The following is a 62,371-nucleotide window of genomic DNA, read 5'->3' as shown; positions in this document are numbered from 1 at the left end:
GGCGCGGGGGGGCGGCGGCAAAGGCGCGGGCGCAGTCAGTTCCGGGGGGGAGGGGGCAGGCTCGGGACTCCCCCCTCTGGCTTCTCACAGCTCTCGTCCCGCTGCTTCACGACAGCCGTCAGGTACGACCCTGGGCGTCCCCATGGCAACCGCCGTGTGACGTCATAGCTGGGCTGAGGCGCGAGCGTACGTTATAGGCGGAGGGTTCGGTTCCGCCTCCAAGAGGCAGCGCCCAGGGTGGAGAGGGGGTGGGGCACAACAGTGTTCCCTCCAGCCCGTCGAGACTGACGCCCGCACGCAGCGAGGGGCTTTTGAACCTTGACCAAGGGGGGCAGGAAAGAAACACCGGTGTGTCACATCGCAGGAGAGGCCCTGAGGGCGCTGCGGGGCGTCAGGCCAGGAGGGGAAGACGCTTAATATCAGGACCCGGATGGGGTTGCAGCGGCCGGGCAGGGAACTGAGATTTCAAATGGCAAAAAGCTTAATAAAGCCAGGGCGGTCGTGATAATGTGACGTATTAATGTTGCCAATAGTTACTAATGACTATCATTTCTGTTACACAGGCGGGGGGAGTGGGACGACTGAGGCCTGGTAAAGTAGAGGCACCCATTTTTGTCACTTTCTCATCAGCAGAGCCAGCAGGGAGTTCAGGTCTCGTAAGGTCAAGCCAAGTGCTCTGGTCACCAAGCCATGTTTCCTCCAGTTTAACGCTCAGCTTTCAGATAAGTCGGCCCCAAGGCATACAAACGGGATAAAAATAACAAGATTTGTAAAGTAGCACTATTTTTGCTTTTTTCTGTTGACTTGTGATGTTGGAGCACTTTGAATTCTGATTTTTGATCTTTTGTGCAACCTGGAGTGCTAGCAAACTTGTTGTTTTATAAAGAAAATGTTTTTTGGGGTAATCGGATTTCATGGGCTGGTTCTAAGAAAATACCTACGTTTTGTGAGATCACGGACTACATATAGACATTGGATTTTTGACGCATTATAATCTGTCTGGCAACTGACTCCCCAGCTCAGCCCCTGGCTTCTTTACTTTTCATTTCATCCAGGAAGAGCACACACCAACTGCTGAAACTTCCTTAGCCTGACGAAGGGTTTTTGAACCCGAAAGCTTGCTTAATAACTATTCTCCAACTATTTGGGTTGGTCTAATAATAGATATCAAATTCACCCAAGGAATCTTGTCTGCCTATGTTTTGTGAGCCTTTTGATTAAATTGCAAGACTTGACAACACTGCTGGTGAGTCACCCAGCTCAACTGCAAAATATAAGTATGTAAAAGTATCAAAAAGTAAGGCTATTAACCCTATAAATCTTAGCATAGTCACATATTAGGACAGTGGAGTCTAGCAAGTATGGTATGAAGTGGTGAGTCTTATTTCAGTCCTTGTCACTGGCCTGCCCGTGTGACCTCAGGCAAGTCACCTCACTGTTCTGTTGCAGTTTCTCCGTAAAAGAGAGAGAACGCTGTTTATCTTTCTTTGTAAAGTGAGATCTAAAGATGGAAAATATTATGTAACAGTAGAATTGTTATAATAAAAGAAAACACATTTTATCACCACATAACTTTTAACTCTGAAGGTTGTTACTTTAAAATCAAATATGCATTGCTTTATCTTTTTAAGATTAATTTCCTTAATTTACTTGTGTAAGATATATGAAGCTGTTAACTATGTATTTTCTTATGTTTAGGTGCTTGGCTTTCTGGATTATATGATGAGTGGGTGTATTTTTATAATTGAACAACTTTTTAACAATAGGGGTTTGTTGAAAATTTGATCAATTTTTAAAAAATCTTCATTTATAGATATGTAACTGAGGACAGTTTAAACAGGTGGAACAGGAGATGTCAACAAATTATTAAATGAAAGGAAAATGATGTTGGCCGACCAAATAATGGTTTCCAGGAGGCACTGCTTCACTCCCAGCACATTTGGCAAGATAAGCACAGTTCCATATGCAAAAAAGGTCATGATCTTGCAAAAGTTTATGTATGCACTTAACTTTAAGTGTACAAGTAGTTTCCATGCTTTCGGTGGCTCTGATTCTGCACTGAAAACTGTGATAGAAAATGCCAGGTTTGGCAAGGGAAGGGTTAGGTTCTGCTGCATTCTAGTTGCTTATTACCACCTCCGCATGAGCAGTCAAGGTTGTGTAGGATGGGAAAGTGTAGGGAGTTACTTTACTTGTATATTTCCATTCTGTAAAACCTGAATAAAACTCCAACAACCTTTAAAATATTAGGTGTCTAGACTGATTTTTGGTATAGTATACTGATGGGGTCAGCTTCTGATCAGTGAAATAGGTTTTATGTCAGAGGTACAATTTTTACCTAACTCTATGCAAAAAACCCCCTAATGAAACACAAAAAGCCCAATAACTTAAAAATATTAAAGTCAGGAGATTCTTGAAGAATTGTACTTTGACCCAAGGACCCTACATTTGCACCAGTAACCTTTACCTTCTTCCCTCTCCGCCTTCTGTGACAAGGGAAAACTGCAGAGGAGTGAGCTAGGGATGGCAGCTGGGAAGAGAAGCAGCCAAAGCAGATACTGCCCTGTTCAGGGAAAGGGACAAAATAGGGACCTGCCAGAGCCAGCCCTATTCCCAGTATCCCTTGCTGGATTGAGAACCATGCAGGGAGATACTATGTTGTGGAGGGATTAGGATCCTGTGGTGCCTTTTCCCTCTCAGTGCCCCCTTCCCCCTCAGCCATGTAATTTAGAAGAGAACTGTAGAGAGAAGCCAGTTAGAGATTCCAGTGGGAACTGGCACAAACAGCCAAAGCTGACAGTTACAGGCATTTCAGAGTACTTCAGAGCAGTGTAGAACATCCTTTCTGGCAAGCATGCCACAAATTAGCCCTGCACCCTCCCCAAGTGCCACTCTGATCCCTTTCCCCTGTCCAATTCGCTGCTCTGCTTTCTGCTCCCAGCCCTTTGTTCCCTGTCTGATCTGCTACTCTGATTTCTGTTTCCCTCCTGCTCCCTGCCGTATCTGTTGCTGTGCTGCCTGTCCCTTCCTTGATTTGCCTCCTGCCACACACACAGGCTGCCCGTACTACTTGTGGCACTCATGCTGCAGGTTGGCCACCCTTGACTGAGTGCTGGACTTTTTCTCCAATCCTCCCTTGCCTCTTTACATGCCTTCACTGTTTCTTTATTTCAGCTTCATTTCCACACATTCCTCTCACCTTCTTTTCTCTTTGCTTAGGTGCCTCCTAAGCAAACTCACCAATAAAAAATATGTTATAAAACTAACATGGCATTTGATGCCATCACATTTTTCACTCTACTTGTATGCTCCTCAGTCATATATCTGTCTTGTTTATTGAGACGGTAAGCTCTTCAGGGCAGGGACCATTTGCTGCTACTCAGTTTTCTACAGTGCCTAGAACACTGGGGGCCTATTAGGCACTAATAATAAACATGATGAATAATGAAGGAAACTCGTATAGCAATTTTTAAGCCAGTCTGACTATACATGTGGATTCTTCAATATTTTAGTTCTTCTCAGTCTTAATCACATCGTAGTTAAATTCACCCCATAAAATAATCTGATACTGCCCATACTGACATCACATAGAAAAAAATTAACTTCGTCCAGTCCTGGCACTAGGCCTGGACTCCAACATAATGTTATTTTAATACAGAATGGCTATTGCCCCTGCATAATTGTAGTGCTTGACTACAAAACCACAACATATATAAACTCATTTTTGTCATTATCATCTATAACCATGGAAAGACCAAATAACAGCTCAGATTTTAGGCATGGCATCATACACTCTCATGATAACTTTGCAGTGTAGCAGGACCTAAGCAATGATATATGGGGTATGTCAACACAGCATAATGCAGTACTTGGAATGCTTGGATACTGGAAGCAGTATAGTGCTTAGTGCAGTGCCCCACGTAGGGTGAGAAAGGTAAATTATCATAGGCAGAGCACTGTGCTACTTGCTTCTAATACTTAAGCTAGCTTGGATGTCTCATTGGGTATATTGTATGCCATGCTGATATCCTCACCATCTACTTCCCTTGTGTTGTTTGAGTATCTTGGATCTAGCTGACTGAGACTAGAAACATTTTCTTTTCTAATTACATGAACTTTACTACTGAGACACTCATAGGACACTAAACAGTAGTAATAGTCCCTTTGTAAATTATGGGAGTCATCAATGAACACATATTTTCCAGTTATAAAGTGATAACTATCATCATTACAAATACAGCCTTATGATGGTATACTGATAGCTCCAAATTAATATTGCTATTGTAAAGTGTACTTTATTCTTTTTTTTTTACACAAATATTATTATATGTATAAAACTAAGAGAACAAAAAGCCTTCTCTTTTTCACAATGCCTAGCTTATTCTACTGTGTTTATTCTCCTACTGAGTATAATATTAGACATGTTTTCCATCTTCTGGCTTCTTTTAAAGCCAGAAAAATGTATTCTTCCTCCTGAGGTAGTTTAACTAGCCCTTCTCTTAATCAATTTGGATTATATAGTAATAGTCCAAAATGCTGTAGTAACAGTTCATAAGATGTAGCATTTTGGAGCATTAGTTGGCCTGTGGATACATGGCCTTTGATACTGGAATGCCTACCACTAGCACAGTGAGGACTTGGGAGTCGGGACAGAGACTGTTGTTGTGACTATATGGAAGACAAGAGCATAATGCTACCTATAAGGGACGCAGATATTTGAAAAACAAAAATACTTTGGGCAAGGTGCCATTGCTAGTGCAAGGGGGAAGATAATGAGGTTCATAGTTGAACTTGCTTCAGAAGAGAACTCCCTTCAGATGATCCTGCCAGAGGAATAGAGAAGCTGCAGATGTCAAATTACAAAGCAATAAGAGGTAATAATAGGAGTTATATTTAGGTGTCATTAGGCATGTCTACATGAGATGCGGACTGCAAAATAGCTGAATAATACTGTACAGTAGTGTGTCACAGCACCAGCAGTGCTAATACTCTACTGCACAGTATTATTAGGCAACTATGCAGTAGCATCACTAAAAAAGCGTTGCTGGCGCTACTGCTCAGTAACTCGTTACTGAACATTTATTTAGTACTTGATTATATAAGTACTAAATAAATGCACAGTAACCACTATGCGGTTGTGTTCATGTAGACATGCCCATTTAGGCTTTATTTATGAGGGTTTTGCCCTGTGTAGTTAAACTGACAGAGCCCTGGCCCTTGTCTATACTTCAAAATTTGAAAATATAGCTATATTCAGCAAAATCTCCTAGTGCAGACACAGTCTATGTAAAAAAGTTCCTTAGTCAATATTACTTGTATTGGTTCCTTGAACAAAATAAACTATTGGCAAAAAGGATGACTCCCTGTAGTGCATCTATACTAGGGCTTTTGGTGACATCTGTTTTGGAAAAAATCCATCTTTGCTGCCAAGGTTATGTGGGGGAAACTTTTAGTATAGGCTAGGTGTCTTATATTTATTTTCAGTTCTGTTAGACTATTCACAAATATGGATAATGGGTTATTTCAAAAGTGATTACATCAACTTTCTTATTATATAACAGGACTTCTGGTCCAGAGAACTGTGAGTGTACCAAATGCATTGGAAAAGAAGGTGATGAGGTTGTCTTTAACACTTTGGAATTACCAGAACTTAGGCCAAGCTAATTGGCCTAGCACTTGTCTGCAGCATCAGCCACCATGGCACAGAGGAGAGAGTCACCTTCCTGTTGAATAGTTGGGTAATGGGCAGCAGCCAGTGCCCCCTACACATTCTAGCAGGCACCTGTGCCACATACGTGCCACGTACATACCCAGCAAGTCTGCTGAAACTGCACTAAATCCCTATTCAAGTCTCTATACCTGAGGATTGCCCAGAGCCTCTCCTTTATACAGAACTCTGGCATTTTGGGGGTAGGAGGATTCCCCGCAACGCCACCTCTCCAAGGTTCTTGCTGCTAGACCTAGTGTGGATAGCTTCAGGCAGGGAGAGGTGAGTGCATCTGAGCCCACCAAAAGACAGGGGCCTTCAACCCATAGAACTTGATGCCCAAGGTCCCTGTATCAATCTAGGGTAGTCAGTAAAAAGGAGGCATTAGGTTCCTCAGGTACAGATGCCTCCCACACCACCTCTCCTGCATAAACACTTTGCAGTTATTTGTTGTCTTGTGCTCATTCAGCTGTTTTTTAACTTGTTTGTTTTTGGGTTCCAGGGTTTAGGAAGAAGATGCTTTTTCTTCCAATTGTTCAGTAAAACATGCACAGTTGTGCTTGTGTCAGGGCCTGCATTTGGCTGAAATCAGAATACTGTAGCTTTTCAAACCATCTGGCAAAGTGCTCCTCAGGATTTTTTTAAACAACTGCAGGTATCTGTGCTCTGTTCTGACCACATATATTTCCCATGTAGATAGTGGTGGAAATGTTCTAATTATTTAACTTTGCCAGAAATTCCTTTTGGGTGATACAATAACTTTGTTCTAGAAAATTTGATTTTTGCTTCAGTGAGCCACCACTCTCTCCAGTCCTTTATGTTCTTGTATTAATGCTGACCTCAATCTGCAGGCACTACCACTAGAGTCCATCTAATCTGGATATGTCTTTGAAACATGGGTAGATCCAGACAGAAGTCCAAAGATTTATTTTCAAACTCTGAAAATGCTAAATCACATTAAATTTACAATCAAAATACTTTTTCTCTCTCTCCCAACTTATGTAGGGATTTTCCCCAATACTGAGAAACACACAAATGAACCTTCTATGATAATAGTGGAACTCTCCAAAACTGCATGTATGTATGAATGTCTGGGCAGTTGGCCAGTTTTATACAGACTCAATTTTCTTTTTGTTAGTGGAAATCCCTGCCCTCAGACTAAGTATTTTTCATTTAGAAGCAATCTGCATTTCTTTGACTTTCAAACTGGAATCTTAAGCTTATCACAGAACATTTGCATCAGTTCTTGTTCAAAAACTTTAGTGCGCCCCAAGCTATTGTCTACATAAATAGACAGAGCACTTGGTATATTATCCAGTCCTGGTGTATCTGGATAACTCTGTTTCATTTCTGGCTACAAGTTTTGGCTGCTGGAAAATGACCCTTGCTGTTCATTTTTCCAAATATGTGGGCTATGAGACTGAAATTAGGCAAATAAGCTTACTTAGCCCCTGAACGATAGTGGGCTTTTATTTTACTTGGGCTGGGACAACCTGATGTTTACAAATGCAAGTGTTGCAAATGTCCTTTTTACTTACAACAGCAGCAACAGCAGCTGGGGACTATTTTTGAGTCCCTGACATAAGTAATGCTCAGGGGCACAAACCCTGCTTGCAACACCTCTGGGTTCTATAGGAACACCAGCTCACAATTTCTCTTCTTTGAAACTGGTTCCCAATTTTTAAACCAGTTTTAACCACCTGGCCCCGTAAAAGCCTTACAACAGGGGTGGGCAATTATTTGTGTCCACAGGTCACATAAAGTTTTCTTGAGTTGTCACAGGCTGGGTCAGCATCCTCCCTGCACTGTGCAACAACTCACCAAAACTCCCTATGTTGGGCGGGGTGCGGGCAAGCAGGGAGTGGTGTTCAGGAGTGGGACAGGCAGATGAGGCTGGGATCATGGGGCAGGGTTGGAGGGGCAGTGACAGCCGCGATCTGCTGGGCGCATACCCGTGCGATGGCCTGGGCTCTGTGGGCAGGGGCATACAGAGAGCAGATTGTGGCTCTGCCCCAGCCCCATGCTGTCACCACCCCAAGATTGCGGCCCCGGACGCAGCTCCCCGTTCAGCTGCACACCTCGCTTGCGAAGCTCCTGGCCAATCTCCATAGAGACCCTGAGACTGCGGGGCAGTGACAGCGCAGGGTAAGGGCAGAGCTGCGATGCGCTCTACCTATGTCCCTGCTTGCAAAACCAGGGCTCTGCCCCACTCCCTGCTGTCACCCCTAGGGTCTCCATGGAGACCAGATGGGAGCTGTACGACCAGGGGTTGCATCCAAGGCCAGGTCTGGGATCTGGGGCTGGGGCAGGGGCTGAGACACTTTCGCTCCCGCACGGCCGTGCCCATGGATCCCACGCCGGTCACAGGGTCTTGCAGCCACCAGATCGCAGTGCTGTCCTGGCCCCAGCCCCGCGCTGTTTCCTCCACAAGATCTCGCGAAGCCCATCTTGCTCCCAGAGACTACACCCCGCCAGCCCATGGCCCCACCCCAACCATCCACCTGTGCGCCCTGCCCACGCAGGTCCCGGCAGTGGGCGTGGGACAGGCAGGCCGAGGTGCCTGGGGAGTAGGGCCGGTTCCGACAGCCGCGGTTGGAAGGAGCGCTGCCGCCGGGGTTGCTGGGAAATGGAGTCCGGCTGCTGCGCTGTCCCCGAGCCGCTGAACGCCCGGGGGCAGTGGGACCGGCCGCACGCGCATGGGCGGGGCCAAGTGAACCTCAGTGGGCCGGCAAGACTGCTTTGAGGGCTGCATCTTACCCAGCCCTGCCTTACGAGGATCTTAAATTAAAGGCAGTGGTCATACACCCCCAGATTAAATATAATATTAATAAGTAAAATGTTATGCCCTCTTCATTTTTTCTACCTTTTTATATCTCCATGGCAGAACGGGACACAGCACTCAGATACACAGTGTCACCAGTGCCGTATACAAAGTTGAAACCACCTCCATCCTCCTATTTGCCATTCCCTTATTGATATATCCAAGGATAGCGGTCAAAAATTGATTTACACAATGACTCCTTAATCTTTAGAGTCAGTATTTTTAGGATACAGTGCTCCAATTTGTAAATAAGGGTGTAGGTTGTAGCCGTGTTGGTCTCAGGACATAGGCAGACAAGATTCTTTGGGTGAATCTGATATCTTTTATTAGACCAACTTAAATAGTTGGAAAAAAAATTTTTTTTGCAAGCTTTTGGGTTTAAAAACCCTTCATCAGGCTGAGGATTTGTAAATAAGACCTATATTCTTTGGATCAGATATTCAAAGTTACTAAATAAAAAAAAAAAATCAACTGACACCTACACAAAATTGTACTATTCATGTTATGTTTGTCTGATAATTTCTTATGGGAAAAATAACTTCAGGCAGATTACAATTATAGATAGGGTCATAAGTATTTACATGTTGTTAAAAGTATCTGAATCTGTCATTAGTATTTTCCATATTTTTAGAAAACTTAACTTCAGGTATTTATGACAATATTAGTCACTACCATACTATCTAATTCCCTCACAATGTGTAATGTTTTTATGCTCACGATATCCTAACAAGGTAGAGTTGCTCTCTTATTCCCATTTTATGGATGATGAACTGAGGGGGAAAAAACCTAAGTAATACGTCTAAAGTCACACAGTCACATGACTTACAAGTGTGCCCGGAGCACAGCACATTGAGCTGGGTTGCAGCAGCCCTGGCTGGCAGGAGGCCCAGGGGCAAGGGTGGGGAATCAGCCTACCAGCCCAGGGCTGCTCCTATCAGGTTCAATGTGCTCCAGAGGGGCTGTCTGGGGTATGAGGATGCTTCAGTGCAGTGCTAGCCAGCAGGCATCCCCCCGCACTGAAGCACCCTTGTGCCCCAGCCAGTCAGCTCAGTGTCTGCACATGCGCTAATGTGCATGACAAAACTCCGCAGCAGGGGAGGACTTTTATTTAAAAGTCCTACCCTGCTAAGGAGTTTATTAGTTTTGTGTGCCCTAATAGGGGTGCACGTGTAGATGCTGAGATGCTTACTGTGCATTCAAATAGTCAACTGCAAAGTAAATGTCTCATGTAGATGTACTTCAGTAGTAATTTAATTTGTGGACTACAGTTCATCAGTTTGCAGCAATGGAATTTATACTGTGTTCTGCACCCACTTCCACTGAATTGACTAAAAGAACAAAAATGTAATAGAATGTAGCACTATCTGCGATGGAATATGTTTAGTATATACTTTGGCATCCTGTACATGGTTTATTTACACCAATGTAGCACCATCATAGCAAGCTTCCAGGATCTTTGTGCTATGATATTGATAAGCATAATTGCTAAGAATAGATGGGATAAATTACAGTAAATCAAGAATGTACTATTTTTTCACTGATGCAGCTACTTGCATGTACCAAAAATAAGTTCTTTCTCTCTCTCTATCTCTCACACACACAAACACACACACTTTTTAATGACTCTGTTTTGGCAAACAAACAAGACTAATATTTTATTGGTTACCTCAGAATAGCTGCACCTACTGTGGAAAAATTAAACTTAGTAATTAATCCCTAATAGTGAACAAGACTTCAAACAGTGACGTACAATTATAGCAATTTATCTTTCTATTAACCAAATCTGCATAGTACTATAATTAAATATTTAACCATTGTCTGATATGTTTCATATACGCATGCCAGAGCATAGATGCTTCTAATTAATAATAGTCATGAAAGTTGCCAACCTGTTCCTTAACCCTCTCTCCCTGGGGTCCCCAGCCAAATTCCTTCCAATTCCATGCACAATGTCACAGCCTATTTCCTTCGTGCTCCATTTTCCAGGCATGATGTGGAGAAATGTAAAATCTCTGAAAAAGCTAGATCTGGAATAGGAGCAAAGCTGCCAAGTTAGCATGGTGCTGCATCCTGACTAATTAACTCTACCTTTCTGTTTCCCATGTTGGAGATAATAGACTTGAAATATTTTTTTTGTGGGGGGGTCAACTTGCACTTTGGGGGTGGAGGGTGTCAATCAATCCCTCGATACCTGCCTGGGTGGCCCACAGTTTGAGAACCATGGCTTAAACCCACCACTAACATATTAAACACTCTTCCTGTACAGATCACTTTGGGAAAAGAATCATAGAAAATGAGGGTTGGAAGGGACCTCAGGAAGCCATGTAATCCAACCCCACAAGAGCATGTGAGCAATGTATAACAAAGTCTAACTGTTGCTTTTTGCTACGGCAAAACTTGGGTTTTGTTTTGGTGTAACAGAACCTACCCACACCTAGCCTAAAAACTAAAAGTAAGCCTATTTTGTAGCAATGATTCTAGCACTATAAATAGTTACTGCCATTTTAACTCTTGTCCCAAAGCTTTCTTCTGAGATGTTGCCTATACATACCAAGAAATCAGCATCCTGTATAACATCATGTCATCCCACTCTTGATGGTCCCCATGCCAAGCAAGGAGACAGACTACTTTGTGTACTATTATGGACACAATCTGTAGAACTCAGCACTTAAATGAGACATAATTCTTTGCTTCAGTGGACATAACCACCTCCCGTCATAACATGGAAACAGTTTTGTTAACCATCTCTGTTCAATACAGCAACCCCTAATATGGCTGGAGGGCAAACAGAACAATCCTGGAATTCAGGCCTGTAGAACACAGCACAACTCAAGACAACATTGGTTCTTAGTCCTTCTTTATGTCTACTGACTATGAAATCCTCCTAATTACCAAACCCCTCCCAGTGGTTATTGTCAGCCCTAGGGAGCAGACTTAAAGTCAGGTGTAATTAAAAACTGATATTACATCTACTAGGACAGCGGTGCCCAATGTTTTGGCTCCATGGGCCAAATACAGACCTTGAGCTCAATTTGGCATGTGCCAGATCACAGCCCCAGCCCCATATTCTGGATCAGCCCTGCCAGCCCAGCCCCAGCTTGTGCCAGATTGGGCCCGCTGCCCTGCCCCCAGCCCTGTGTGCGCTAGATCCCGCCTGCCCCTCCCCTGCGGGTCCAGGTCCTGCGCGGGCTAGCGCGACCCCTATCACCTGCCCCGTGGGGCTCGGAAATTTGGCGGCGGGGGCTTATGAATTGCCCTGGCTCCCCGGTAGATGTCCGGAGCCTTGGGGAGCCCGTCGCGGACTCCGCGGCCGGATGCGGCCCGGGGGCTTGAGCACCGCTTGCACCAGGAGATGAAGAGAGGTCACGGGTCGGAGCAGGGGGAGAGGAGAAACCTCCGCCCGGGCAATCCTGCCAGATCCGAGCCGCCAACCTCGGGCCTGAGGCTGGGACAAGGGCGGGGCCGTGGCCCGGGGCTGTCCCTCAGCCCAACCGGCGGCGCCTCCGATCGCAACGGGCCGCCGCTCACTTCCCCTGCCCCGGCACGGAACCGCGGCACCGCCTCACTACGGGCGGCACTACGAGTCCCGAGATGCACCGCGCGCGGGCCAACCAAGCCTGCCGAGAGCGTGCGGGAGCCACCCACTCGGCGCGGAACCCGCCAATGGGCGGTGGGGCGACGCCAGGGGGTTCGGCTGCGCCGGGGCAAGGATGGCGCGGGCTCATTGAGGAGGAGGAGGAGGAGGGGCCGGGGTTAGCGGCGGCGGCGACGGCGACGACGGGCGTGGGCACGATGCCGGTCCACTCGCGGGAAAAGAAGGAGAACAACCACGATGAGATGGAGGTGGATTACGGCGAGAACGAGGCCCCTTCAGCCCCAGCGCCTCAGCTGGCCGCGCCCCACGGGGGTCCCGCCCCGCCCCCTCGGCCCAGGTCTGCCTCCCTTCTCCGGTCCCTTCCGCCCCGCGGGGAAATGCCGCCTCAGGGCGCCCGCCCCGCCCCGGTTTCGGAGCCGTTGACGCTCCTCCCCGGGCCGATGCGCCGTGCGGCGCTCGCCCCGCCTCTGAGTCTGCTTCCGCCGGCTCCTCGCTGACTCGGTGCTTCCGAGGCGGGGTGGCGGGGCGAGGGCGGGGTTTCAGCTCATCTGCCCCGTGTGGGGCGTGCCCCCGGCTGTCCCGGTGTCCCTCGCGTTGGGTTTGCCTAGTTCCCAGTCAGAAACTACTGGGGACGGAGAGCTGGCGCTTAGCAGCGGTGCCCGAGGGCTGGGAGGTTGAGAACCGCTGTCCTGGCTTCCCGGGGGCGTATCCCGTCTCCCTCCGTTTCTGTGCAAGAGGCAGGCAGTTCCTTTCCCTTCTTGCTAGGGCAAAGGGCAGGCTCCAGTCGCCTGAGAATGGCTGAGGTGGCCAGTGCTGCTTAACCAAACTGGGTAGCGAGTTGTTCAGGATGGTGCTGCCTAAATCTCTGGGGCTTGGGAAGTCCAGGGTCTCACCAGTGCGAGATCAGAGCTCCAATCACCATCTTAGTGAAAGGTGAGAGCTACTGCAGGGCTGGGCACAGGGATCCAGAGCAGACGGGGAAAGTGATTATTCCTGGCAAGCTCTGTGGAGCAGATATTGTTACAGCCTTGCTACAGTGGGGGATGCAAGTAACAGCCAATTTGCTTGAGTGAATGGCAACCCTGGGAAAAGCTGAAGCTGTATGATGCCTTCACTGATGTAGTGCACGTTGGTGTGGCCTTACTCCAGTTCTTTCAGGGTTAATCATATGCTAGAGATTGGGCAAAGTGTACCCTGGGTGTTGAGGTTTCAGCTGTCTGATGTGAAAAAAAACAGGAGCAAGCCGTGTAAATGTGTCAGGTCCTTAAATAACAGCCCCCATCGTTATAGTATGAATACAGTCATTATTGTATCTATCTGCATTACAGTTCTGAGAAATATTGTATATACTTGAATACCAGACAAGGATTTGTTTCCCCCAATCAGTATGGGGAAGAAAACACCTCATCTTACATTCATGTACAAAGAAACTGTATTAAGTACATCACCTAGCTATGAACTGCTACTAAAAGTAGTATGTGCTTTGTACTGGAAACCAACTATGTCATTAATTAAATATAGTCAACACTGAGCATGACTATAAAACACTTTTTTTGGGGTAAAAGTATATGTCTTTATATATACATAAAGGGGGATGTGTGTGTGTTAGTGTGTGTGTGTACACATGTACACATACACACCTAGTCACTTTTCATCATTTATTTGTGCCTTCACCTACAAAAGAAAAACCTGTGCACCTATTACAGTATGTGTACCTGTGGAACCATGCTTTTGCACACCCGTCCACAAGGCTGCATCTCCCTTAAACCCACTGTCTCTTAGTCCTCTCCCTGAATACGGGGTTTAAAAACTCGGTTCACTTGTTATCGCTCTCACTGGAGCATCTGCTGCTGCTGTGCTTGTTGCTGCCTTCGAATCCAGTTGTCTCGACATCCTCTTTGCTGTCCGTTTCCCAACTTGGAGTAAGTCTTGGAAGATCCTGTGTCAGGTATCCCTCTGCCAGGTGGATTTGGCTGTGTCCTCACTGTCCTGTGCTGCCAGTTGCTGATAGTAGTATGGGAGTTTGCTCAGGGCCATTTTAACACAGTCTGCCACCTCTAGTTCATGTGTCTGTACATCAGGAGGTTCCTGGATTTCCGCAGGGTGCTCCTGATGCAGGACATGAACTGATCGAAGCAGGCCAACGGTCAGGTGCCCATATGGCGCTGCCTCTCTGGTCAGCTGTCTGACCCCTGTCATCGCTTTGCAGAGCCACTTTACCTTTTTCCACACCTCCTTGGCATAAGAGCAGAGCCATAGGAGGTGGTTGATCGTCTCAGTGGCTCCTAGGCAGATTGCCATCAGGCAGCAGGATCTCCCCGGCTGCCCCTTCCTATGTGTCCAAACCCTCACTGAAGGGGCTCGGTAGGCTATCAGCCAGTTCGAGTTTCTGTGGTCTTTGCACAGGCCCGTGTGGCAGATGCGCTCCCACACAGCTTGGCAAGCATCGCCCGGGAGGAAGTCTACGGGTGACGATATCTCTAAGTCTCACCCCCGCTCCTGTATCTTCTTGTGGTTGGCCATGGTGGGGCCTGCATTCCGTAGGCTGTACATGCTGTGAAGTTCATTCAGGATCTTGCAGAACTGAGGTGGGTCCATGAGCCACGGTCTCCTATTGGTTGACGTGAACGCCTCCCAGTGTCTCGGGAGGTGCCCTGCAAAATATCTCACAAGACAGGCTGTTTTGGACTCTGTGCCCATTGCCAGTTTACAGATCTGGCTTATGTACTTTGCCCAGAGGAACAGGAGGGTGTCTGGCATGGCCCTACCCCTTGCTCGTTTGACCCTATACAGATTCTTTCTGGCTACCTTCTTCCATCTGGAGCCCCAAAAGAATACACGCATCACTCTCTGGATTTTGTGGGTGATATGCTTAGAAGGGGGAAGACCAGTGTGGTGTACAGAAGTAGAAGCAACCCTGCTTTCATAAGTGCCACGTGCCCCCCCATAGAAAGGCAGTGAGAGTGCCACAGACCCAACCTGTGTTTTACCTTGTCCTCTGTCTTTTCATATGCTTTCCTGCTGCTCAGCTTGGGGTTGAATTCCAGCCTGAGGATCTTGACACCCTCGCAGGGGACCAGAGACACGCAGGGATTCCAGGTCACTGAGCTTGCCCACAGGCAGGTGCTCTTGCCCACACTGAGCTTGGCCCCTGCTGCTGCCTCAGAGATCTGTGCGCCACAGAGTTCTTTTTAATGACCACTTGCTTTGGCACAGAACATTCAGATCATCCATGTAGACCAGGACCTTCTCTGCTGCTGCCTGGTATGTGAACTCCTCAGATCCTGGGGTCCTGCCTGATCCACTGGGCCAGAGGTTCAATTGTGCAGATAAATAGGATTGGGGAGAGCAGGCAGCCCTGCCAGACCCCCAGCTCCACTGTGATCCATGCACTCAGGAACCTGTTCACCTGCACCTTGTTGCTCATGTCCGTGTAGAGGGTCCTGATCCAGTGAACAAAGGTTGGGAAGATTCCCATCTGCTTCAGCATCTCAAAGAGGAACTGGTGGGATACTCTGCCATAAGCTTTCTCCAGGTTCAGGTTTGGGACAGTGATGTTCTGCCTTCTCTCTTTCCAGCTGGAGCGCCTCTCTCAGTTGCAGCAGGACTCTGTGGATCGGGTGCCCCAGATTTTGATGATGGGTCATGTCTTTACTTGCCCTGGCCTTTCCTACAGTACAAAGAAACTGTATTAAGTACACAATGTGATTCTGCAGGCCGCAAGTTTGATACCCCTGGTCTATGCTATTGGTTTAGGAGAGAGCAGTCAGACCAGAACGTTGTATTTTAGGGCAGTGGCGGGCAACTTTTTTTTTAGTGGCAGGCCACAATGACCTGGCTTGGGTTCAGTGCAGGCCATCACTGAGATCTTGCCACTTCTCCTCACCACCTTGCTGCAGTATGGGCAAAAGTCTGCACTACAGAAATGGCATGGAAGTCCCCAAACTCCATGGATAGGATCCCATAGCTTTGCAGGTTGTAGCTTGCCAATCCCTGCTTTAGGGCACTGCTGCCTAGCCTGGTAAGTTTATGTAGAGCTTGAGTGACTTGGGTCAAGGTCACACACACAATTGGATAGAGCAGGAAACTGTACTCAAGTCCAAGGCAATTGCTGTAGCCTATGTTGGCTCCTGTCCATGTAAAGGTTCACTTTGAACTTGTTGAATGATGCGGCACTGACTGTTTAATCAATGGATTGTGTTAGATAGAATTGTTCTTAGCTCTAGATCTAAATCAGGGGCAGGCAATTATTTTGGGCAGAGGGCCACTTACTGAGTTTCGGCAAGCTCAGAGCCTGGGCTGGCTACAAACAGCCGCGCCAGGCTCATCCCCTCCATGCCGGGAGCTGGGGAGAGACCAGGGCTGTGCTGCCTCAGGTCCCTCCCCCACCGCCACCTCTGAGGCGTGCCTGCACGCGCTGGTGCAGAGGTGAGGCCGGAGCCTGGTACAGCTGTTTGGAGGCTCCCGGCTGTAGCCGGCCCCGGCTCTGGGGAGCTGCTGCCAGCCGGGATCCCAGGCTGCTCCCAGCAGGCAGCTGGGACGCTACAAGCCCTGCTGGGAGCAGCCCAGGCTCCAGCAACTACCCAGAGCCGGGGTAGCTGGTGGCAGCCACAGAGCCCAGGCTGTGGGGGAGGGGCTTTGGGTGGGGGGCAAGGGGCACAAGCAGGGCATCCTGCCATGTACCCCTTGCCCTCATTTTGTTTTTCTGCCATGCCGGCACTCCAGCACCTTCCGAGGTAGGCATTGTGGTGTTTTTCGGCACTCCAGCCAAAAAACGTTGCCCACCCCTGGTCTAGGCTCTAGAGGAAAAGACAATTGGGACTCGTAGTAGAGATGATATCTTTTATCAGACCAACAAGATTTTTGCAAAAAGAATTCTTTAATTGTAAGCTTTCGGGCACAAACACCCTTCATCAGGCATTGAAGAAAAGATTGTACAATTTTGTAGTTTTGTAGAAGAATCTGGATGATGTCTTAATTTGTACAACCTAAATAATTAACTGCAAAGGGAAAAAAATTGTGTGATATACTCTTCTTCAGTTCTTCATGGCATATAAAAAAAAGAGAAAAAAACTCGTTAAAAATCTGTGTATGTTTTAAATCTCTCCTGAAATGCTCTGGGTAAAGAATTAGGATCATTGTAAACACAAGAGACTGACACCTGTGAAATTCAGAAAGGATTAGAGTTTTTTATCATCATTTTTTAAAACTGTTGTTTTTGTTAATATTTGAACTTAAATGGCTCTAACTCCTGGAAGAAAGTATATTTCTGTTAGGGTGGTGTCACACATTCAACTTAACACTGTGCAGTTAAAATGTGAGCAAATGCATGTTCAGGCAATTTAATGCATGTTAAGTGCCATTGTTCCATTACAGAGTTGCTTCCTTTTAGGCCAGGATTATCTTAATGTACTACATCACAGCATCCCAAAGATTTGCAACTATTGCAAGTGAACTGTGATTATACCCTTAGAGTGAGCAGCACTGTCCTTTCCACTTGTGTGGTGAGCACTCATGAAACAGTTCTTGAGACACTTTCCTTCTGTCTCCCCAAGTCGTCCTCCAATAACTATAGAAAAGATGAGTAGAAAGACTCTTAAAGTGGGGAAAAATTGGAAATTTTTCTTTTTGAGAAACTACTTTTCAGGTTCTGTTCTATATTATTGAAAACAGTGGGAAGTAAAAGCCTTTTACTTCAGTCTTCATAAATAGGGACAACTACCACATGATGGGTGCAGCTGACAGCAAAGACAGGGAAGGAGACAAACAGTCTAGAGGAGTAACAGGAAAGGTTATGGATTACTTAGAGAATCTTGATGCTTTCGAGTTGGTAGGGCCAGATGGGATGCACCCTAGGGTACTGAAAGAATTGGCTGAGGTAATTTCAGAGCCATTGTCTATCCTCTTTGAGAATTCATGGAGTTTGGGTGAGATCCTGGATGAGTGGAAAAGGGGAAATATAGTGCCCATTTTTAAGAAAGGGGAGGAGGAGGATCCAGGGGATTGCAGACCAGTCAGCCTGACTTAAATATCTGGAAAGATCATGGAGCAGGTCCTTAAGGAATGTATTGTGAAGCACCTTGAGGAGAACAAGATGATTAGGAACAGCTGGTGTAGATTCACCAAAAGCAAGTCATGCCTGACCAACTTGTTTTCTATGATAAGGGGATAGGCTTTGTGGATGTGGGGAGAGCAGTTGATGTGATATACTTTAACTCAGAGGTTCCCAAACTTTTTCTTATTGCATACCCCCTTCCAGATTTACCAGCTGCCCACATATCCCTACCAGCATACGGTTTGTATTTTAACCCCTTAAATGCCAATTATTATTATAATAATGAAAATGAAATCCACCATTAACACAATTTCCTCTCACCTATCCCCCAGATATGTCTGGTGTACCCCCAGGGGTATGTGTGTCACAGTTTGGGAACCCCTGCCTTAACTTGAGCAAGGCTTTTGACCCCGTCTTCTCCCATGATATTTTCATTAGCAAGTTTAGGATATACAGATTAGAGGGCTCCTGTAAGGTTGAATCATTGTGCTCACATCAGTGACTCAGTGTCTGATATCAATGTCTCAGTGTTGGGGGAAGGTATCAAGTAGGGTTGCTCAGGGGTCTGTTCCGGGTTTGGTACTGCTCAACATCTTCATTAATGATATGGATGCTGGGATGAGGACATGCTTAGCAAATTTGTGGATGACACGAAGTTGGGTGGAATTGCAGACACGCTGGAGGGCAGGGCTCGGATCTAGAATGACCCGAATAGAATGGAAAAATGGTCTGCAGCCAATCACGTGAGACTCAACAAGGACAAGTGCAAAGCCCTGCACTTGGGACAGACTATTACATGCAGAAATACAGACCAGGAAATGATTGGCTATGCTTTAGTACTACAGAGAAGGACCTGGGGGTTACAGTAGACCGGTGCTGTTCAATTGGTGGCTTGCAGGCTGCATGTGGCCTGTGAGGGGGTTAGATTGCCACCTTTACTCCCACCCAGCTGCTGCTGCCTCAGTCACTACATACTGGAGGAAGCTCTGGGCTCCCCCTCCTGGCTGCTTCTTTTGTAGGCTTTGGGCTTTCTCTCCTTCTGGCTCCAGGGGCAGGGTAGGCCCGTGCAGTGTGGCACAGCCTGTAGTATGGGGGAATCCCATGGTATGGGGTGCTGGTACGGTGCAACGGAGGAGCCTGTGCACAAGGAGCTGAAGGTAGGGGTGGGGTGCCTTTGTGCACCTGCATGGTGCTGTGGGGTGGAGGGGGAGAAGTACCTGCATGCCTAGGGCAGCACAGAAAGTGCATGCATGCCTGCACAATAGGGAATGTCCCCGTGCTTGGTGCAATGAGGCGTAGGGAGTGCCTGCTTGCTTGGTGCAGCAGGGGAGTGCCCAGGGAGCCTGTGCCCTGCCTTGTGCAACCCCTGCAGTGTGTGGCCTGTGGGATATGATGCCCTGGCCACGAACAGGTTGGGCAGCCCCGCAGTAGACCATAAGCTGAATATGAGCCAGTAGTGTGCTCTTGTTTCAAAAAATAGCCAAGAATATACTGAGTTGTATTAAAGGAGTGTTACTTGCAAATCAGGGAAAGTGATTCTTTTGCTCTATTCAGCACTGGTGAGGCTTCATTTGTAGTACTGTGCTCAGTTTTGGGCCCCACACTTCAAATAGGATGTGAACAGTTTGGAAAGAGTCCAATACAGAGCAACAGAAATGATTAGAGGCCTGGAGAGCAAGACTTATGAGGAAAGGCTGAGAGAGAAATGTTATATTTTATTCTATTACTTTGCAAAGAAATTAACTTTTTTTTATTCATAGAAATGGATGATGAGGACTGTGAAAGAAGAAGAATGGAATGTTTAGATGAAATGTCCAACCTTGAAAAACAGTTTACAGACCTCAAAGATCAGTAAGTAGCATGTTTTGAAAACGTTTTTCTATTTAAAGATGATTTCAAATGCTGCCATTTTAAGAAGACTGATGATTAAGATTAAGAGTAACTTCTTCCTTAGTTCACTTCATGAGGTTTCCAGGTGTAGATCTTCCCCAAATGCCATTAGAGGGGATGGCATGAGTCTGTCTTCCCAAAATGCTGGGGGTATAAAAATATGGAACTGTGTCAAGATCCATTTTATTACTTTTTTAAATAGAATTTGGAATAGTATACACCAGTATATATTATTACCAAGGCTCCTCTCTGGGGTATTAATTAGATTTATCTAGATGCCTTGTGAGAGCAAAAATCTTTGTACTTCATCTTTAGAAAAGGATAGACAATCTTGGACTTCATATCTGCTTACGCCTTCTATAAAAAATATGCAAGAGAATTTATTACAAAGCTTGGAAAATTAGTGGCAACAAATACAAATTTATAGGTTTTAATTTTCTGCTATGGGAGGATTAGATTAGATATGGGATTGTGCAAATAATTTTTTCATTGAAAATTATTTCTGTGATTGTGCTTGTGTTTTTTTCCCCTTTTACTTAATACTCTCCTTTTACAATTTGAGACTTTACAAAGAGAGATTAAGTCAGGTGGATGCGAAACTGCAGGAAGTCATAGCTGGAAAGGCCCCAGAGTACTTGGAACCGCTGGCAGCTTTGCAAGAAAATATGCAAATCCGAACAAAGGTGGCAGGTAGGAATGTGAAATTATTGCTGCTCTTTAACAGTGTACATTTACTATGTAGATTCAAGGTCAGTATCTTGTTTTAGAGTGTGGTTCTTACAGATGTGAAGTTTTAGGAAACACTTAACAAACCATAAACCTTTTTAAACAAAAGTTAAAAATTTGTTTGTATCATTTAAAAGATACTGTGTGGGAGAATTTATTAGAACCCTTTATATAAGTTAGATGTGCATCTTTTTTGAAACTAAGAAATCTCAACTGATCATATAAAACCATAACTAGAAGATACACTATCTACATCTTGTTTGCAGTTTTGGGGTCAAACCTGCACTCGTGGGTCACTGGCAGAATTGGAGTGACCTACCTCATAAAAATTTTACTGGTTTTGTTCTGCTGTCTCAGATTCAGAGACGCTTCCATTTCACTATGCAGCCCCCTTCAGTCGTGTTCTTCCCCTCAAAGAGAATGAATTCATCCCAGCTCGCCTCTCTGTTTTCTCCCCCCCCCCCCCCGCAAAAAAAAAAAAGAGAGAAATTTGAAACCTAGTTAGAGTCCTTTTTCTCAATACATCTTCATTTATGCAGCTTGCTTGTTCAGATACTGTTGGTTCACAGCAGAGCAGTATTGGATTTTAAACATCTACCATTTAGCTAACTGGATTTCAGGTTTTGTTTTTTAATTATGTGGAGAAGCCAAAGCTGAGAGAGATTTTTGTCAACTCCATTTGCTCTCTTGCTGAAGAATATTATAGGTCAAGGCCAACAGTATACAGACGGAGCACTGGTATGACAGAAACAGGAAAAAAAAAGATCTCCTCCTGTTCATCCCCCATTGTGAAGTCTGTGGATGGTGACCTGTGCAGCTAAATTAGTCTATGGGACTTAAACTGGAAAAGAGCAAAGAATCAGACAATGAGGAGGTCTCTAGCCAGAGAAATGATGCATATGTCCTCTTAGAAGACAAGCGTCAGATGAAAACTGCTGGAAAAGGATCAAAACTGCCAGTCTTAGCAACATTAGTACTGATGCAGCTCTTCACTCCTTCAGTTATATGCAAGAAAGGAAGGCAGGTCAGATCCAGAAGCCCAGATCAAAATTACTCAGTACACTCTTATTCTGGAGTTTCCCCTATTGCTCCTTCAACTGAGGATAACTGAGGATTTCTAGGGCTACTAATTCTTAACCTTAGAAGGATTACTTAACCATCTTTTAGTTCTCAATTAGCCTTCTTCTAGTATTGACATAACAGGCTTTTCTGGCTTGTCTTTGGGTTGTCTGTTTTAAGTCTTAGATCCTAATGCAGATATTAAGAGCTAGGTGGTATGCAGAGGCAAAATACCCAATATTCCTCTCACCCACTTAGATCATAAGTGACACTGTCTGAAGGAGAGCACATCTCTGAAGAAGAAGAGAGGCAAAGAGAAGAAAGAGGAACCCTAATTAGGGTGGGTTAAAATAATACACATGATCCAAGTCAGAAAGGCCATCTTTTAAATTCAGAGAATATTAGTGGTCTTTCCCTCTGAGTGGGTTCCAGAGAATTTCAAAAGTTATGGTTACTTGTTAAAGGAAAGTGTCACTATTTTTTTCTCCTAGTCATCAGCTTGATTACTTGACCTAAAAATGATAAATCTTGAGAGAGTAGTGGGAGAGAGAGATTGTACAAAATCCAACCAGGAGAACTCCTGCTGGGATAAAATTATAGGCTGTTAGAACCTAAGGAAGCTTAAAAAAAGACCAATGTTACAAAAATGTTTTGAAACCAATGCTGAAGTTCAGGGATGTTCACCAGGCGGTCTAAAGAATGCATGTCGCCTGCAAGGGGTTAACACACAGCCCCTAGGTTTCTGGCCTGGTCACTGCTCCCCCACTGTTCTCTTGCTGCTATTGTGGTCTTCAGGGACCTCTTCTCTCTTCCAGCTTCTGCCTGCCTCCCCCACCTTCCCCGCCCCCCTTGAGTTTTATAGTTATTAGGGTCTGGAAGGGATCTTACAGATCATCAGGCCCAGCCCCCCTGCACTTGGGCAGGAAAGACTGCTGGGGTCAGATGACCCCAGCAAGGTGGGCATTGAGACACTTTGGTTAGAGTGGAACAGCCTGGGGATTTGGGTGCCTGGGGCTTATGCCCGACACAGCAGGGATTGACCCTTGACGGGGGGACGCTCACCTCACAGGGGGTCTGTGCCATGTGACATATGGCCTGGGGTGGGGGGGGATGTGGCCTGTGTGACATGTGGCCACTTAGATGTTGAACAGTCCTTCTAAAGTAGTAGCAGAACTAAAGTTCCCCGGGATCTAAAGTTCTCTAACTTAGAAGGAAAACTATCAGATTTCTTAAAGCACTCACGCCATGCTTAATGAGCTGCTTACAAAAGTGTTTAAGGCCATTGTCATCTTTTTCACTTGCTACTAGATTTGCCTATCACTTGGGGGTGTGCTCATTTATTAGGGATACATTTCTAGGGTCTTTGTCATTCTATCAATGTGCGGCTTGTGTTACTGGTGTTTCTGTACGGAGCTGTATCTCTCCCTTCTGCAAGTCTTCACCCCCAATGGAGCTATCTTGCAGGACTTGGTTTTAGTGGGCTGGGTTCCTCCAGCCACCACATCAGTCTCTCTCTCTCTCTCTCTCTCTCTCTCTCTCTCTCTCTCTCGCACACGCACACGCACGCACACGCACACACGAACGACATGGGTTGATCAGCATGTACAGGCTGACACCCTCATATGCCAGGAATCGGTTCATTAAGGTAACAATAAAATGCAGTCAGACACAAGCACACAGGTGAACAGAATACCTCTGAATCCGGCTGGGTGTCCAGCTGACACCCTCATGGGCCAGCATTCAGTTCATTAGGGCACGTCTGAGCCAAACTGGGTCAATCAGCCTGTATGAGCTGATCCCCTTATGTATCTTAAACTCAGCATGTCCCAATCTTTTGCCCTAACTGTCCTAGTAGTGGTAGCCTCTTGATGAGTGGACCCCACAGTATTTTTGGGCTCCACAGGGAACTTTGGCTTAGGTAAAAGAAATGTTGCTGCAGAGCAAGTGGAGAAGAAGTGGAGAAGGAAAAATACACCCAGTTACTACCAGTTTGACTATAAAAGTTATTTATTGCTAAGTATATGAAATTTATAATGGTACTAGTAATAATAGACATGCAAGGGAAAACAAACAAAAATAATTACAATATTACCCTGGTTTTATTGAGTATTTGGGGAAACCTAGCTCAAGCTTAACTAATAAAATTCAGGTTCAGAAAGTTATGCCTAGAGAGAAAAAGAAAAAGAGAGAGAGCGAGAGCTGGGATCTTACCGTTCCAAGGCACTTGTGTGATTTGTTGACAAGCAAAGTTCTCAGCACGATCCTTGAAGGGAGATGATCTGTTTCTCCCAGCTTCTCAAGAACAACAGCAGATGGTGTCAGAGAGATTTTTCTTTCTTGAAGCACACTGTTAGCTGCTTTACAGCTTTCTTATACCCTTAGTCTAGCCTCTTCAAAGCATTTTTTTAATTGTGTAAATCAGGAGAGTCCCAAGCCATAATTGACAGGGAAAATCCTGTTATATAAACAGTTTAAATTTAAATGAATTACTTTTTTCAGTGACAAGGGGTTATCTGGTTTGGAACATCTCAAGAAACTGATTAACAACCAGGAAAAACATTAAATTTTAAGGAGTAACCAGACACCTAGGAGCCAGCTTGAAATTATTATGAATATACTGGAAGGGATCTTCTCAGATGGCCTAGCTATGCTTGCACTGTGAAGTCGGCATCAGTGTTTTGTATTTTATGGGTTGGGAATAAGCCTCAGTTTAGCATGACTTTCAGATTTTACTGTAGTCTTTTAACAGACTCAAGGAGATTACTTGGAGTGTTCATAAACTTTGCGGGGAGGACTTCCACCAATCATCCCGGGAAAAGTATGACAGCATTTGTGGTCAGGGCTCCAACGGGCTGGACACTGTGATGAACCCTTAACTATTGTTCAAATGGTGTCCCTATCCCCTCTGACTCGGTCTCTTGCCTCAACATTCCCTAACCCGGTGACCGAGTTTTAGTCAATCAAGTTTAAAGAGGCCTCCCATACTGGGACTGGGGAATTTACAGCCTGAGATGCCTATTAAACTTTTCTTCTGCTTAGTTCTGGTTAGATTGGGGGTGGGGGGGGAATAGAAAAAGTCCTTTGTAAGTCCAGCAAGCTGGGTGCCAGGGCTCCCTCAGGAACACAGAGCTGACAGGTAACACACTTCACTTTTGAGAAACTACTTATAGTTTATCAGGTTGCACATTGATGTAACAAAACAATGTTCAAGTGAAATGCATGTCTTATAAATACATCAAAAAGGAAATATTGCAGTTAGGGGGCACACGTAGGCACACTATGGTGTTCCTGGCCAAAGTGTTTCAAAATGTTGAAGGCCTTCTCCAGCATAGACTGGGCAGGGGGGTGCTAAAGTAGGCTGCAGCAACCTGTGGTCGTGCTGTCAGCTGCCTCCTGGCTCTTGGTGGGTGGGGGAAGGGGGTATGGGGGGGCCAAAATATGCCATAGCTCCCCCTTTCATTGCTGCTGCTGCCTGCCCCAAGTGCAGCCCTGGCCCAGACCTTCTGCCGGGAAGAGCCCGGTGCTGCCCCCAGCCTGCAGCAGCAGCTCGTCCTTGCCCCGTTCACAGATCCAAGGTGCACACGCCCCCCATGGCTTCCCTGGGGGTGTGTGTAGGTGCAGGATCCGCCCTCTGAACAAGCCGTGCAGCTCTGTCCCATGCCCCACCCCTACTGGGCAGCACTTGCCCCAGCCCCTTCCCTCCCTCACCGCAGGGATCTTGATCTGCTCCTCCCATGCCCTCCCCCCACCCCAACAGACTTACCAGCCAAATGCTGCTCTCCATGCTGGCGGGCTGCATATCGGCAATCAGATCAGTATTGGCCAATATGACTTGTTAATAATCGGCCATTGGTATTGGCACAAAAAAAAATCTTTACTGGTGCACCCCTACTTAGTATAGAGATTGTACCTAGAAACATCAACCAAGTTAAGGTCATTGTATTAGAGCAGGGGTGTCAAAGATACAGCCTCTAGGCCAGTTCTGGCCCATGGACCCCTATCATCTGGCCCTCAGTGCTGCCTGTGGAGCTCTCCATCTAGTCCCGTATGCTGTATGTGCTATCCCTAGCCCCATGCACTGCGTGCAGAGTCACTCTGGAGAGCAGATGTGGTTGTCTGTAGGCCCAGTGCAGCTTGCCAGACCAGTCCCATGCCCTTCATCTGTCCCATAGGGGCAGATGAGTTTGACACTTTGCTGTTACAGTATGAACATACAAACCATGTACTGTGCTTGGAGGAGGGCAAGAGTACAGTGTATTAGCTTTTTGTCCATGTGTCTACTCTTACTGCAGAAAGTGAAAGTTAAACTGCTAGTTTAGACCCCAGATTAACTTCCATATACCATGGGGGAAGAGTGAACTCATGGGCATTTATCCTGGGCTAACTGTTGTGGTAAAGCTCTGCCCACTGTTATCCTGAAGCCCCATATATGTTTTTTACACTGTGGTTGTTACTTGGGAAGTCTTTCAGTGCGCCAATTTAGGTCAGCTAGAATTAGGATAGCTGTTGTATAATAGCTTTATCATGTGATGCATTGATAGAATCTTGGGGGGATAGACTTAAACTTGTTTTCACCCTATATGCATAACAAGAGAAACATTTTATCTTAATAAAAATAGACTGGAACAGAAAATGAAGGGGTACTGTTTCACCTCCTGAATTTTAAGACAGTTAACTTTCCATAAAGTGTTTATACTTGATACTGGCTGAACACTGTCCATTTCTAATACAATATTTCTTTACACATACCTAGTGCTAGGATGAGCAGCAGAATTCTGGAAAGATAATTCTGAAATTGGTTATCTCTCTAAAGAAATAACAAGTCTCTAATTTGTCTGCTTTCAGGTATCTATAGAGAGTTGTGTTTAGAGTCTGTAAAGAACAAATATGAATGTGAAATTCAAGCTTCTCGTCAACACTGTGAGGTACTGCTAACTTGTTAAAACTGACAGTTGATTGTCTATCTTTGAACTCTCTTGCATGTTAGTTAATGAGAAGTACATCTTTAGTTGTTGTTATTGCCATCATTTTACTATGGTAAGTAACTTCTCACTGTATTACTGTGAAAGAAACGTATTATCAGAAACATCCTGAAAGTACATGTTAGCTTGGTAATCAGCTTGGCTTTGAATAAGCAAATTTAATATATTTCCATTAACAGAGTTTGTGAAAGATTAAAAATTATTTTGGAAATTAGAGTTACATACTAGGCATCCAAGGAAATAACTGTAGGATTATTCCACCATAAATACAGCAATCATACTGCAATTTTTAGAATTGTTTTAATATATAAAGCTTTTAACAACTGATAATACAGCCACTATTCAAAAACTAGTACCAGAGGATTAGACATTTCTCAATTTTAGGATAATTTATCAATCATTTATCTAAATCAGGGGTGTCAAATCTCCTTGGGCCTACAGGCTAGATCCAGACTGTGGGGCTCCTCTTGAGCCAGATGTGGGCCCACCTCTGGTGGTGTTAATCCACGGGAGGTTTCTGAGCCACAGCAGTAATTGAAACATGAGCTCTGAGCTCATGCAGTAATTGAAACATCTGGACAAATATACATCTATTTATTTATTTATAGAAATATAAATTTATAAATATAAATCTATTTATTCTTCAGATAATGTTACCTTTTTATCTAGATGTAATGTGGGTGACCTAGTCCAGTTCCCTGTTGGATGTGACTGGGTCCTGTTTCTGAATACCACATTCTTCTAAGCTCTTTCCATTTGAGTACTGAGAGTGGTTTTTCAGACTATGTATTTGGCAATTTGGATTAGTGGGACCTTGTTTTCCAACTGTTTAGACCTCATCCCATAGTCATCTTAATTGCTCAGGTGCTTAAATGTGTCCTTCTGCATCCAAAGACTCACAGGGCTAATTTGTTTTGGTCAGAATCCTTTCATCCAGGGCTATCATTTAGGTTTCAGGGCTTCTTGTGACCTGGAGAACCTAATCGCGCAGGTTGGATTTGACCCATGGGACTTGTTGCTAGAGCTGTTGCATCACAGCAGCTCCAGATCCCAGGAGGATAATACTCCTGTCAAATTTTGGGAGTTTAGTTGCTATTGGTGAATAAAATTGGCAGCAGGGGGAAAAGGGAGGGGGAGGTGGCTATGTTAACCCTCTAAATTCTGGAGCCATGCCTGCAGTGTACTAGCAGCTGTTGAGATTAACGCCACTGCTGCTGCTTGCAGATTGTCCGGCTCATGAGAAGCCCCATGGTCCACATCTAGCCTGTAGGATCAAATGAATTTGACACCACTGCCTTAGGCTATATTGCCATTCTAGCCTTCTTGCCATGAATGACGTGCTGTGCTTATAGAGCATTCCTGTAACATGGAATGCTTCCACTGGAAATCTCTTGGGCTTCTATAAAACATCCCAGCCTCATCTGTTTCTGTGAAGATATTTGTTTAAAATCAGCAACAGTGCTGGTGGCAAAACCATTGTTTTGCTGTAATGGGGCCAATCAGTAGCCTTGTGTGTGTATTATAACTTCCCCATCTAGTCTGTCCTTTTGGTATCAAGTTCTTATTACAAAATTAATTCTCAAAATAATACTAGCTTTTGTATTAAAGTAGAATGAAATGCATTATATTTGTAAAATAAAAATAATTTAATAAATACATTTCTTGTGACATTAGGCTTTCCATGTGACTCATGGAAATTAAAATAGATGTTTGAGAGAGATTTCTAACAGGATTTGTAGGCATTGTGCTCTTCCTTGGAATTTAAATATTTTGTAAGTTTGAAAAAGATGGTAAACATAATAGGATTTAAATACACTCAATCTCCATTATTGTCTCTCTTCTCCCCCACAAAAATAGTTATGTCCCACCCCCACAAAGTTGTAACTAAATTTTTGGGGTTTTTTCCCCCCAAGTTTTTTTTTTTTTTTTTTTATACATTAGCATTTTATTCTTAATGAAGACTTGAGTTGTCTTGTTTTCTTTCCTATTTGATGACTTTCCATAGCTGCTAATCTTGCATTTCCTTAATAGCTTTTCCTTCTTTCCAATTCAGGTATCTCTTAGTATTTGAATCTAATGTACTTTTGTGACTCAGATCAAGCCTCCTTCCTGCATAAAAGAAATACTCCAGTGAAATCTTTAACATGTCTGTTGGAAGCTGACTGGCAAAAATATTCTCAGGTCATTGAACTGCCCCAAGTAGTATATAAAATAGGACACAGCTACCAACATGGATCTTAAGTCTTCTTGTAACTGTCTTAGTCCTTCTGGAAGTCATTAAAATATCATGCAGTTAAAACAAATTAGGCCCTCCCCTGAAAACCCAGAAGTTAATTACCATTTATACTTTGTCTATTTTCAGAAGACTGTCAGCCAGATAAAAGGGTAGCAAATGTATTGTTTCAAAGTTCAGATCTCAAAATAATTTACAGTTGAAATATCTGTTCAATAGGCCATTGTTTCCGCTGCTCTTTGTATTCCATATTTGCTTCAGATCTTAAAAAACAAGTTAATGGAGTACACCTCTATCCATAGTAGACCTCCTTTACTATTCACCACTGAGTTTTCTATCATTAGTCGTAGTAGAAAAGTATGCATTTGTGTCAGAGTAGAGATTGTACTTCTGGAGATCTAGCTTTTTTGCCTTGCATGCTTATCCATTGCACTAAGTTATTATCTTTGATCACTGAACATCTTGTATTCAGCCTGATATATCTGTAATAAATATTTGCTTTAAGTACCTAGGCTCTTCCACTGACAAAACCTGTGGATGAGGAACTTGGGAAATGTGGCTCTAAACCATTGATGTCAGTTGCATTTAGGTAACATTATGCATTCTTGTATGTTTAATTCTTGCCTTTTCCAGAGTGAAAAGCTCTTATTATATGATACTGTGCAAAGTGAATTAGAAGAGAAGATCAGAAGACTTGAAGAAGACAGGCATAGTATTGATATTACCTCAGGTAAATAGAATTTGAAAGATTTGTAAGCCCCTGGTTGTAGTCTGTTGTGTAGCTAATCCATCTGTGGACCTTGTTATACTCTAGAATCCTTATTTAGAATTGCATTCTAGATTTAATTCTAAGTCTGACCAAACTTAAAATTATATACAATGTTATTTTGGAACGTTCAGCATCCTTTGCCTCTTATTCTGAGACTGTTAATTTTTCACTGTTGGTAAAAGTGTAATGGCCACAAAATTGAGAATACCAGGTCCAAGTCAGAAGGTTATGTCTCCAAGTTTTTCTCAGCCAAATAATATTGAAAAAATATTAAAATTTAATGAAAAATGTGTACATTATCGCTGGCAAGTTTCTTTTGGTAAATGTGACATCTTTTATTAGACCTACTAAATAGTTGGAAAAATTGTTCTTTGCAAGCTTTTGGGCACAAACACGTGCCTTTATGCATAGGGAGAGTCTGCTGGTGTTGGTGGGCTCACACAGTCTCCTTCATTGGCCTTTTTGAGCAAGGGCATGTACCCATTATTGTAAAATCCTTGTTCTTGCTGCACAGCCTCCAGCTCATTGTGAAAATTACCTTTGTAGTCTGTCCTTCCTCCACCAGGCTGTGTGGAGGATGATGCAGCACAGTCCATCCAAATAATGGGATTGCTTCTGCCTCTGTGTTGTGTAAGCTGTTGTGTGGGCAGGCATTATGCAGCATCACCATCTCAGACATGTCTCTGTTGGGCTCTTTGCATGCAGTGGTTCAGTTTTTTTCAAAGTCTTGACAGACCACTGAGTTAACTGTGGCTGTCTTAAGTAAGAAGAACACCCTTGATATATCCTGGGCTGAGAAGATGAAAATCAGGAGGTGTCACTTTGTGGTTCATGAAGCATGACACTGCAGTCTCTGAAGCATCAAAAAATGATTTGTAGCATTGTCTCAATTTTTTATTTTAAAAACTAAACATGCAAATTCATGGAAAAATGTTCAACTAATAGAAGGTTTCTGACTGTATTTCTTTCAGAATTATGGAATGATGAACTACAGTCTAGGAAGAAAAGGAAGGATCCATTTAGTCCAGATAAAAAGAAACCTGTTGTTGTATCAGATATCCTTCCTCTATCATTGTTATTTGGTGATACTGTTTTTTTTAAAGCTGATCTTGCCAAACATCATAGTTTATTGCTGTATGACCTGCTGAGACAATAATACAGTCTTAATGCTATTCACGGTAGGTAGACTGTTTGATAAGTCACCTTTTATATAATTTTGACAATCCAGAATAAGACTTCTGCTGCCAGAAAACTAGTTCATCTAGTGAGAGTGATTGCAAAAGTTACTGTTTTTAATTCCTTCTAATTTGGCATTTATTTCCAAAAATAGTAGTAGTCATGTATATTAACATTTCAGTTAAGGATATGCTGCCATTTGTTTCAACTGATACATTGTACCAGCTCTAATCAGCAGTTTGCAAAGGCAAAATTTGGGATCTTGAATTTGACACAGTTGCATATATATTATGTAAGATGACAAAGAGTGGATAACCTTCTAAAGAGTTTAGAGCTATTTTTACGATAAGGTTATACATTATTTTAGTGACTTGACTAATAGGCTTTTAAAAAAAATAAATTTAAACTTGTAGGTGATGGTTGCCATGGATACAAAGCTAAAGAAAGACTTAATAGCATGCGGTTGACCTGGTACAGTACTCAGATAGCAAAAGAAGAAAAAATGAATGATTCAGGAGGCTGACTTGGGAGACATTTTGATAAAGGGGAAGAAAGAATGAAGGTAGTAGTCTCTTGGTCTGTGCCTCAAAAGTAATGATTAGTGACTTGGTTTTGCGAATAACTTGGAAGTTAGTAAAGTGATCCAAATAGTGACATGAATAAGAGCAAGTTGATAAGCCTGGAGGCTAGAGAAAGAGGCTTCTGAAATGGTTTTCATTTCTGGACCATAGTTTAGAGGTGGGAGTGAAAAGAGATTTGTGTGTGTAAATGCTGCAAACCTGGAACCTTCAAATTGCAAACCTCTGGGACAGACTTGTTCAGTGTTGAGCATACTTTTGGTTTCAGACAGAATTTGATATTGGGCTGTACATGATAGGAAGGTGAGGAAACATAATGTGACAAAGGTTTAATTTAAATGATAGAGGAGAAAGCAGGATAGAAGATAAAAGATGTAACTTTAGGTAGTGTAATTTCCTTATTGTGCTCTTCCTGGATAGGTGTTTTTATGTGGCTTTCTCTTAAGTTTCCTCTTCATTTACTTCAGTATAAGAGTCCTCTGTTACTCTTCAGTTGCATGTTTTACATTCCAGAGGTCAAGATTGTTAATGTTTAAAATTAAGGGGTAGGGAGATGTCTTGCTTTTAACTTGGTGGAAGGGCTGAGGGACCCTAGGCACTAGCAAATTGAGCTACAGTTCATGTGTACCCTTTTTCCCCCTTGCATGGAGGAGGTGAGAGGGTCAGGTGACTGAATCCTAAGGGTTAAGCTCAAAGGGCATTTATACACGTGCTGTGGGAGTGGGGTGGAGGGAGGAGTGTCTGGAGCATCTCAAGTATCAGCGTCCTTGCTCTGAAAAACGGTGAATGAGCTTTAGTTAAAGTGCCCCCACCACCATTTTTCAGAAGGGGATGCTGATACACGAGATGCTGGAGTCTGCTGGAGCACGGTAATTATCAGGCTCCAGCGGACTTGATTAATTGAATGTGCTCTGCACTGTAATTATAGTGTGTCGGAGTGGCCTCGCTGCTTGTGGATAGGCACCCAAAGAGTATAAACAGATGTAGGCTGCATGATTAACTGCATATTTCAGATTGAGTCAACATATACCATTATGTACCGGTGTAGCTACTAGGGAAAGGGTTCTATATATTCCTTTCCAATTTTACAAAGCCATGTAAATAATCACAGTTTTTTAGCATTTTCTCCCAGGAGAAAGCCTTCTGTTTTGGGATCCTACAAACATACCAGTCCATTGTTCCACTTTAAATACCTGTGGATTATGTGAGAGAGTATGGTGGGGGAAGGGGGATGAATGTTGTGTACCTCTGTTGTTAATAATGATTTGTTCAAGTTAACTGCCAGTCATTCTGGGGACAAGCCTGTCAGGCTATGTGCCCTGCCCCTTTCACTAAACAGCAGTGCCACTTTGGAAGGGCTACCTGTATGAAAGTCTATGCCACTTCTCTTTTGTTTCTGGTTTTGACTGAGATCAATCTTCAGATAAGATGTTTGTTTACAGCCAAAGGAGCCAACAACAATAGTGGTTCTTGGGTTGAAGGCCATCTAACACTGCACCAAACCCAAATGAAAGCCTGACACCAGCAGAGTTCTTTTCCCTGCTTTTGGCCCCCAGCCAGTGTTAAAAGAATGTCTGTTTCATTCTTCTGCACATTCTAATCAGTGCTTTAATTGAGATTCACTGAATTGGGATGGCTGCTTTACTGAAATATTTCCTGGAAAGATGGTTGATCTTAATGATAGTGAATAACAATGACTGTTCCTAAGTTAAGACAGTATTATAAATGTAGCTTAATGGAGATGCTTTCAGCTAGTGCCAGAAAGTTAAATGGTAGTTGATCACTTTTTTCACGTGTAAATTTACTCTGGTCTTTTAATGTAGAAATTCCTAAAAGAAATTAAATAGCATGTGAGAAAATATAAGTTCTTCATTCCTTGATGAAGGATGATCAGGTGCTGAATGTTTGGGGTGTAAGCTAAATAGCGTCAGATTTTGTAGTGTATAAACTACACCGGTGACTTTTGTTTAATATGTATAAAAAAACTCCATTCAGTAAATTATTAGTGATTTTAATGTCAAGTCTGCATGTGAAGTAGTTGTTTCAGGAAATGAACAATACCTGAAATTTAGTTCAGATTGAAATATTATTTTAATAATCTCTGGTAGGTCTTCAAGTACCAAAATTGTGTTTACAAAGAGAATGGTAATCAACTATTCTCTGTGTCCATAAATTCTCTCTAGTCATATATTTGCCAGGTAACATCATTACATATAATGCTATTTGGAATCTTATACCCTGTTTCAGTTGTTCTGTTGATCTTGTCTAGAATAAAAACAAAGTTTTTAAAGAATTAATTAGTAGTGGGTATTAAAAGCATCAGTCCAGATCAGTTTCTTGAACTGTTTTAAAGCTAGTGTGCTTTTAAGCTCAGAAGTACTTAACTCCAAAATTTAATAATTTTAATGTTTTTTTCTTTAAGCAGGCATGCTTGATATACTTGATAGAACTTTTAGTGACAGAAAGAACTGAAGCTTATTGTAAAGTCATCCCAGTAAGATATTTTTTGCAACATTTGTAGTGTAGTAGGTAACAATTTATCATCCAAAGCTGATATTTTTTTGACATGGCTTTCAGTGTTTAAATCTTTATTTCCTGAGTTTTGGATATTTGTGGGTTGTTTTTTTTTTTACCTTAACATTTTTTCCATAGACTAGTACTTATGATTAGGGATCTACCTAACTTGTGGATTTTGTAGTTTTTTCATGGAAGTTGTGAAATACAGGTTGCCCACACTATTAAAAAAACAAAAAATGAGGGGAAGATGCCAGCTGGTGAGACAGCACAAAAGGGACAACAGATAAGATGGCGACTGCCCCTCCTCCCTGCTCTCATCCCCCCTGGGACCTCTCTGCCAATCAGTGCTGAGGGGTGGGGCTGGATGAAGGGCAATCAGCAGTCAAGATAGCAACTGCCCCTGGGGCCTCTCCACCAATCAGCATCAAGGGGTGGGGCCGCCACAAAATGTCCATGAAATGGGCTCTTTATGCCAGGACAGATCTGCAAAAATAGTTTTTTCTTGGTAAGAGTTAAATGAATCCCTATTTATTATGCTTAATGCTGCACTGGGGAGGCTAAGTTAGATTCTTGCTGTCCATGAGGTATTGAACTAATTCATCATGATGTATTCTTTTTTCTTTTGCCATACAAGAAACAAGGATTATCTTGGTTTTTTCAAGTACAGACTATATACATCAGAAAAATATCTAATCCACCCCCTTCTACTCCCTCTCACCCAGCTTGATGTAAAAACATTCTGCCTAAATCATCCCAAACAAATGTTGGAAGGTTTTTAAGGACAGGTTAGACTATGATGAAGATTCCAAAATCAATTCTAGTACTTAACTTCTCTTATAGTTACAGAGTTCTTCCAAATATCTAACTTAAGGGACTTTTTGCAATGTGAGCCCATTATTACTTGTTCTGTTCCCTGGGCACAGAACAATTGATCACCATGCCCTTTATAACAAAACTTTTTTTGTATTTCAAGACTTAACAAATCCCTGCCTCAGTCTTCTTGTCTTCAAACTAAATAACTTCCAGTTTTTCCAAGTTTTCCTTACACATCATGTTTTCTAGACCTTTAATCATTTCTGTTGCCCTCTGCTGGACTCTTTCCAATTGTCCGTGTCTATTTGGAAGTTTGGTGTCTAAAACTGGACATAGTTCTCTATGTGAGGCTTCAGCAAGCTGGGTAGATTGGAAGGATCACTTTTTGTAGCTTTCATGCAGCACTTCTGTTAATACATTCTAACAGACTATTAGTTTTTTTTCTTTTTTTTTTTAATGTTAACTTGTTCACTGCTAACAAGTTAACATTAAACTGTTAATGTTAGTTTATTATTACAAATGCACCATTGACTTGTTCAACTTGCAGTCCATATCAGCCCTCAAATCCTTTACTTCATTGTTGCAACCTTGAAAATCACTCCCCAAATGTCATCTGTGCATTTGATTATTCTGTCCTAAGTGCAGGAATTTACACTTTTCTTTATTGAATTTCATCCAATTTTATTCCAGACCATTTTCCTAATTTATCAAGGTGATTTTTTTTTTTTTTGAATATCCGATTCTTTAAAAAAGTCTTCTACCCCAGCATTTTGGCATCATCTGCAGATGTAATTAACATGCACTCAATTCCATCCTCCCACTCATTAATGAAGATATTGAACAGTAAGGGACCTCAAGGGAAACCCCCCTTGATAGCTCCTCCCAGTTGGATCTTGAGCACTAACTATTCTTCCATCATGATGATCCAATAAGTTACTCCTATAGGGAATGCCATTGGAAAGCCTTGCTAACTTTGAAGCAGGTCATATCTACTGTTGTGCTACCCACAAAGCCAGAAACCTTTTCATAGAGGAAAATCAGGTTGTCTTAAGTATAGAGCCATACTCATTTCTGGTTGTTGTTAAGGTACTTTGTACATATTGTATGCTAGTTTCACTATTAGTAAAGCAATTTCCTTAACTTTTTAACGCCCCTATATAGTTTATATGTTACAGGACCTCGATATACTTGAAGACTGGACAACAATAAGGAAGGTATGACTGAAGGATGAATGTCAACAGCATTGTTTCCAATTGTTATGGCTTTCACAAATATATAAATATATTTCCAATAAATTTAAGAACCAAAATATTGCAAGGCAGTATTCTTAATGCGGGTCTACTACAGTTCTTCTCAGCCTATTCCTCAGGAGGTGGCAGCTGCTGTGGCTGGAGCAGAACACGGAGTGTAGCTTCCCCTGTCCCCCTTCCCCCCACCCCTGTGGGCAGCACAGCCAGAGCGGAGCCCAGTGGTGGGGAGGATGCGGACTGCCCACTGTGGGCTCAGGGCTCCCTGCCCTACTGCCCTCCCCCTGAGGGCCTCTGCAGCCCAGCAGGGGGGACCTGGCACAGGAATGCGAAGGAGGCTTGGTGCTATTGCTGGGAACCTCATGCCAGCTGCGCTGCCATGGTGAGGCGCCCCCTGCCCACCCACCAGTAGTGGTAGTGACGGCATGAAGTTGTGCCCCCGCCGCTACTGTTGGGCAGGCAGGGGGTGCCTTGCCATGGTGGTGCAGCCAGCATGCGGCTCCTGGCAGGCACACGGAGCCTACCTGCCCAGCTTGGCTGTGGAGGCCCTGGTGGGGAGGGCAGCAGGGCAGAGAGTCCCAAGCCTGCAGCGGCCAGCCTGCATCTGCCCCCGTCCCACGCATAAGTCTCCCCTCCATGGGAGTGCGCAACCCCATTTTTTATCATTGCGACCCCAAGTGGGGTTGCAACCCCAAGGTTGGGAACCGCTGGTCTAGTAGCTAGAGCATGGAAATAGGGTTCCAGTTCTAAACTAGATCTGAGGTAGATGTATCTGGTCTTGGCCATGTCGCTCAACCTGTAGACCTTAGTTTCCATATCTCTAAAATGAGTAATTCATATTCTGGCAAATTCAGTAATAAACTAAACCTACATCTGGATTCTGTGGCATTCTGCAGTAGTTGCGAGGAAGTACTGTAGAATTTCACTTGCATTAGAAAAAGTTGATCTGAAAGCCTATGTATAAATCAACATAGTAACTTCTCTTTAATAGTAAAATCAGCTTATTTACTGTTTCCCTATGCTTCTACTTTAATCATTCCATAGTTCTGCCACAAACTCTCTGTAAGCCAGTGATTCTCAACCAGAGTGCCATGGCACCCTAGTTTGCCTTGAGATCCTTTCAAGGGTGCTGCAGGGTGCCACATAATGGTAGCAGTGTTAGGTTTGCCAACATGATTCACAAGATAAACCAAGATATTTAAAAAAGAAATCCATAGTTGTGGTCTGTCTGGGTTGTTTCCAGCAGAAAAACTGCTCTATTTATTTTTCTGTAGTCAAAAATAGAGTGAAGACTAGGAGCTGGCATTTGCCAAAGATGCCTTGAATTTATCCAGGGGTGTCTCAAATCTAAAAAATTTAATAACCATTGCTGTAAGCAAAATTCCATTCTTCCTACATCTCTTGGTGGCCAAATCTCCCTCCTGCTTAGTACCATGAATGAAACCTAGGAAGTAGCAGGTTACTAGGATGTAAAAGCAGTGCTTTCCAATCTGTAGTGTGCCAGATTACTTCAAGGAGATGCGAGTGAAGGAGAAGTTTGATGTGGAGAAAACTTTATGATGCTGAATCCACACTTCTTATTGTAAACAGGTTGCTTTAAACTGCATGTAAAACTGGGTGTGTTTGACTGCACGCCTGCCTTCCTCCCTTTCCTATGGAACCAAAGGAGGGAAAGCAAAATAAACTGATGAAAACAAAAGATAGGAAAATGCTGAGAAACAGTGAGGAAAAAGCACTGGGTGGGAGGGAGAGAGAGGAGAAGAGGTGCATGAAGATGAACAAAGCAAAAAAGTGGTACCATTGCAACTGGTACAACATAGGCAAATCCAGCACAGGTCAAGCTTCAGCAAAAGCAGGTTGGAGACTGCTTTGCTTTACTTACCATAGGAGTTGAGCAGAACAGACACCTGCTCATAGAAAAGATTTCACCCTCAAGTGCATATATAGTCTAGAGTAGGTGAAGCAGATTACACAAAGAAACTTATAGAATGCAGTGGGATACAATTATAAGAGTATTTTAAGAACCTAAATAGCAGCTTGTTTCTACTGCATTTTATTTTTTGCAATCTTTGCATCTTTTGCAATTATAAGATGGTTTTAGTCATTTTATGTAATTTTAGATTCAGTTGGCATAGATATAAAATCAGTTATACATTTTTGAATAAAATGTCGTCTTGCTTTATTTACAATAAAAGCTAATTAAGAGAGAGTTCTTTGTACATATTGTACTGTATATGCTTTTATTCAGCTATTTAGTCAGTGCTTTGCAGTGTTTGTTTAGACTGCTCTGATGCATATAAATGCAGGTATCTTAAATGCAGGTATCTTAAAATACATTATACTGAAATGAAGTAGTTTTACAAAAAGCTTTACTTGCTGAAGAAGTAACTAACTTGATTTCTTCCTTTGTATTTCAAGGCAATGGCTACGTTGGGGCCACACAGAGTAAAGTCAGAACGTAAGTCACAAAAACACTTCAGTATTGCCTAGCTTTGCAAAATAATATTTAAACACAACAGCACACATTTCCTCTGGAGACTACATGTATTTGTAGAGTGCAATAATGAAGGAAGAGGGCAGAGGGCTCTAGTCTGCCACCTTTCCTCTCAGATCTTGATGAAGCACATGCTTTTGCACCAGGGCTGGTGACTTAAATTTACATCCTGTGCTTTTATTAGTTTTACAACATGTACAAGATGGGAAAAGATGTTTTTTAATGTTATTATTAACTTAAATGGTAGAAAAATACTCACAGAAGGAATGGGCCTTTGGTGAATGCATATATCTGGGATTGTCAACTGGGGGTATTTGCAAAGGCCCTAGGGGATATCCATGGGGATGGAGCACCGCCACACACCATCCTGTGCTGCTGCACAGGCGCTGTCTTCTTGGCCAGGTGTGGGGGGGGGGGGAAGTGTTTGGCTGGCCCCCCCCCCCCCCCCCCGCTCTGCGTCTAGCCGTGTGCTGCTGCGTGTTCGTCTGCCCGTGCAGATTTCTCATTCTGTATAAAACAGCTGCAGATCTGATGATGTCTTTTTCTTTCTGAAAATACGAACAGTGTTTTTCATGGAAACAAGTACAACAGGAAATAAAAAAACAGCACACCTTTCCTCTTCGCTTTCCTAACTTTTATTGCCTGAAGGACAGATGTAGATAGTATGTGGATAATTTATTTGTGAACCTAACTTCTGCTGGTTCAGTATTAATGGTGTCTCTGTTCATTGCTTTAGCACCTGTCAAATTAGAAAAACATATGCACAGTGCTAGGTCTGAAGAAGGAAGATTGTATTATGATGGAGAATGGTATGGTCGTGGACAGACGATATGTATTGATAAGAAAGATGAATGCCCTGCAAGGTAAAGGTCATTTTGTTGCCTTCTCTCATTTACAGTAATATATGTGTACACAGAGTGGAGAGTATATGTTTCAGTCGAGCGTTATTGCCTTCTCAATTACTTGTTACTGGTTTATTTCAGAAAATAAACTGCCTGTGTCAGGACATCTGTTTGTTTTCCCTAACTATGTAAATGCTGCCTAATGGCACACACACAGATCTTTGATAACCGATGCGTAAATAATAGTATAAACCAAGGGTTGGCAACCTGTGGCCTGTGGGTCAGATCCAGAGCAAAGCAAAGCCTGGATGTTGACAGCAGTGTGGCAGTGGGGTGGGAAGCACCAGCCTGCCACAGACATAACAGTATTATTTTGGCCCACTGCTATTAACAAGGTTGCTGACCCCTGGTTAAAAAAAAATACTATATCTCTTAAATCTAGACTTTTATACCATATTTAAGATGGTAGAGGTATGTCTACATAGCACATTGTGCTGCTGTGCAGACATAGCACATTTATCACTGGTGGTATCTTATGTACCAGAAATCTATGCAGCATAAGGTAGTGCTGTGCAGAGAGGTCTGAGCTACCTCTGCACATGCTATTTCTACTTCCAGTACCATGAGTGAAATTGCTTTCATATAGTGAGTGAAATTGCTGTCCTTATATTTGAAGAGCTCAGCACTATATGAATTTGTTCTGAGGGTGAAACTTAGGGGACATTTTCCTTCCTGCACTGGATCCTGATACTTTAAAGCGGGCTTATCCAATTGGTGACCTTGGGGCCGCATGTGGCCTGCAAAGGGTTAATTTGCAGCCCCTGGGCTCCCATTTGGACTCCCCGTCTTCCCTCTCCCCATCACGCTGGCTGCAGCAGTAGCTAGGATCTCCAGGTTCCCCCTCCCTCCTCTGTCTTCCGCTTCCTGCCCCTGCCCCAGGGAGTTTGGTGGTATGGCATGGCCCAGGGCTGCCATGAAGTGCAGTTCAGTGGGGGAGCCCACAGCTGGGGACCCCAGGGCACCTACACAGCATGTGGCCCAGGGGGCCCATGTCTTCTACTGGTGCAGCCCACAGGGTGTATGGCCACTGGCCACTTGGACGTTGGACAGCACTGCTTTATAGGGGTGCATTGATGGAGATTTTTGGGGCTGATACTGGTTGTTCATTTTTAAGGAAGCATATCAGCTGATACCAATCCGATTTTCCGATATGCAGCTCTTCAGCTTGAAGAGCTGCATCTAGCTGGTAAGTCTGGTGTGGTGGAAGGTGAGGAAAGAGGTGTGGGGGTGGGGCAGATCAAGGCCCCTGCGGTGAGGGAGGGAATGGGGCAGGAGCAGGCACTGACCAGCCGGGCCAGAGAGGGGCGTGGGACAGAGCTGCAAGCAGCTTGTCCAGGGCTGGGGGGGCATGTGCCCCCAGGAAGTACATGGTGTGGGGTGGGCTGCAGCTGCAGGCTGGGGCTGAGGTGGGCATGGGATGGAGGCATGGCTCGTCACGGGGGTGGGGGGTGGCTTTCGCTGCCTCGAGCAGCTTGTCTGGTGCTCGTCTGGTGGCTTCTGCTACTATTTCTGCCACTTGTCTGGGAGGGCAGTGGGGGTGGGGAGGGGGGCATATGCCCCCAGATCTGTCTGGCCAGGAAGAGCCCAGCCCCAGCCTGTCCTGCCCTGCCCCAGCCCACGCAGATCCGGTGGTACATGTGCCCCCCATGCCTTCCCAGGAGAGTGGCAGGAGCAATGGTGGGAGCTGCCCCCCCACTCCTGTGCCCACCCTGAGCCCGGCTGGGCAGCCCCAACCCCACACCCTCTCTCACCGTGGGGGCCTTGATCTGCCCCCCCGTGCCCTCCTCTTCCTCTTCCACCACGCCAGACTTACCAGCTGCGAGCTCTGCTTCTCACTGCCTATGTGCTGCGCTGCGGCTGTGCGCGCATATGGGCATTTATTGGACAAATTATCGGCCGCACTGGGCCGATTTCTGATACAGAAAATTTTCTTTATATCGGTGCCCATCTGATACAGAGACCGATACAGTTCTCTTTGGTTTGCTTGTTTGTCAAAGTAATAATGACCAAGCCTGCATGCCACAGACAATTAAGTTCCGTGTTTTGTTTCAGTCCTTTATGCAAAAGTTCAAAGAAGAGAATAGAGCGCGCCTGAAAACTTAGAAAACTACAGCTCCAGAAAATAGTCTTACTAATGTTTAACTAAGGAAACCATGCAAGGAGAAATAGTTCATGTAAAAGTTGGTTAGCCGGGTGTTCAGTGGGGGTGTTCAGTTGTTTTGTTTTTGTTTTGTTCTTTCCTGTTTAGTTATACTGGCTAACAGTTAAAAACATAAGTTTTTCCTAACTTTTTCTCTACTGAAAAGCATCTTGGCTTTGACCTGTTAAGTTTTTGTGAAGGAATCCACTATAAGCTGGTGGACAGTGACAATAATTTTACAAAGATTTCAGAGGCAAGCATATATTTTTTACTATTTTTTACTCTGAATGGTCTTTAAGGCAAAAGATGCATGTCCTTTTGACAAATGAAAATAAAAATCCATTGTACTGCACAAAGACACTTAAGTGAAAAGTTATTACTAAAGATGTAGTGAGTTGGATATATTCATGTCTTTATTGAATGCAAAAATGGAGAAAGTATGAAGGAGGCAGTCAGTATTTTTTTTCTGAGCTTGGCATTTCTGAATGCAAGCAATTATATGCTATGATACTCAGCAATGAGATTGATCCATTGGTTTATAGTATAGTCGATTTTAACTTTGAATGCTAAAATCTAATTTTTTCTTTTAGTGCTATCATTACAACAATTAACCACGATGAAGTCTGGTTTAAGAGGCCGGATGGAAGCAAGTCCAAACTATATATTTCCCAGCTGCAAAAAGGAAAGTATTCAATAAAACATAATCATAATTGACCATTTCTAACCACATGTGTAATAAGTGGTGTTACTATGCTTGATGTGCCATGGGATGAAAGCTGTATTTAATAACGTTTTGTATTCTCCTTAATTTTATGGCAATATCCAATGTGTATTTGTAGTGCTGTATGTAAAGCTTCATATGGATGTCCTTGAATAGGTGGTGACATTTAATCATGTTGACAGACATTTTACCTCTAAATTGGGTCCAGTGCCTAAGATATGAAGTATGCCCTTCAAATATAATGGCTAAGAACTCCTCATTAAATACTGTATATTTAAAATACAAAACATTTGCTTTTATTAGTAGTGGCTAGATTGTGTGTGGTAACTGTGCAATTATCACTTTTACTAGCAATTTATTTTCATATGTTCAGTGACCTTGTCATACTTGTCTTGTGGGTGTTGGTGGGTCTGCTCAGATGTTGCTTCTGAATAGTCTGCAATGGTATAAGTATTCTTTTATCTGATGTGAACAGAATTTCTCAAACTTGAGACCCTGAACAGCTTTGCTAGTGTTGGTGTGTAACCTTTTGTAAGTTTTCCCATACTACTTGTAAAAAATAAAGGCAATATTTTACGATAAATTTTTGAGGAGCACTTTCTTAGCCTAGGAACCTAGTTTATAGTAACCAAACTGATGGTTTTCTTTTTCAGGTTACTTTAAAATTCTAGCATAAAGTCCATGTAAAGGAGACAGCATTGTTTTTACTTATATTTTATGTCAACCACAGAGGGCACAGGTGCCTGGGTTTATTATGTAAATGGTAAACAATTAGCTACAAGTACTATTACATACTGGACTTGTCTGATCTATAGTCTTATGAAGCAAATATTATTATATTTTTTCAGAAGTAAAACTTATTCCCAGAAATAGTATTTTTGGGAGAAACTAACACAGCTCTCAAATGGCATGTTTCATATTTTTAGTAGTTTAGTTCCATTAGAATGATTTAATGCAGTTCAGAAAGTTTGATGTATGTTAAAGCTTACCTTCAAGGTGTCAAGGGCAGAATCCCTGTAGTGTTACAGTACATGTTTAGAGCATCTAAAATAACAGGTGGGATTATAGAAAAATAATTTTCCTAGTGGCCTTGTGCACTTTACTATCCATTGTTCTGAGATTCTTTTTGGAGAAAGGAAGAATGATACGTTTTGTTTTAATTTATCATGGCAAAAATTGTTTTCATTGTCCCACCATTAATAGTTAGATGTTTTACTCCTAACTGAAATATCTGTTGTTGCAGGGTGGTAATTATTTACAGTTGCCAAAATATTATGCCATTCTTGTTTATCTTGAGCGATGCTTTTCTATCACTGTCACATTACTGTTAATTAATTGTACATTGACATGTTGGCTATTGACAATACTACTGTATGTACACAGCTGTTTGATAATTTTTTGTAATAAAATATTTGTATTTTTTAACTTGGTATATAAATAAATGATGTGTGGTAATGGACATTTTACAGTTGCTTTTTTTCCCCTTCAGGGTTGCAGATGTAGCCAATCTTGCAGAGAAAACATATTTTAAAGTCACCTAAAAATGTGCATTTTTCATAGAACCTAAAAGAGGGAAAACAGGTATTTAAGTATGGAAAATTTCCTTCTAATAAATCTGTATTTTATTGTTGTGGTTTATATATGGACTTACTTTAATATTACATCTAAGATTATGTTTCCTCTAATTAAAAAAATAAATAAATCCATTAAACCAGAAAAAAGATTTGAACTATGGCATGGCATACTTGGTAGAAAATCTAGTTATATAAGTTAGTCAAGAGCAGGGCATAGTGAGCTTTAGAAATGGGATCTAACCAAGTTAGGTGAATGAACAGCTGGATTTCAAATAAAATTATGTGCTGCAAAAGCTAGGCAACACCTACATTGGGAAGAATAATTTGAGCTACTCTTACATATTAGTGAGTTCCAGATCTAAACTGCAGTTTCTTGAGGAAAACATCTGAACATTATTGTCAGCAATATTAATCTGTCAGATATGCAGGCCAGGTCTAAAGAAGCATTTCTTAACCTGGGGGTTGCAACCCAAAAGTGGGTTTCAAGAAGATTTCAGAGGGTTGTGAGCCACAGGTTGAGAAATGCTGATCCCAGGAAAGCACCGAGACTGTGGCAGGACAGAATGGCAGTGGAAAGGTGCCTGCCCCGTCCAGAGGGGGACAGGAGTGGGGAAGAGGTTTGAAGCTGGGCTGGGTGCTCGTGGGGGGTAGGGCAGCTGGGAGGTGCTGCTTGGGAGGCAGAAGGGGCTGTGACCTGGTTTGGTGTGGCATAGCAGGGGACTGCCACATGCCTCCCTTCCTCCTCCCTCCAGCCTACACTGGGGCTGCCTCCCGCATGAGCCAGAGCCACCACAGCCACCATGCTGTGGCCCAAGCTGGAGGCCCCTCTTGCAGGGGTGGTGGGTGGGGGTGGGGGGGCAGTGGGCTGTGGATTCGGAGAGAGGGACACCAGCATGGGGACTGTGGGCCATGCACCAGCAGGGCCAGGGGATTGTGGGTCAGGACAGGCCATGAACCTTTGCAAATGGGTCCTGGTAAGAAGAAGGTTGAGAACTACTGGTCTAAAGTATACAGTATTATGCTGTGTCAATAGAAAATGATACTAAAGTGTCATTAAATCAAGGATATGCCCCCCCTGGAGTACTGTATCTTAAAAGCAGAAACAGGTGCTTTAGAGCAGTGATAAGATTATTTACAGGCATGGAAATAACTTCAGTATGAAGAGAGATTTAAAAGATTCTGGCTGCTTATATTAAAGAGGAGAAATGATAAGTTAGACAGTGGTATACTGCAGATGGATCAGGCAGTTGTTCGTCCTTTCTTATACTGAAAGCACATGGGGACATTCAATGAAAAGGCAGCAGTTTTTAATAAGGCATGTAGGGCATCAATAGCCTGCAGTGTTTATTATCAGAAGTTATTGAGAACACTGTTTAGAAGCTTGTGAAAAAGATTTCAATGCCAATGTATCTTTTTTACTTTATAAGTATAAAAAAGTTTCCATGCAAAGGTTAGAACTCCCTGTTAGTTGACAAGGAGAAAATGCATCAAGTAGCTTAATACTTTTCAATCAGTGTGCCACAGCACACCAGCGTGCCGTGAGGAGCTCCCTGGTGTGCTGCTAGAATTTTGGAATAATGAGAAGAAAGCTCTCCAGCCGCCTAGCACTAACAAATCAGCTACATCAATGAGATATTTACAGAAGACTTGTGCATGTGTTGGCTGTGGGGAGAGAGAGAACCAGCTGAGCAGAAGGAAATTCATCTACTTTGCATGTGTTGGCTATGGGGGATGCATAGTTTGAGAACCTCTGAACAGGGATTTTGCTGCGGCAATGAGCTACAATGAACTCATAAGTATGGGCACGGGAAATGCTTTAACAGGTGTGCCACAGACATTTTTTATTAATGTAAGTGTGTCTTGGGCTGGACAGGATTAAGAAACACTGAAGTAGCTGGCTCCATCCAGGAAGCAGCAGCTAATTTTTAAATCTCAACACTAGCAGTACTTCTGCCTCCATCCACTACTTTACTTTGCTTTACTCTAAGATGCACTTATGGCCATTTGAAAATCAAAACCTTATGTATAACAAATTGACAGTAGTGACAGAATAGTTATCTTCTAGTGAACTATGTTTTAAAATTGTGTATATATGGTAATTTATAGGGAGGCATGCAAGTTGCCCCCCCTTTTTTTTTTAATTTTTCAATTTTATTGAGCATGTGAGACTGTCCTGCTATGAAAAATATTTTAAACCACCTAAATCTTCAGTTTTATGTTCCCCCCCAACCCACTGATAAATTAAAAAAAAATGCCCATACTTAAAAGCTGTAGTTTGAAGAAGTAATAAAGTAAAACTAGAGTAAGATACTTGAACTGATTTATTGTCAGTTAAACTATAATGTAAATGTGATACCACTTAAATCAAATTACTTGTTCTGAAACGCATATAGCTCTTTTGGTATCAACACAAGTATGCTACTGCAAGCCCCACATATCTTCCCAAACAGTGTATTAATTTTTAAAGGAAATTCATTTTAAATGTTAAGGTCCTGCTTCAGACACAGCTCTTCCCTTCTGATTTGTATAGGTTACTCTGAATCCTAGCCCTACCCTGCAGCATATCAAGTACTGCCCCCATCTTGGTGTCATCTGCAAACTTGCTGAGGGTGCACTCTGTGCCATCTTCCAGGCCACTGTTGAAGACACTGAACAAAACCAGCCCCAGGACCGACCCCTGGGGCACTTTACTTGATACCAGCTGCCAACTAGACATTGAGCCATTGATTTCTATTCTCCAAACTTGTGCTGCCTGCTGCAGTAGTCTGGGAGCTGACCTTGCCCGTGAAGGCCGAGGCAAAAGGCATTGAGCACTTCAGCCTTTTCTGCATCCTGTCACAAGGTTGCCTCCCCCATTCAATAAGAGACCCACACTTTCCCTGATCCTCCTCTTGCTACTGACATACTTGTAGAAACCCTTCTTGTTACGCTTCACATCCTGTGCTAGCTGCAACTCCAGTTGCGCTTTGGCCTTCCTGACTTCATCCCTGCATGCCTGAGCAATGCTTTTATATTCTTCCCTAGTTATTTGTCCAATTTTCTACTTCTTATAAGCTTCCTTTTTGTGATTTAGTTTCCTGAAGAGTTCTGTAAGCCAAGCTTACTAGTCTTCCTGCACATTGGGATGTTTTGTTTGTTGCTGCACTCTCAGTAAGGCTTCTTTGAAGTACAGCCAGCTCTTATGGACTCCTCTCCCTCTCAGACTGGCTTCCCAGGGGATCCTGCCCATAAGTTCCTGAGAGAGTCAAAGTCTGCTTTTCTGAAGTCCAGGGTCCTTACTCTGCTGCTCTCCATCCTTCCTTTCCTCAGGATCCTGAATTCAATCATCTTGTGGTCACTGCTGCCCAAGTTGCCATCCACTACTACATTCCCCACCAATTCATTCCTGCAACATCTCCGATAGAAGTCAGTTTACTTGATACAGAAATGAAAAACTCAGTCTGTCAAGCAAACGTTACCATTTAGCAAAATGGGTATTAAAAGTCTTTAAAACCTAGGCATAGTGACAAATGTGCATCTTTCTTGTATTGTAGCATTACTTGCTGAAGCTACAATAGGTGAAAAAATTAAAATAAGAGGATAGACACTCAAGGCAAGGTAAAGGATTTGAAATTTTATTGATGATCAAACCTTTCAATGGCAGCCAAGCTTGATGTGTATGATTTACTTGGATTTCACAGTACCAGAAATCTCTATTCATTCCATCCAGGAAGAGCATACACCAACTGCAGATGCTTCTTTAGCCTGACAAAGGGTTTGTAAACCTGAAAGCTAGCTAAGAAAAATTTTTGCAACTACTTAAGTTGGCCTAATAAAAGATATCAGATTCACCCAAAGAACCTTGTCTGCGTATGTCCTTAGAACAGCACAGCTACAACCTATACGCAAGTGCAAAGTCCTGCAGTTAGGATGGAACAATCCCATGCATCAGTAAAGGCTGGGCAACAGCTCTGCCAAAAATGACCTGTGGGTTGCAGTGGACAATAACATGAATATGAGCCAAGAGTGTGCCCTTGTTGCCAAGAAAGCTAATGGCATACGGGGCTGAATTGGTAGGTGTATTGCCAGCAGGTCTAGGGAAGTGATTATTCCCCTCTCTATCCAGGACTGGTGAGGTCACATCTGGACTACTGTGTTCAGTTTTGGGCCCCCCACTACAGAAAGGATGTAGACAAATTGGAGGGAGTCCAGCGGAGGGCAGCAAAAATGGTGAGAGGTCTGGGGGACATGACTTATGAGGAAAGACTGAGGGAATTGGGCTTATTAAGTCTAGAGAAGTGGAGACTGAGGGGACTTAATTAGCAGCCTTCAGCTACCTGAAGGTGGGTTTGTAAGAGGATGGAGCTAGACTGTTCTTAGAGGTGGCAGATGACAGAACAAGGAGCACAATCTTAAGTTGCAGCAAGGGAAATTTAGGATAGATATTAGGAAGAATTTTCTCACTAGGAGGGTACAGTGGAACAGGTTACCCGGAGGTGGAATCTTCATCCTTGGAGGTTTTCAAGATCTGGCTAAACAAAGCTTTGGTGGGGATGATCCTTCTTTGAGCAAGGGGTTGGAGTAGATGACCTCCTGAGGTCCCTTCCAGCCCTAACTTTCTGTGATTCTATGTGAATCTACTTCTTAGTTTGAGCAGCATAGCTGCTTTTGAGGTCTTCCTAGTTTGAGCAGGTTGCTATTAATTTGAGAAGCTGAAGATAATTGACTTTTGAGATACTTTGGTGACAAAAATGAAATGGAGCCAACTACAACACTGACTATGTGTGTTCTGTTCAAAGTACAGAGTATGGCCATAAACCGAAGGAGAGTAGATTTAGATTGGACATTAGGAAGAATTCTTTATGGTGAGGGTTGCCAAAATATAGAATGGGCTTCCAAGGGAGGTGGTGCTCTCCCCTACTTTGGAGGTGTTCAAAAGGAGATTAAACAAGCACCTGGCTGGGGTTACTTGACCCCAGCACTCTCTCCTGGCCAGAAGAGGGGGTCGGACTCGATGACCTAATACAGGGGTGGGCAGTTATTTTGAGTAGAGGGCCGCTTACTGAGTTTTGGCAAGCCATCGAGGGCCGCATGACAGGCAGCCCAGCGCAGATTAATGTTAATTTTCTAAAATTTTTAGGGACCCTGCGGGCCAGATAGAATGGCCTGGCAGGCTGCATCTGGCCCACAGGCTGCATTTTGCCCACCTCTGATCTAATAGGTCCCTTCCAACCCTAGAAATCTATTAACCAGATTTCCAAGTGTCCTAACTCAACTGTCCATCTTTTGTGTAATATAAGCTGTGATATATTCTCCAATTACCCACTTTCTTTGGCCTCAAAATGTTCCCCTTATGCCTGTGCAAAAAGTAATTAACTTGTCTAAGATTATAAAAAGCTCACTGAAAGTTTTTGTTACCACCCAACATCTTAGAAATAAAATAATAAATGTTATAAGAAACCCTTTAAGGCAGGTACCATAGCTAAGACAAGGTAAGAATACCTGCATGTGGTAGGCTGAAAAAAATAGTGTCTGAGCTCAGCAGCTGTGCGGTTGTTTGGTATATTGTTATCCAGAACAGCTCATTTATATTAGAAGATTGGGCAATAGAATCCCTTCCATTTTTGGAACCCACCCGAAAATATTTCTATTTCATAAGTGCTTTATGATATGGAGACCAAGTAAATTTTACAGATATTTCTAGTTCTTTATAATAGGCTGCAGAACCTTATGATGGAGTCAGTATTCTTAGTGGAGTGTACAATGGACTGGAAATCACATAAACTGGGACCTGGCTCCGATCCGGTCCCTGCTTTGCTGTGGGAACTTGTGGGGGAACCTCCCCTCAACCCCCTATCCAAACCATTTTGAGATCTGTTGGTGAAAAGTGCTATAGAGCAGGGGTTTTCAACCTTTTTTAATAAGTGTATCCCTTCTCTCTCAAAGTTTCAGCTGATGTACCCCTTTATATTTTATTATTTTTCTTAAAGGGGGGGGGCAGATCAAGGCTCCCGCAGTGAGGGAGGGGGCTGGGTTTGGGGCTGGGCCCAGAGCTGCACAGCTGAGGCAAAGTGCGGGACAGACCCACAGACAGCTCATTCAGGAGGTGTGGCAGGGGTTGCTCCTGCTGCTGCATGCACCCCAGGAGGGCATGGGGGACATGTGCTCTAGATCTGCATGTGGAGTGGGGTTGGCTGGCCTAGCATTGGGGGAGGAAGTGGGGATGGGGCAGGGGCTGCCCAGCCAGTGTGGCTCCCGCTGCTACACGCACCCCTAGAAGGATATAGGGGAGGGGTGTACCCCCAGATCTGTGTGTAGGTTGGGGCGGGCTGCTGCTGTGGGCTGGGGTCAGTGCTGGGCTCTTCCTGGTGGGGGGCTGGGCCAGGGCTGTGCTTAGGGTGGGTGGTGGTGGCACTAGGAGAGAAGACTTGGGGGGGCTACAGTGAGTTCTGGAGTGGTCCCAGCGCTGCCGCTGCCTTCCCTGAGTGCAGCCCAGACCAGTCCAGTCCAGTCCCCTGCTAGGAAGAGCCCAGCACTGCCCTGGACCCAGCCTGCAGCAGCAGCCTGCCCTTGCCATGCACACAGATCTGGGGCACACACTCCCCATGCCTCCCAGGGCCCACATAGTGGCGGGAGCTATCATTTCCTCTTGCATCTCTGTCCCGGACCTGCACTGTCATAGCCCCATGATCCTGATCCCAGCGCAGTGCTGACACGTAGGGGGTGCACAGAGGTGCATGTGCACCCCCTGAAAGTGCTGGTGTACCCTGTGACAGCCAGCATTCCCTGCTTAGGTGACGGGTGGGGGGGGCAGGCAGGAGCTCTGGTGCCCCTCCAGAGTGCCAGTTGGGGAGTGGGGGGGCTAGGAGAAACACCACTGGCACTTCTGGGCACACCCCTGGCACTTTCAGGTTAGCACAATTGGCCTCAGGGGGACTACCTTTGCTAACCTGTAGGAAATGCTAAGGAAAGGGGCTAGGTTGGTCCCCCAGCCCTCTGGGACTTCAAGCCGAAATGTACTTATGGTATAGGAACACAAAACAGGTGCCACAAGATAAAGATAGGCAGGGATTTAATTTGTATCAGCTGCTTTGCTGTAACAGCCTGAATGCACCCTTACCCAAGAGTGGATAGCATAGTAGCTTATCCCACAGGGTAAGAGTGTATACACAGGCTGTTACTGCAGAGCATCTGACATGGTAAATCCCTGCTGCCTTTGACCAGGAACATAGGTAGATCCAGTAGTAATTTTGAATTCAGAGCAACATCTGAATAGCATGCAATAAACAAGACCTGGACCCTATTTTGAACAATGATGATAAAATGTTGAATGCTATTAAAATAATACAAAATACTAAATAATACATGATCACATCATTAAAGACTTTGTCATAATGTGTATGTGTAGAGGGCCCAAATAAAGGTTGTAATAGCAACATGAAATGTGGCCCTCCCTAACTTTCAAATGTTTCACTTTGCAACTTCAGCATGATTCCTTTAATGTAGTTTTTACATCTGCTAATCAGAGATAGCAGAGTCAGGAACACTGAGGTAGTCTGGTAAAGACTGTATTATTCCAGGTCTACTCTTAAATATCCTAATAGTTTCATAGTTTCATAGTTTTAGGGTCGGAAGGGACCTAATAGATCTTCTAGCCCGCCCCCCCGCCAGGGCGGGAGAACAACAAAAGAGCCCTAAACAAAAAACGGGACTCAAATGAGTCTAGCCAGGTAGGTATCCAGCCTCTTAAAGATCCCCAGGGTAGGGGCCAGCACCACCTCCCTTGGAAGTTGGTTCCAGCTCCTAGCCGCCCTGACTGTGAAGTAGTTTTTTCGGATGTCCAATCTGTACCTCCTCTCCATCAACTTGTGCCCATTATTCCTTGTTATGCCAGCAGGGGCTAGGGGAAACAGCGTCTCCCCCAAACCCTTCTGGTTCCCCCTAGTGAGTTTATAGACGGTCACCAGGTCCCCCCTCAGCCTTCTCTTGTGGAGGCTGAATAGGTTCAAGTCCCGCAGTCTCTCACTGTAGGGTCTGCCCTGTTGTCCCCGGATCATGCGGGTGGCCCTCCTCTGGACCCTCTCCATGTTGTCCACATCCCTCCTGAAATGGGGCGCACAGAACTGGACACAATACTCCAGCTGCGGCCTGACCAGCGTCGCATAGAGGGGGAGGATCACCTCCCTGGCTCTACTCGAGATGCACCTGTGGATGCACGACAAGGTCCGGTTAGCCCTGCCAACCATGACCTCGCATTGTCGGCCCATGTTCATCTTGGAGTCAATAATGACACCAAGATCCCTTTCCGCCTCCGTGCTCTCAAGTAGGGAGTTCCCCATCGTATAAGTGTGCTGCTGGTTCCTACTACCCAAGTGCAGCACCCTGCACTTGTCCGTATTGAAACGCATCCTGTTCCTGTCTGCCCACCCCTGTAACCTATCCAGATCCTTCTGCAATCTCTCTCTCCCTGCTAGCGTGCTCACCTCCCCCCAAATTTTGGTGTCATCAGCGAATTTAAACAGGTTGCTCTCCACCCCAACATCAAGATCGCTGATGAAGACATTGAACAGCGCAGGGCCCAGGACCGAGCCCTGAGGGACTCCACTACCCACCTCCCCCCAAGTCGAATATGATCCATCCACCACCACCCTCTGAGTGCGACCCTTCAGCCAATCTGCAATCCATCTGACTGTGTAGGCATCTATGCCACAGTCGCCTAGTTTATTAATTAGGATGGGGTGAGAGACGGTGTCAAAGGCCTTGCTGAAGTCCAGAAAGACTACATCCACCGCGACACCTGCGTCCATGGCCTTTGTGACCTGATCATAAAAGGCAATCAGGTTGGTCTGACATGATCTCCCCCTAATAAATCCATGCTGATTGCCCCTGAGCATCATTTCTGATGCCGGCCCATCACAAATGTGCTCCTTGATGATCTTCTCAAAGAGTTTCCCCAGGATTGAGGTAAGACTGACGGGCCTATAATTGCCCGGGTCCTCCCTTTTCCCTTTTTTGAAGATGGGGACCACATTAGCTACCTTCCAATCGTCTGGCACCTGGCCCAAGCACCACGATCGCTCGTAGAGCCGTGCCAGGGGCCCTGCAATAACCCCAGCCAGCTCCCTCAGCACCCTGGGGTGGAGAGCATCCGGACCCGCTGACTTGAACGCGTCCAGCCCCTCCAGAAGCTCTCTAACCCGGTCCTCCCCAACCTGAGGTCTGAAGGCGATCCCCTCGCATCCGGCTTCTATCACAGCAGGGAAGTCCCGGTCCCTGCACAAGAAAACGGAGGTGAAGAATTGGTTAAAGAGGTCCGCTTTATCCTCTGACGCAACCACCAGATTGCCCAGCATATCCTGCAGGGGCCCCACATTACCCGGCGCCTTCTTCATCCTCCCAATATATTTGAAAAAGGACTTTTTGTTATCCTTAATCCTGGACGCTAATCCGAGCTCTATATCCGCCTTGGCCTTCCTAACAGCCCGCCTGCAGGCCCGAGCAGAGGAGGTATACTCCTCTTTGGAGATTACACCCCCCTTCCACCAGGCGTACGCCGCCTTTTTGGCAAGCAGGCATTCCCGGACACCCTTGGTGAGCCAGGGGGGCTTTTGGACACTCCTGCCCCCCTTGCTTCTTGTCGGGATGGACACCCCTTGGGCCCTGAGTATCGTTTCCTTAAGGAATGACCACTCCTCTTGGACGCTGAGTTTCTCTGCCCTCAAGGACCCCAGTTCCTCTCCCACTAATCTCCTCATCTCACTGAAGTTGGCCCTCCTGAAGTCTAGGGCTACCACCTTGCTGCGGGCCCTTGACACTCTACGCTGGATGGTGAATTCCAGCACGCGATGATCACTATTGCCCAGGTGGTCAAGAACCTGGAGGCCTCTAATGACATTTTTAAAAACGTTTTTGTATTGAGCTTAAGACATTTTCTGCTTTAAAAATAAGTAAATAAATAAAACTTGAAAGTTACTGTGGAATATCCATGAAAGTAAAGTCTGCAGATAGTAACTTACCATTCTCACTCTAAGAACTGACTTTCTGAGTTAGGTTTTGGTTAATTTTTAAAAGCCTTTAGCCATGCAATTAGTGCTGATTCAAACAAAAGGAAAAAGATATGGCATGTGCACAATATTTAGCATTTACTTTTGGTTAGCTGTAATGGAGTTTGTGTTATTGTTTAATGTAACTCTAATGAGAAAAGTCTTTAAACAATAAATGCCTTTTTATTTTTTCAACGCATCAGTGACAAAGAACAGGAGAAAGGAGAAGAGACAGAAGTTAAATTTATGAAGAATGTATGGAATTTTCCATTTGCAAATTAAACTAGGTTGCCTACCTACCTATTTACTGTAAACAGTTAATGAAATACCTTGAAAAGTTAAATCTGCCACCCCAGGCAAATAATATGACTAGAAGAAACATGGAGACTATATTAGAGATATTTTGATAAAAGCCTGCAGGTGGCAGTAAATTCATGCAGGAGTTATTTAGCAATAGTTTTAGAATTTTCTATTTTAGTATCGTATTAGTTATATTATTCAATGTCTTGTAGTTGCAACAATACTACAGTTGGATTTAATCCTAGTGCATACTAATTAAGGGATATTCAAAAAGAACAGATAGTGTCCAGAGTTCTAAAGAAGGATTATTTTTTACTACTGTATGCTGAAAGAAAATCACTGCATAAAGACTCAGGAACAGAAACTGATTATATGCTTGCTAGTTGCTATAGAAACAAAGTATGTAATTAAACAAAAGGAAACATATTACAACTGTTACACTGATGAAAGTACTTAGAAAAAATTGGACAATGAATTAGGGTTTTTTTTTTTATTGGAACACTAAACCAATAACTAGGCCAAGGTTTTTTTAGTAAAAATTCACCCACAATTTTTGGCTCTGAAGTTGACTAAACAATTATTTAGTCAGATGGATATTTTATTTATCAAATAATAACAATAATTAAAAAAATCAAGAAGTGGTAAGTACCACTGTGATAACTCATTTCACTACTCTTACAAATTAACAATGTATTAAATATAATACATTTATCTTGGGATGGAAATAAATTTTAAGTGAATTTAAACATCTGGAGGAAAGTTGAAGAAATATATTCCTTTATGAATATAAAGTGTTTATATTAGTTTCAAAGCACCAATTTTAGTTTAAGACAATTACTTCAATCTTTCTTACTTATTCTAGACAAGTGCAATATTATTTGCAGTTTCAAATACTTGCTGTGATTTTTTTCACTTGGTGCTTATAGAGTCAGTTTGCTGTAGGATTCATTAAAAAGAGATTTGTTTATAACATTCATGGCCCTACATAGCAATTTCCCACTGATGCAAATCAACATTTTAAATATATATATTAATATTTAAGTCATATTAGTTAAACTTTAGGCCAAGCTATTTTGAGATAATGTGAGGACAGAAATAATATATGTCAGCAAATATGCATCAAAATCACATTAGAGAAATACTGTGGTTTTAACAAGTGTTTCAAATTAACTAGCTGTTAGAACTAGTTGCCAAAAGAGGGCGCTTTGAGTTTTCTTATTAAATGCTATTCCCATTCAAGTTTCAATTCAGTTCCAAGAACTTTCTTTTTCCTTAAAACAAGAGTCAATTAAAATTCAGTTTTGATTAAAAAAGCATCTACTATAGATATTTTTTAGAAATACTTTCACAGATACTCTTGGTAATTTGAGAGATCTTTGTTAGAAAGGGAGTGATGATTGTATTATTGTAGTTCTGTTCATATTGTCTCAAAACCTCTTCATCATTTGATGCTGGCATTGACCACATTTGCCACTTACAATAAATCCAGGACAGAGACTTCTAGTAAAGACTCTTTATAATAAAAGAAGATAAATTATAAAGACTCTTTTGCTTTGCACTTGCTTCACAGCATATTGAAATATGACCATATTTCTCCTGGGGGCCTGGTGCTTCCTCCTTCTGCCCCCTCCTCCCCCTGCCCCACACTGGGATAGGGGCCTGGGTCCAGTGTTTCCCCCTCCCAATCCTCCATGTGCCAGGATTAGGCTCTGGTACCTGGCAATTCCCTTGCCTGGGGCTCCCTGTGGGTCCAGAAATTTGGTGATGAGGGAGCAAGTTCCACAGTGCTCATGCTGAATGAATGCTGAATGAATGAATCCTGCCAAATTTCCAGACCTGCAGGGAGCCATGCAGGTCAGATGACATTGTAGTGCAGGCCAGATCTGGGTTGATCACCCCTGACCTAGCTCATCCCCTTCCTTTGCACAGGGTATGATCCCTAATGGGGGAGTGGAGTAGTTAAATCTCTGTCTTGGATCATTCCCCACAGTTTAGCATAGATCCAGGTACAAAGAAGTAGCCAAACAGCAGGTAGCTTTAAGACCTGCCAGAGATGGCAAGTCCTGTTAAAGCAGATAAGTGTCTAGGGCTTAGCTTTGCCCATTGAAGGTAAAAAGACAATTTAGGGGAAAAAGTGAGATGAAGCCAACCTTGACCCAGAGTTCTTTGAGAGTTTAAGCCATTTCAGACCTTTTTGTTGACCAACTTCTCCCCAACCAGTCATTTGATCCTTTGGGGTAAGCTTCAGTTATGTTTGCACTGATTCATAAATGGCCTTTGTACATTAGACCAGGTATCCAACTACATCAGTACAAACATATCTGAAGAAACATTAAACAGAAAGAGTGACTGCTCCCCACTCTTTTCTCTTAAGCTAATTTAAGTCCTCCACATCTTTAGCTTTCTTCCACTGTTTCTTAAATCTTTTAAGAAATCAAAGCCTTTGCTTACAGTTCTCAGATACAAATTGTTCTTGTCTTGTTGTATTATTCTCACTATACAACAAAGGATGATGTGTGACTGATAAACCTGACCAGATAAACAATCATTTTCTTGGGAAAATTTTTGTTTTATTATCAAAAAATACAAAGTTTATTTTAAAAATATTGTCAGTTTTCTGTTTTCAATAAAATATTTAAGATTTTGAAAACAGAAATACTTTACCAGGAACTTAACTGAAAAACAAGAAACTTAACTGAAAACTAAAAATGTTTGCCAAAAAAAAAATCACTTTTGTTGTTTTATGTACATGGCCTTTTCATTAAGAAACATGCTTTGATAAAAAAAATACGTTGGTTTTGATTATTTAGAAATAAGGCTCTTGCCTTAGGAGATTAAATATGGTCCTTTGTTACCACTTGGATGTTGAAGTAAAAACTTGTTGGTCTAATGTACGTAGGGCTGGTGGGAACCCCCCCCCCAATAGATAGATAGATATATTTGTAGGTATATGATTTTTCAACAAAAAATTAGGTTTTCAACTAAACTCTTTTTTGGGAGGTGGAGAGAGTGAAAACTGTCTCTTCCAATGGGAAAAAATGTCCTTTAACTGAAAACAGCTGAATTCCTACAAAGAAACATACAAAAATTAAGATGTTAATATGATGTCGTATGGTTTCTTCACCAGATCCTCAGTGTTATACTATGGTGAAAGATTCCAGTGCTCTCGCATAGTGGCTCAACAAGAGTGATGACATCACCGGAAATGTAGTCTGGCCATTGAATCCAGAACAGAAATTAGAATGGGGGTTTCAGACACCTGCTTTACAATTCCCATAAAGTCCTGTTAAATAAAAAAAAGTTTCACCAAAAAGTTGACATTTTGCATGCAAAGATTTAACAAATACAATTTTCTTCTCTTCATTTCTCTTGAGGAAAAGACATTCTTTCAATAAGCTTTAATTAGCTATATTGTGTAGACAAAATATGTTTTTTTTTTTAAAGGTGGGTGACTGGTACTAGTTATTTTTAAAATATAGTAGATAATTAAAACATACATAAGAACTTAAATTTTACACATCAGCCACTTGTATGTAGTGGAAGTAAAATGATTCTCCTGCCCACAAATTGTAAATAAAAGCCTGCCACTTAACATTTTGAGCTCTATTTTGTTCATCATCTTGTGCACAGCTGTGTTTAAAAGCAAACACAAAAATTGTAAAACACAGATGTGGAAAGTTCTCACATGACCCTAGAACTTAGATTCTTCTACTCTCTCTGAAACATGTTAAAATTATCACAAATAGGTTTTAACTTTAAATACTATTATATAAGGACTTAGGAAAGTAATTTAAGTGGATGGTAGCTAATTGTAAATAGCCAATGATTGAACATAGCTTGCTTGCTTGGTTGCTAAATTGGGGTGTATGTGTTATTCCTAACTATAGTCGCCTCAGTTTTAGAATTCCCTCCTCTTTGAGGCCCACCTGTGCCTGAGCCTGGACATCTTCCAGAAGCATAAGCCAATTTTATTTGGGTAAGCATTAGTAGATGGGGTTAAGTTCATGGGTGTTATCTGGGGTATTATTTGGGGAGTTATTTATTACTTTTATTTTAATATTTTACTGTTTTTACAATTTATCTTCTTTTTATTGTAAGCTACCCTGAGCCTTTTTTTGGTAAGGAAGGAACATAAATCAAATGTGTTACTAGTAAAGATGTTCCTACCTGGAAGATTTAGATGATTAAGGATTTGTCAGATATATTTAACATATGGAGTTGGGTATCTTGGCTTGCACACTCTCAGAAGCAAGTACAGCTACTGGAAGGGGAGGTGGGATTTGGTTAGTAGAGAAGCTGTTACATGATGGGCAAATTCAACCTGAACAGAGGTGGTATTGCTGCCTCTTGAGCAGAGATAGAAGAACATGTGAGCAAATAAAGGAGAGAGTTCTATAGGAACATATAAGGAAGATGAGAATTTTTTAAATTCATACTGCAGTACAAGAAAACTGAAAATAAATTAGATACTCTTCCATGGACCCCTGAACTCTCTGCTAGTATGTTCTACTGTCATAGACTCCCTAGGGGCCTAGCCAGACGGATTGCTTATTTCATCTAATCATTTGCATATTTATGCATCTTTGCATTAATACCACATAACCAGAAAAAGCGATTTGTAAGAATGTGTTAACAGCTAATCTTTTTCAGAATCTAGCCCTTGCCACTTAGAGTGATAAATTCATGTACGTCTTTTATTATGGTATCCTCCGATACAAGATTGCTTGCTCCCCAGAGTGACATTTTGCCCTGGTAACACAAAAAGGAAAGCATTTCTTTTCATGACAAGTAATAAGTTCACTGTTATTAGGAGAACTCATCTGTATTATCTCAAGATAATGGAGAAGTGCCATTAATTGTCTGCCCTTTTCATTTATTAATTGCATTTTTGTGTTATGCCCTTACAGAATGAGGCCTATGATACAGCGAATCTCAATCAAGTATAGTAGCAAATCCTAGGAAGGAAGTTAGTAGTATACTAGCAAATCCCACCTGAGGACTAGGTGTTTGGATGCAGAAGGGACATTGTATTAAAACAGAAACAGTACAGATCAGGAATTCCAGTGGCTACAACCCCTACATATTCTGAGACAGGAAGAGAAGAACAGGGAAATGGGCACCAAGGGTGTATCCACACATGCAGGCACGTGCGCTTGCAGCAGCTCAAATAACAGCTTCACAAATTTGTGTCAAGGAGTTTTGCCTCAGTGCATGTGCCTGAACTGGCTGCCCTGGAGGAGTGTGCGGTGGGGGAAAGCGTACTGGAGGAGCCTGCTGTCATCATTGAGTGAACTGAGGGCTGGCCAGGTAAGCAGAAGAAGAGATGCCATGTCATTATTGTTGGCGACTCGCTGCTGAGAGGAACAGAGGGACCCATCTGTCGTCCGGATCCCATGGCACATGAGGTTTGCTGCCTGCCCAGAGCACAGATTTGGGACATTATGGTGATGATCCCGGACCTCATTCGGCCCTCTGATCACTACCCCTTGGTCCTCATCCATGTGGGCACTAATGACATGGCCAGCAGTAGTCTGGACTGTGTCAGGAGAGACTACAAGGCTCTGGGGGCCAAGTTAGGGAGACGGGAGCATAGGTGGTTTTCTCATCTGTTCTTTCTGTGAGCAGATGCGGACAGCACCACGAGGCCGGCATCGGAGAGGTCAACCAGCGGCTTCAGAGCTGGTGTTACTGGGCGGGCTTTGGATTCTTTGACCGTGACCCACACTTGTGTGCAGGAGACATGCTAGGGTGGGACAGGCTATATCTCTCCCTGAAAGGTAAGTGTGTTTTCTTTTCCAGGTTGGCTGATCTTGTACGGTGAGCTTTAAACTAGGTTTGTCGGGGCATGGGGATGCAGAGGTGCAGGAGGACACTTTGACATCAAGCCAGGTGACACGAGCAGGAACAACCCAGGTAAGTCACAAGGGCCCGGGCAAGCTTGGGAAAAGAGGGCAGCACAAACACCCATAGGAGGTCTAAATTGCCTCTACACAAATGCTAGAAGTATGGGGAATAAGCAGGAGGAACTTGGGCTCCTGCTAGCTAGCAAAAACCCAGACCTGGTTGGGATTCCCAGAAACCTGGTGGGATTCTACCCACAACTGGATAGTATACATTGAGGGCTATAGGTTGTATAGATGGGATAGAGTAGGGAAAAGTGGGGGGGTAGCGCTCTATGTTAAAGAGCAATACACATCCTCAATGATCAGGATGGGTTCAGAAGAGGGGCAAACAGGCGCTCTGGGTTAGAATGCAAGGGGGTCATGGGGAAAGGGACTTGATAGTGGGTGTCTACTACAGACCACCTCACCAGGGGGTGAGCTGGACCTGGAATTTTCAGGTTAGCTCACGGAACCTGTAAGGACAACGGATGTGGTTGTCATGGGTGACCTAAACTACCCAGACATCTGCTGGGAGGATCAGTCAGCCAGGTCTGAATGCTCATTTAGGTTTTTAGCCTACATATGGGACCTCCACCAAACCCAGGAGGTATACAATCCCACCAAAGGAAATGCCTTGCTGGACTTGGTCCTTGCCACAGGTGATGACCTGGTGAGGGATCTGAGGGTGCTCCACTACCTGGGCGTTAGTGACAGTTGTCTGCTGGAATTTACTATCCAGCGCAGGGTGGTAAAAGCAAGCAGTTATGCAAAAATCCTTGACTTCAGGAGGGCTGACTTCAATGAGCTAAGGAGATTAGTAAGAGAGACATTGGGGACTCAGAGCCTCAAGGAATCCAGGACGGGTGGTTGTTCCTTAAAGAGACGATCCTCTGAGCTCAGAGGGAGTTGGTCCCAATGTGAACCAAAGTGGGCAAGGGTGCTAAAAAAGCCCCTTGACTCAATAAAGGTATCCAGGAGACCCTAAGGGTAAAAAAGGTAGTATACAATCAGTGGAAGCAAGGGGCTATCACCAAGGAGGATTACACCTCCATTGCTTGTGATTGCAGGGAGGCGGTTAGGAAGGCCAAGGCAGAGATGGAACTAGGGCTGGCGACCAGAATTAAGAATAACAAAAAGTCCTTTTTCAAATACATAGGGAGTAAGAAGGTGGCACCAGGTAACGTGGGGCCCCTACAGGACAGGCTTGGCAATCTGTTGATGGCAGCAAAGGAAAAAGCTGATCTCTTCAACAAGTTCTTTGCCTCCATACTTCTGAGCAGGGACCGGGACAACTCCCCCACTAGGCTTACAGACAGGCTCAGGGGACATGACGCCATGCCTAGTGTCAGGGACGATCTAGTTAGGGAACTCTTGGGGGGCTGGACGTATTTAAGTCAGCCAGTCCAGATGCTCTTCATCTGAGGGTACTGAGGGAATTGGCGGAGGTCATAGCAGGGCCCCTGGCACGGCTGTATGAGTGCTCGTGGTGCTTGGGCCAGGTCTCAGAGGACTGGAAAAGGGCCAATGTGGTTCCCATTTACAAGAAGGGGAGAAAGGAGGACCCAGGTAACTATAGGCCAGTTAGTCTCACCTCAGTCCTTGGGAAGACCTTTGAGAAAATTATCAAGGAGCACATATGCGGGGGCCCAGCATGGGAGGTAATGCTCAGGGGCAACCAACACAGGTTCATTGCGGGCAGATCCTGCCTGACTAACCTTTTTTCCTTTTATGACCAGGTCACAAAGTCCTTGGATGCAGGCATTGAGGTAGATGTAGTCTACCTGGACTTCAAGAAGGCCTTTGACACTGTTTCTTACCCCATTCTCACAAAAAAGAGGTGACTGTGGCATTGATCCCTACACAGTCAGATGGGTGGCAAATTGGCTCGATGGCCGCACCCAGAGAGTGGTGGTAGATGGGTTGTTATTGACCTGGAGGGATGCGGGCAGTGGAGTTCCCCAGGGCTCAGTCCTCGGGCCTGTGCTTTTCAACATCTTTATCAGCAACTTGGAGGTGGGTATGGAAAGCATGCTGTCCATATTCACTGATAACACAAAGATGTGGGGCAAAGTGGGCACGCTGGAGGGGAGGGACAGAATCCAACTAGATCTAGACAGGTTGCAGAGATGGGCAGATGAGAATAGAATGGAATTCAACACAGACAAGTG

The 62,371-nt window shown here is 43.6% G+C and overlaps 1 protein-coding gene across 1 annotated transcript; it reads left to right on the top strand.

Moving 5' to 3' along the window:
- Window positions 1-12,192: 12,192 nt before the first annotated feature.
- On the top strand, window positions 12,193-43,904 carry BRMS1L (BRMS1 like transcriptional repressor). Its single transcript, XM_025201795.1, has 12 exons — window positions 12,193-12,460; window positions 17,836-17,953; window positions 19,266-19,335; window positions 19,939-20,029; window positions 20,631-20,758; window positions 26,699-26,778; window positions 29,702-29,798; window positions 30,809-30,892; window positions 36,071-36,135; window positions 38,587-38,626; window positions 39,399-39,525; window positions 42,295-43,904. Exons 1-12 carry the CDS (start codon window positions 12,321-12,323, stop codon window positions 42,416-42,418), a joined length of 1,164 nt encoding a protein of 387 aa, XP_025057580.1. The 5' UTR covers window positions 12,193-12,320; the 3' UTR covers window positions 42,419-43,904.
- Window positions 43,905-62,371: the final 18,467 nt, after the last annotated feature.

The sequence above is a fragment of the Alligator sinensis genome, unplaced genomic scaffold (genome assembly GCF_000455745.1).
Source record: "Alligator sinensis unplaced genomic scaffold, ASM45574v1 scaffold280_1, whole genome shotgun sequence".
NCBI lineage: Eukaryota > Metazoa > Chordata > Crocodylia > Alligatoridae > Alligator > Alligator sinensis.
This window is presented reverse-complemented; position numbering and strand designations above follow the sequence as displayed.

What these genes read in the sequence shown, in the direction of transcription:
- BRMS1L (XM_025201795.1), top strand. Translation starts at nt 12,321, where the DNA reads ATGCCGGTCCACTCGCGGGAAAAGAAGGAGAACAACCACGATGAGATG. An exon ending in TAGTATTGATATTACCTCAG is followed by an intron (nt 29,799 to 30,808) that starts GTAAATAGAATT and finishes TATTTCTTTCAG; the next exon opens with AATTATGGAATGATGAACTA. An exon ending in GAAACCTGTTGTTGTATCAG is followed by an intron (nt 30,893 to 36,070) that starts ATATCCTTCCTC and finishes TAACTTTTTAAC; the next exon opens with GCCCCTATATAGTTTATATG.